Source organism: Xyrauchen texanus, chromosome 8 (genome assembly GCF_025860055.1).
Source record: "Xyrauchen texanus isolate HMW12.3.18 chromosome 8, RBS_HiC_50CHRs, whole genome shotgun sequence".
In the NCBI taxonomy this organism is placed as follows: domain Eukaryota; kingdom Metazoa; phylum Chordata; class Actinopteri; order Cypriniformes; family Catostomidae; genus Xyrauchen; species Xyrauchen texanus.
The window spans coordinates 6,419,317-6,491,405 of record NC_068283.1 but is presented as its reverse complement, the minus strand read 5'-3'; the positions used below and the strand labels follow the sequence as shown (position 1 = coordinate 6,491,405).

Here is a 72,089-nt window from a genome sequence, read left to right as displayed (position 1 = left end):
TTGTCTCACCAGTGTGTCTTCAATCATGTGCTAACCAGCTGGCTCCCATCTTCACACAGATCTTCAATAGATCACTGGTGCTGTGTGAAGTCCCATGATGCTTCAAACGCTGAATCATTATTCCTGTCCCAAAGAAACCAAAATTCACAGGACTTAATGACTACAGACCTGTCGCCCTGATGTCTGTGGTCATGAACTCATTTAAGAGACTGGTGTTGGCCTACCTGAAGTACATCACTGGAACCTTTCTAGATCTCCTTCAATTTGCTTACCAAGAAAACAGGTCTGTGGATGATGCAGTCAACATGGGATTGCATCATATCCTGCAACATCTGGACAGACCAGGGATATATGAAAGGATCCTTTTTGTGGACTTCAGTTTGGCTTTCAACACCATCATCCCAGCTATAGTCCAGAATAAATTACACCAACTCTCTGTTCCCATGTCTATCTGTCAGTGGATTACCAGCTTTCTGACAGAAAGGCTGCAGCCTGAGAGACAGGGCAAACTCACTTCCAGCACCTGTACAATCAGCACTGGTGGCCCCAGGGATGCATGCTCTCGCCACTACTCTTCTCCCTCTACACCAATGACTGCATTGCCATGGACCCCTCTGTCAAGCTCCTGATGTTTGCAGATGACACCACTGTCATCAGCCTCATCCGAGATGACGATGAGTCTACATACAGAAGTGAGGTTGAACAGCTGGCTGTCTGTTACAGTCAAAACAACCTTGAGCTGAACACGCTCAAAACGATGGAGATGATTGTGGACATTAGGAGGAACACCCCAACACTGACACCCTCACCATTTTAAACAGAACTGTGGCAGCAGTTGAGTCATTCAGATTCCTGGGAACTACCATCTCACAGGACCTGAAGTGTTTGACACACATTGACTCCATTGTGAAAAAGACCATTGTACATCCTTCACCAGCTGAGGAAGTTCAACTTGCCAAAGGCGCTGCTGATTCAGTTCTACTCAGCAGTCATTGAGTCTGTCCTCTGCACTTCAATAACTGTCTGGTTTGGTTCAGCTACGAAATCAGACATCAGAAGACTACAAAGGACCGTTCAGACTGCTGAGAGGATTATTGGTTGCCCCCTGCCCCCCCTTTAAGAACTATAGAAAAAGTCTGGAAAAATCACTCTAGACCCCATTCACCCTGCCCATTACCTTTTTGAATGGTTGCCTTCTAGCTGACACTTCAGAGCTCTGAGCACCAGAACCTTCAGGTATAGGAACAGTTTTTTTCCCTCAGGCTATCCATCTCATGAACAGTTAAAACTGCCCATTTGAGCAATAACTATGTGCAATACACTGTTCAGTCTTTTTTATATTTATGTAACACATCCAACCTCTTCATTCATCCAACAGCCATTTCATTCCTCTTGAACAAAATTCAATACAACAATTGCACTATACATATCAGATTTGTATTCGATTTGCACTACATATGTGTATGCATGTATGTATGTATGTGTGTGTCTGTGTGTGTGTATGTACGTATGTGTAGAATAATTTTTTAATTTGTACTTTTTTTATTATTATCTGTCTTGCTGCCGTTTTTGTATTGTTTTTGTAATGTTGTGCACTGGAAGCTCCTATCATCAAGACAAAATCATTGCATGTGTAAGCATCCTTGGCAATAAAGCTTATTCTGATTCTGACATGCTCTGTTAAGGGAGGATCTGCTTTTGTATGCAACCATTCAGAATAATTTCAGAAAAACCAATAACACCTTCAAACAGTAATAAGACAAATTTGTGTACCCAAGAAATTTGTGCATCTCTAAATGATAAACAACAGAGCAGTGGCAACCAATGCAATCACATCATTGTCTGAAAATAAGGAGGAACTTATATACATTAAATATACATTATATTCACTCTATGTACTGTATATACATTGCATTCAAATATTTAAAAAATATGTTGAGAACAAGGCTGCTGTTGAAGAACATTTTGACAATCTTCTCCAGTTTCACAAAAAAGAAGGAATAAACTATGAGAACTAGGGTGTTGTAGAACAACATATAATCTGATTCCAGTTCTGTCAGACAACAGCATCCTTGCAGGGAGCATGCAGTAGGATTTATTTCTTTAACTATGGCTATGTTGAACATAAAAATTGACCAACCATGTTTTACTTTGAAACAAGCTGGGAATGGTTCATTAGTTCTCAGTGCTATTAATCGCAACAAAGTATCCAATACAACAAAGTTGAATAAAAGTGCTACTTTATTTAAATGAGTACTGACGTGATTCTGACCAATAGGAGCGTAGCACTCATGATCTGTCTCCTGTAAAGTCACCCTCCCGGGTGCTGCAATGTTTGCATGACATAATTCCTGCAACTCAGTGAAATTTAAGCTGTGGATTTCTGCCCAAAGTTCCAAGTTGATATTCCGACTTTAATTATCATTCTTTTGCATTTTTCCAAGTTGAAATGCATTTTTTTCAAAGTAACAGCGTGGATGCCAAATGGGTTCCATCTTGTCAACACCTTGACATATTTATTGGATTTGTAACCTTGGAAGCATGCCTAAAGAAAAGAAAGTATGTAGGGGTCCTGGGTAGCTCAGCGAGTATTGACGCTGACTACCACCCCTGCAGCTGCGAGTTCGAATCCAGGGGCATACTGAGTGACTCCAGCCAGGTCTTCTAAGCAACCAAATTGGCCCAGTTGCTAGGGAGTGTAAAGTCACATGGGGTAACCTCCTCATGGTCACTATAATGTGTGGTTCTTGCTCTCGGTGTGGCACGTGGCGAGTTGTGCATGGATGCCATGGAGAATAGCGTGGGGCTCCACATGCGCTACGTCTCCGCTGTAACGTGCTCAACAAGCCATGTGATAAGATGCGTGGATTGACGGTCTCAAACGTGGAGTCAACTGAGACTTGTCCTCCGCCACTAGGATTGAGGTGAGTCACTACGCCACCTTGAGGACTTAGAGCACACTGGGAATTGGGCATTCCAAATTGTGGAGAAAAGGGGAGAAAACCAAACACAAAACAAGTACTTTTATTGGAAGCGGCACCTATTTGTCAAAAGATGAATAATACGGTTAAATCTGCTCATACCCTTTGAAATAATTGGCTTTTAAATGATAGTCATGTTATCTCATCTGTGTGTACATGTGTGTTTGCATGACTGACCCCACATGAGAGGGTTTCTTCCAGAGCGTCACTCCAGCCCCGTCTGAGATGACTCTCATTAAAAAACATCTAGAGTCAGACTGATTTGCTTCAGGGCAGAATCCATAAATCAGCATGCTTTATGATGAAACTGAGGTCATTGTCACTTGAAACACCTTTTGAGATTTTATTAAACCATTCAATGTCAGTTGAAAAAGAAAAAAGTTAATGTCAAAACAAAAGAGGCATTGCAGTTCCCTCATTTACGCTTTAAAAAAAAACGTTGGCTAATAGAGTAAAGTAAGAATATGATACATTTTTTGGGATGTTCGGCATGAAGTTAGAACTTATTTTGAATTAATTGCCAAGCAATGGAATAATAACAGGGATTCAGGCGGAATTGTCTGACAACATGGTCAGTTTAGTATATTGGTGCAAATAGTGGACTGCATGTGGCCACTAAGACATCCTACGTGAAATCTGGCGTTAAGCTACGTTAAGCCCTTGGTTGTGTTCCATTGACCTCCAGTCAGAACCAACATGCTCTGTGTGCTGTGATGTCATCCATTCATTAAATCTTTGACCACTCAATTAGTGGTTAACTGATGTGTGTTTTTTCACTAGCTGATGCTGATATTTAAACATGGTGCCTGATGGCCATTGTATGTTTGTTTCTTTAATATTTTGTATAATTTGATTATGCATTTATCTACCAAAATCAGTGTATTCTCGGCTCAGTTTAACATTTTGACCCTGTTTAAAGCCACAGTATTTAACATAAATAGGCACAGAAAATGAGGAAAAAGTCTGTAAATTTCAATTTAATGATTACTGACATGACACAGTTTACTAAAGTTTACATAAGTTTACAAAAAATTCAGGAAAAACAATTAAAAACAGAAAAAGTGAAATATCCACTGACAATGAGTGCACTTATTTCTTGAATTAGATGATTTTTGGTAGTCATCAGCATATTGGTGTGCATGTAAACACACTTGAAACAAGGGATGGCAACACTTTATTCACACAATCAGGCATTTCTGTTAACCAAGCAGGCAGAGATTTCAGACAATGCAAGTATCGGCTTGGCAAAAATATCTGTTTATCACGATATTCCACCAATGTAACAAATGCACCACACATGAAACAGTAAATAAATGTAAATAATGCTCATTATTTTCATTTACAAAACATAGTAAAAACTGTCATGCCATTATGCACAAATATCAATATAACAAATATCAATACAGCATAATAACTTAATGATAAATATAAATGATGAGGTTCTCATGGAACAGTGCACTGGACTTATCAGGCTATGAGAGATTGGCTTTCATTCTTGTTTTGTCCTCTTTTTCCTCTGTGAGACATGTCTATAGATGAGTCTTAACAGATCTGAAATCTAGAGGAGCCAATCTGTCATTATTAATTATACAATAATGACAGGAACCAGAATGGAAAGACATGGGGCTGTGTAAACATTTTTGGGTGAACTATCCATTTAATAATCTGTACTGTATTTGTAAAATGATTCCCTGGCTCCACACAAAACACATTCAGATATATCTAAAAGCTTTGCTTTGCATAGTGTAAGTTTATAGCCAGTGAGAAGAAGAAACGTGACATCCTTGAGTAATAAAAAACAAACAAACAACCCAAACAGGTACATGCACACATGCATTGTTCTCAAAAGTATTTAGGGTGAAATTATATTCAAGGTGTACTGTATCACTTTTAGAACTATTGCAATGAGATTTGGGACATTTGTCTCTACCTTAGGCTGCGCATATAATGCATTTTTATTGTTGTGCATAAAGAATCCTCTCCGAATCTAGTGGAGGCTGGAAGCTTTTTAATCTCCGGTTTCATTTCCTACCGTGATAATTAAGAAAAGTTTTCACAGCTTTGTGATCATGTTACAGCCCTGGGTAAGCAAGAGATTTATAGTTCTGTGGTGTAATAATGAATTATTATTTTAGGACTGTGCATTTCTTCACTTTAAGTGGACATTTTATAGTAACAAAGAGTTTATTATATACACACATATATATATATATATATATATATATATATATATAGATAATTTGATTTTCTTCCTTGTTCAGCTTTGAAAAAGTTCCACTAGGTTGCTAATCAGGTTAAGGAAGGAAAATCCCCTCCCTTGGCAACACCTAAAGCCTCCAATCCTTCTTTAAAACATTCTTTAACGGGCCTTTGATCTATTAAGCAAACTACAACGACAATCTGAACTTTCGATTCCTCTTGTGTGAAATCTAATCCCACCGTCCACTGACAGACACTATGACAGATGTGACATCCTATAGCAAGAGGTCCTTAGTATGGTCTTCACAGGTGAAGGTACAGCAGTGTCCAGACTTTTCAATGGGTTCCTGAAAGTGTAGAACTACTGTTTTAATTGATCTGCCAATCAATGGTAAATTGGCTTTTTGTTCCAAATCAAGAGATCTCAGAATGATTTAGAGTGCAACATGAAGATCCCAAAATGATGTAAGATGTTTCACAAAAATCCCAGCAAGATATTAGAAGCAAATGTCATGTTATCTGGAGTCATATGGGATAGACTGAGTGTATAGTATGAAATAGTATATGTATGTACTGAGCAGAGTGATTGTAAGTAAGGGAGTGGAATGAACTGGCTCCCACATAGGCATACTGTATATGCGGTGAAACAGTGCAACCAGGTGGCAGAAATTGATGTTATACAACATACATGAAAGAGTATTTGATCTCTTGGTGCAATTCAACTGAATCAGTAGCTGGGTTTCCATCAATCTATTAGTATGCAAATTTTGTGATGCAAATTAAGTTTCCAAAATGTGCATACAAATATACATTAGTATACATTCACTTGAGGTGGATAAATCTTATATTTAGTTAGAAACGTGAATAAACTAGAATAGAAACACATTTATCAAATCTATTCTTATAAAATTAATATATCAATATCCACCTTTTTCCTGAACACGAAGGTTTTCCACTATTTGAATGTTTTACATTATCGGTCTCCAGTGTTTTCACTTGCATTGGCATATATTCTTAGCTGGTAATCTAATGCTAAAGGTATTGCATTTGTAAAAACTGTCAATAAAACATGTTGCCCTATTGTGTTGATAGCACCTCACCAGAGTGTATAGATGACATGAAGAGATGGTCCGAGATTAGTTACGTTGATTTTATTAACTAATTTGAGTAGTCATGACAGCCAACAACTGCACAAGTTTAGCCTGAAATTCATTTTACTAAAAATAAATAAATAAATAAATAAACTAAATGGTTGTTGTTCTCCATCTGGATTGTTTTGGTAGTTTTTACATTGTGTCTCAAAACCAGAAACAGAAAACAGGCAATTAGAATAATCATGGCGCCACTCAGTGGTTGCTCAGGAAATCTGTGGATAAACATATTCCAGACATAAGGCATCTGCTAGCATACAAGAAGTTCATCAGAGCATTTTGTCAGCATGCTCTAAACTCCAAGTAAGATGTTACATTTAATAAAAGAGAAAAAATGGCTTCAACTTCCATTTTTATTTCTATTTTGCACCAGTTTCCCCAAAAGTGATGATTTTGTTCTCTTTAACACATGGGATGGAAACACTGCTTTACTGAAAAAATGCTTTTGCCATATTCCTTTTTTCCATAAATTAAATGTGTAACTTGGATGAAAACATGACCAGTGTCAGTTTCACTGTTACTGCTAAAAATGTATGATTTATGAACAAATCCTTCTTTATATCAGATTTGTTCAATGTGACTAAATATGGGCTATAGGAACCAATAAGTGAGATGATGCAAAGAGCATTCAGAGTGTAGCCTACCAATGATTTGATTTATGGGGCAACCACGTTACTGTAATAGCAAAGTAAAGATTTGTCATAATTGTGACAAATTAAAAATTTTACCATTATTATTATTAAAGGAATAGTTCACCCAAAAATGAAAATTATCTTATTATTCATTATGTGTATTGATTTTTCTTGTTGAATTGAAGGTGACCAAACCCCCTGCTTATATCAGATTGTCATCATTGCTGCAAAGTGAAAAGGTCTCTTCCTGCTGAAATTAGTAAAAATGTATTTTAAATTCTTCTCACAAGCTAAATAAAGACCACTGATATTTGCTTAAAGCCAATTATGATTGGTAGTCCACATTCAAATAGCATGATCTAACGGTGCTTTCTTAGTCACGTACAGGCTTAAATTAGAGAGGAACCATCCAGGCCTGTTGCCAAGGGTGGGCATTAGAGAGCAGGTTCCCTCCCTCCCAAAAGACAAATCTTCGAATCAACCATTGTTCGTTAAGAAGAGCACACAGGCTCTTCAATTGAGAGTAGTAGGATCAGGAGTATATCAAAAGAAACACTAACCAAGGGAAACGTAAAGTATCGCATTGTCGTTTAATATTAAACTGCATATTTAAAACAAAACAGGAATTATTACCCCAAATTATGATTAAATTACAAGGAATAGCATCCCTAAATAGTCCCCAAACCTTGCACAGATGTACCTCATTAATTATTCAAATGCAACAGCCAATGGCTAGTCCACAAGCATAATCAACAGCAAGTCTTACCATATTTTTATTTACTGTCATAACCTTAAGTAACACGTGATTCTTGTGCATGCTGCAGTCTCAAAATCCAATTTTGGCCGGTGCTAAGGAAACTCAGGAGCATGGACATACTGTAAGAAAGTGGTTTAAAGAGTCATTAAAAACTTCGACCAACAACAATCAGAGGGCTAAGGCGACACGAGGCATCATCAACATTGATGAAGTTGACAGAACTGCAGGTGGGCATGCTCTTGCCAGTACTAGCAATAGCACTGCTGCTAGTGGGCCAAAACTGCAGCCCTCGATGATCCTGGAGATGATGGACAGAAACTGATCATTTTACAGCGATACCCTGGTCACCTATATAGTAATAAAAGCTGTCCTTTTGCGTTTTCACGAAGATAGACTCATAACTGGCTTGAAACAGTGTCAAAGCTTTTGCTGCATTATGCTATCCATTTAGAATGATCAATAGTGCTCATGCCCCAGTAGACTTGATATTCACAGTAAAAGGCTACAGGAAGTGGAAACAAACCGCTGAAAAAGGCAAGGGGTTCCACTAACATGCATGTTCTGTTAGGCAAGATGGAAAGAACACCAGGTGTGCATAGATAATGGTAAGGAGATTTCCACACTCCTTAATTCTGATCAGCTTAGCATAAACTGTTATTACTCGCCTGGTCTTATTGATGCTGTGGGATTTCTTGCCGGAAATCAATTATCCTTCAAAGGGAGCCGTGATGCCTTTGATGAAATGGCAGAGGGGAGCAGTGGTCTTTTTCTCTCTCTATTAAATTATACCATCAAGAAGGACCCCCAGTTGGCTGAAACAATAAAACGTATCCCCCATAATGCAAGCTACACAAGTCCACACATGCAAAATTAATTGATCTTCATTATGAGTAACGTCATGACTGATGCCATTGTACAAGAGGTGGGAAATTCATGGTATACTATTAAATTCAATGGGATATGGGATGCTACCGAATGCGAGAACATACTGTATTTATCATGATACATCTTCTTACAGTACCCACAGTGGATACCGGTGATGCCAAACATGCTGGCAGACTAAATTATTGAAGAGTTGACAAAAGCCGGACTGAACACACGGACTGTGGTGACTTGCAGAAGCTACTACAAGAGAAACTGGGCAGAGAAATCCCACATGTTCATGGCTTGAACCACCAACTGTACCTGGTGGTTGTGAACAGAGAAAGCAGTCACTGATTTTATGATGTCTGTTGCACCCAGTACAAATTATTTTGGATGCCAACTGTTTCAGCACAGTACAAAGGCGAGCAATTAAAGAAAATCCTTGAGCAAAGATGGACTGGACATTTATCAACCCTGTCTGTGATCATTAGGTTTTATATGGAGATCACTTCCTTGCTTTCAGAGATTGAAGCAGAGTCGACATATGGTGCAGAGGTGGGGATGGAGGCCATTTGGCTTTTGAGGGAAATTTGTCTGAGTGCTTTCATGTTCATTGCACACATTGTGCAAAAGGTATTGATGTTACTTGATGGCCCTAACAAGCTTTTGCAGGGTGAGCATATAGACCTGTTGGCTGGGTTGGAACCACTGATATATAATATAGAACTGAATTGCTGATGATGTCAAAACAGTGAAGCCACTGCGCCACCATATTGTTATACCCAAACATACCAGAATGCCAGTTGACTTAATAGAAAATCGTCTAAATTCAATGAGTAAACATTAGGCATTCATTGCTCATTGGAATTGTTCCTGTTTCTTGAAAGCCAGAGCGAGTTATGTGTATCTATATGTAACAGTATACCTCTAACAAACTTCAGTGGAAAACAGATCAGCTGAATGTAAAAAGTTCAATGAAATTAAGGCAAGACAAAAACAGACATTTTCAGACATATTTATTGCGAACATCCAAGTGATTATTCAGAATTACTTGTTTTAAGTTTTCATCAAAACGTGCAAAAAGTGTAACGTTCACGTGGAAAGAGGGCAGGACTCAAAAGCAGAGTGATGGGGTTTTATTAAATAACAAAATAACAGAAGGAATTGTGCTGTACTGATAAGCTTTACACCGGGGCAGGTGATGCTCTGACATCACGATCCGCATAGCTTTAACCTTGTCATGAATTTTATCCACAACAAGCAAATTAAACATTAAACATGACTGTCACAAGATGGCAAAATGCAACTTTCGTATCCACAGGTCGGAGACTGTAAAACAGCTCACAGTTGACAGTTTGGGCATACCAAGATAGCCGCTCGAACACCTCTGGTGGCTTCATCACCTGCTGGCAGTTTACCGTTGCATCAGTGATCCAGTTCTATATATATATTAGTCAGAGATGGGACCAAGTCACACATGTGCAAGTCTCAAGTAAGTCTCAAGTCTTAACCTTCAAGTCTCAAGTAAGTCCCAAGTATTTTTTTCTTGGGCAAGTCAAGTCAAGTCAAGTCACAGGCTATGTCAAGTCAAGTCCAAGTCAAGTCACAGGCTATGTCAAGTCAAGTCCAAGTCAAGTCACCTTATTATTGTAATTTTACCTGCAGAATCTGATCATAATAAAGTGAAAAGACAAGATATAAGTAACTGTCAGTAAATTACAATACTCATTTTCAGTAAAATACATCATGGAATCAAACAAAATTGTAACTTCATAAAATTATTTATTTTTCACTTCTGCCAACAGTGTTTGAAATGTTTTAAATTTTCAACATTGAGTCCATAAAACAAATAACAGCTTAACATCCAACAGACTCCTCTCTGAACACCTCCCTCTCTCTCTCTCAAACACAGTTACATACATTAAACTTTGTTACATTTCTCCTCTCTCTCTCACACACACTCTCTCTCACACACACTCTCTCTCACACACACACTCACACTCTCTCTCCCACACTCCCACACCCACACTCACTCACTCTCGCGCTCACACACTCCCACACTCACTCACTCACTCACTCACACAGAGTATATCCATAAGCCTATTTTTGCAATGTCTGTGAGTGGGAAACGTTGAGGTACCAGCTGCGTGAACGCCATGGCAACGTACAAAACAAAGTACCTCATGAGGGAAACACTTAACGTAATGCGCCAGAACTAACGTAAATCAAGCAGGCTAGTATGCAGCATAAGCCACGTAAGTGTTGGCTAAATAAAAAATTAATGGACAGATTTTTTTTCCAGAAAACTTCTTGCACAAAATAAATTCAAGCACTTTCAAGGACCTGTATCTATGTATGTTTATTTTCAAGAACTTTCCAGGGCCTTGAATTTTATTTTTCAGATTCACAAACTTTCAAGGATTTCAAGGACCCGTGGGAACCCTGCTATTATTACATTAGCTAACTACCAACTAACCAGATAAAATTAACAAATTGACAAGCACTTACTGGGCAGAATGGCTCTTCAAATGGCGGACTAAATTGGAGGTTGTCGTCTGGCTGTCCAGCGATCTTAACGCTGCATGTCTTGCAAAAGCTGTTCGTCTTTTGCCATCTTGATAATAATTTTTGAAGCCGAAGCGATGACCCTCGGTAACGCTACTCCTCCGGCTGACATGTTGATGTGTTATCTGATCTAAGTGGGCGTGGTGTGCGTAAGGTACGAGAGGGCATGGCTGATGATAGCCTATAGTGTCGTGATCCAGTCATGACAAAACTATTCTCAGCCTGCGCTCCAGCTGGATCAATTTTATTTTTTTAAATAATTTATATATTTTATATTCAAACTGAAAACATGATGTGATTAACACTCAAGTCATTAAAGTCTTCGTGTCTCAAGTCAAGTCCCGAGTCTTTAACTTCCAAGTCCGAGTCAAGTCTCAAGTATTTTATTTTCTGTCAAGTCAAGTCACAAGTCATAAAAATAGCGACTCGAGTCGACTCGAGTCCAAGTCACCAAGTCACAAGTCCCCATGTCTGATATTAGTGGTTGGAAATAGTTGTGAGTGCTACGGTGTATGAGTAAACTCCGCTGTGAGGCAGAGTTCACAGAGCTATGTAATACAGTCATTGATTCAAATGCTTCTCCTCTGCCCTCAAAACGGCAGCGCACAGTGAATAAGAATTTACACCACTATTTGATTCAAGATACAACAGGACAAAAGGACAATGACAAGTTAGAGCTATTGAGGCTTTATTACAGTGCACTTGACACGCTGCTCAGATAAATCAATCATCGCTTTGATGAGTGCAACACACAGCTAGCTCAGTCGCTCATTGCCTTGAATCCATAGAGTGACGCGTTTTTGGATCCAATGTTACTACAACACATCATAACATTAACAAAGTCGACTATTGTTGAAACAGAATGTATTGTTGCCAAACAGTCTTTCCACACAAACAATCTCACAAATGAGAAATGTACAACACAAAAACTCTCAAAGTACCACAAAATATCGGAGGCAATGCCAAGTGTACTAACTGCGGTGAAGACTCGATTAACACTAGGCGCTTCAGCTGCCATATGTAAAATTCATTTTCAGTTTTGAGGAATGTATGCACAGAACACTGACATTCTATGCAACACACACGTAAAGCCCGCTCATTTAACTTGCCTTTGAGAAGGACCTCACACGCAAGTATCTACATGAGTAGAAAGACAAAGTTCTCAGTTCTTTACTCTGAGACCTTCGCCTTCAACTTTTTTAATAGTGAGCCAAGCAGTTTAACAATTTGCTTCAAAGTTACGGTATCAAATTGTCATTCCGTGGTGTTGTAATTGGTGTTATTTTTATAATTGTGTTGTGGAAACTGAAGAGCTTTTGATGTGCCTTTATGTTTATGAAGTGTATAGGCTTACATAAATGCAAATGGGCTATGTTGTAGTAGTAATTTATTGCAGTTGTTGTAGGCTGGTCTATCTTGTTTGTATCATGGTTTAGTGTTCTGACATATTTTATTACAATATATGGTCTATTTCTATTATAAGTAATGACTTCATTGTCTTGAAAGTGGTGTGAACATTGTTTTGGTTATTGTTTTGGTATATGTTCTAGCAATGATGTGGTTTACTGGTTCCACAACCTCTGCACGGAGTTTTGGCACCTCCAATTTATAAAATAAAAGAAATTGTCCAGTCTGTGTCGCATCGGAACCTGTTCCACTATAATTTGCCTAGAGCAGCACTGTTTTAAATGCACACATTCTCTGCAGATCGTTTCAAGCAGTTCAGCCACTGGAGGGATGTGTAGCACCACCACCCCCACAAGGTTTTCTCAAGGTCAAGCCTTTGCCTCCAACATTAGAGTTTATTATGGCTATAAATAGATGTATTAAATCAATAACCCTCCTCTGCGTTTAAAAATCACTGTGATCAGATGTCACACTATGCATTTGCTCTGCATTCATCCCCAACCCCTGAAAACGGTTGTCTGTTTGACTATAAAAGGGGTGACAAAAAAGGTCTATATTCTGAACAACAACAAGGTAGAGAGTTATAGCCATTTGGTTAATTAACTCCTTCCAGCGTTATCTGATGTGCCGTACTGACAATGATAGAAGGAAATCTGTCTCTTTACTCTGAATGTCCACTTTTCAAGGGTATGGAATAAAATTTTATTTTAATTGAATGGTAATAAAAATTTTCAAAATAAGTTAATTTATATTACTCATCCCTTGCTGTGTAAGTACTTGTCGCTGCTAATATGTATATATATTATATATATATTTTTTTTGTGTGTGTGTGTGTGTGTGTCTGTGTCTATAAATGTGTGACCACAGGGATGTTGTTGAGGGTCAGGGTGGGGTGATTCACGTGTATTTTTATTGGATGCAACTGATGATGTCATCATGCTTGAATAGTCAAAAACTTCCTACTTCCAGGCCCTACGGTCGGAGTGGACATATTGGGGATACCTCTCCGAGCCAGCTCTCCCTCTCACTTTCACCCAGGCGGGAACAGATAAAAAACATGAATTAATATGACAGTCTCAGCTAGCCACATGGTAAATGCTTATTAAGTGCCACTTCCCTTTTGCTGCAGCTGGGAGGCCGTCCCTGTGTTTTCTTCATCCCACTCCAGGCTTTCCACCTAACTGGCAAATGAGAGGAAATGTGACGTCACTCTTGGTGCCCAACTGCGCCGTCTGTGCCCACAAAAGTTCAGCATTCTCCACAACCATGGTGGGTGAGAAAGAGACAGACACAGTGGGTGTGGCGTCAAGCCTCGGAGAGGCATTTATTGGAAATAATAATACAAGTAAAATGTACATAAAGGGGATAATAAAGTGTCCAAGGGGAAATAGCGTTCATAACAAAAGAGGAATCTGGCATCCTCATGGTGAGAATGGGCTCCGTGTATGGTTGGGTAGTGTCTTTGGAAAGGTCCAAGCATGAGCTGGGTATGTCGGCTGCACACACTCCCTTCCAGAGTCCACGACACGAGGGGCGGAGGCATCCTTGGCGGCCTGTCTTCCTAGGCCCTCGGCAGGTGAGAGGGGAAGGCGGCCCAACCTCTAGCCCATCTACCACGACGTGTGCAGTTCTTCCCGGGTTCAGAGGAGCGGGTCCAATGGCATATCAACTTGTCTTGATCAAACCCTCCCAGGCATACGAGGATGCTAGTGTGTGCACATATGGAGATTTGAAGCCGGCACCCAGAGAAGAGGTGCACTCTGCATTTTAAAGACAGCGGTGATGAAGCATTATTCACATCAGGTGTGCTTCATCCACTGCTGTCAGAACGAGTTTTATTAAATATGCACCTCTTCTCGCTCTCCTGCCCAACTCCCGTCTTGAGCCTGGCTGAAGGCGGCCTTATGAGGCGGGACAACGATGACAATACGGAGGGGCAGATCATTCCGCCACAATATACAAAACTAAAATATAAATTGCAAGAATTAAATTCTAGTAGATTTTTTCACCAGTTAGCCAAACAATGTGAGCTTTTGAAATAAATAAAAATGCTAAAGGGTAGCTCTCTCCAAGGAAAATTAGAACTCCTTACAATAGTAGGTTATCTGAGGAAAATGTTGTGCAGAGGTTTTATGAGGTCAGAAGACTGACAGCTTACCTTTTCTGAAAATGCATCACTAGAACATATTTTCCTTTTGTGTTCTGTGGGACACACCACAAAACCCATAATCTCTCCCACAAATAAAGTCTAGATAATTTAATAACTAAATCTGTAGGCCTATGTGTTTATTTAATTGTGTCTGGACCTCAAATGGCCGACACAGTGTAAAAGTGCACTTAAGGACAGCAACACCTTTCTCACTAGTCCAAGTGTACTTACATATGTAACAATCAGACAGGATTATCTACAGAACATCACAACAAGTACATAACAGGATTACAAGATATGCAAGGTTTAACAATCCCAAATCCATGGTCTTATCCCTCTCTTAGTGGCTAATGCTAGGGCCCAGTTAGACAACACTCTAAATTAGCCCACCCATGACATTCCAAGCAAGTGAACACTGACGTGGCGATTTGTATTAAACTGTTTAACATCCATTGCCAATTTTGTGGCCAGTATCCTTTTTTTTCCGAAGTAAAACATATTGACAGTGATTTTTCCCCACTTGTCATTATGTTGCCATAGCAACCACATTTCAAAGCTTGCAGGAAAAGCATCTACCCTTGCAATGTGACAAAAGCACAGCTAGGATAATGAATATCAGCCAATTTTGTCAAAGTACAATGACTGTTCTTGTACAGATGCAGTGATAATTATGTTGAGGTGTGTCCTTGACTTTCTGGAAATGTTTAGAGATGAGTTATTCTCAAGTTAGTGCCAATTAATTTGAAAGGCAATATTCCACACTTTGTAATAGTTTAAGGATTCCTGCATCAAAACATTAGTCCACAGGCTATTCTTGCTACTGCACCTTTAGTACCTTGAGTAACAATGTCCTAATCTGAATAGATGTTGATATGTAAAAGTGTTTTATTGATTACTGTGATAATATATTCTGATCTGAGGAAATGTATTACAAATGTCCTGAAATTTCCTTCTCAAAGTTGCAGGACATAGTCTGTGCATGCCCTCTCTCTGGGCACACCAAGGTCTTAGAAAATAAATATAAAAAATGTGGCCCACAAAAGGTGACGTTTACTCCAAATGTGCCCACACATTGTGTAATCATGCATGAGAGAGAGATTGTGATAGGGACCAAGGCAGTCATGAGGAGAATCACACTGGAGAAAAAGTAATGGCGTTCCAAAAAAATGTATTTGCACATTTTACACTCCTACAAAATAAACATAAGTGTTTAACAGTGAGCATAAAACCATGGTTACATAAAAGAATAATAAAAAAATCTAAAAACTAAGAGCAGTATGTACTTTCCTCCCTAAACATTGGAGGCCGGAGTATGTTGCACTTGAGCAGCACTAGCAATCTTGTCCATGTGCTCCAAACACTCATCATCCATCTTGTCTTTCCTCTAGTGGCAGCTGGGTTAAATTTGGAACATACCATAACATCACAGCAGAGTTTGTATTTGGGAGAAATGCCAACAAAACTACATCTGGTAGGAGACCTAATTAAGTTTTATGCTGAAACCTGTTCGAGTCAAAAGATTAGAGTCTCTAGTTTTATTAAAATTTTTAGCACAAGTTTTCATTAAAAAAAATCCTACATAACAGCCAGTCCCTCGAGACAAACTCATTGGCATGTTTTCTTTGGAAGAGAGATTTTGAAAAGTACCTCTTTTGGTGTTTGTATTTTCTTTCTGATGCCATAAAACTACTATTTTTGTTTTGGCCTGATTCCAGGCCCATATTTGCCCAATATGCCCACATTTGTTCATTTACTTGACCACAGTCAGCTTGATTGGAGCTGTATATTGAAGTGGATAATGCAGGGACATTGGCTGGCTTCTTACTACTTTCACCTTGTTCCACGTTAAATTAAACAGTCCTTTTGGCATTTCGGATATGGTGGTGACATGTGTATGAAGCTGTGGATGTGGTGACGGATGGTGGCATTTTTGTTTATATCCCTGGTTCCTCGTGATCTGCTCCAGGCACTCTTTGAACACTCGAAGACCTGACATTAACTGTAATTGATGGGGAAGCTGATGAGGAGATAGGCAATGGTGATGAGTCAGGATCAAACTAGCTCAAACTAGCTGCAGCCATTGGTGCTTTCTCCCCTCCCCTGGGCTGCTGATTCTTTAATCCGGCGGCAGCCACGGATGATTTAAAATATCCTGTTAATTTCTGTATTTCTCGCTCCTCTTTTAGGTTTTGAGTTTTGTGCTTTGTGCTCCACTCTATAATTTTCTTTCCGACATCTTTACACCTGGCTAACTCAGTTTCAGGTTGTAATGAGATTTGTGAGAATTTGCGTCAATGATGTTAAAGATTGCTAATTGGCTATTTTTAAAACTTCTACTTGACCAGTAGTGATGCATGTTGCTGTAGCGTTCAATGTATTTCCCCCTACTAATTATTTCTAGTAGTTAGTGAACTACTAGAAATAATTAATAGGAGGAAGTACATGAGTATGATATGAATACGTACATTATATAAAAGAGGCCCCTTGTACCTTGTTTCTCTTGTGAAATCTGGCAACACAATCTATCACCCATTCTTAGCAAGGAGTACTGTCATTTAAAAAAATGACATAATGACACTGCTCATTATCCATCATATTACAAAACTACTTGCACAAACACATGAAACATTGATTTGAGTTGAAATTATTTTATTAGCTTACTTGTAGAGATCGCACGGTGAGCCGAGAAGCAAGAGAGACGGCTTGCAGTAACCGGATGAGCAGTTGTCACTGAGAAATGTCAGACCGCTGGATGGCACCATTGACCAATCAGTATCGAGCATTCTACAGAGCCGTGTAATAAGTGATAATAATGTATAGTCAGTTGGTTGTTATCACAAAATTAACCCGACAGGGTGATCAGGATCCTGAAGTGGAAAGGGGCGGTCACACTAGGCTTTTAGCATGGTATTTTAAATAAAAATTAAAAATTCACAAAGCAATAGACCAGGATTTGATTCCACACAGGAGGGCTTCTTGTTTTAATACTGTAAATAATACAGAAATAACATTATTTTAAAAATGTTTTAATATATCATATACACATATAACTGCAACAAATAAAAACACAGAGCTTTGAAATATGTATCCTTTGAATTGAGACAAGATGTCAGCGTGTGACATTTTGATCTACTATTGGTCACAAGTCTTCTTGCCATCCAGATTCACAGGTCAGAGTTCACCAAATGTAAACTTTCCTTTGCAGCAAACTAAGAAATGTATTTTCTTGAGCTTGTATTTCTGGTCTTGTTTGTTCTGATGCTTGTGAATAGGAGTGAATGGAGCATGAAGTGTAGTGTGACTGCCCCTGACAGGTCTTGTATCACAAGGAAGGGGTTTATTTTTCAACAATGTCCAGCTGACTTTACATTATTATGCTTATTACACATTTACCTAATAAAGAAATAAATGGACATAAAATATTGATTTGAATTTAAAATTGGTATTTGAGAAGAGATCACAGAGTCTCTAGAAACACCAGAATTCCACCTCCGTATTGCAACAGAGGTCTTGTGGTCTCTATAGTGCTGAAATGACTGTCTGACTGCTCCTAACCCTATCCCTAACTAATTTATTACAAGAATCCTTGGCAAATAAATAAATGGACATAAAACATTGATGTGAGTTTAAATTATTTTAGACTGCAGAATTATACAAAAAGTATGAACGATGAGGCTCAATACCTGGATGGCTGGTCTAATATCCCTTTATCCACTGATGTGTGATTGTAATTCAGAAATATCAGACCACTAAATGGCATGATTGACCAATCAGGATTACGTATTTCAGAGAACCATGGAATAATACAGAATGCATTATGCCAGGTGTGTTTTTACCATCTGTGGGGATGGGGGCGTGGTTGTGTCTGTCTGCAGGAGAGAGAGAGAGAGAGAGCGGTAATGCTCATCACCTGGGTTGTAATTATCTCTAACACCTGTCTCTTATTATACTGATGGCAAAGGGAGACTTAAAGGCTACCAGCTCAAGAGAATGGGAGCAAGGGAGAGAGAGTATGAGCTTAACGCTTACTGATGATCTGACTGTGTGTTCAAGAAAAATATTATTTTGTTACATGATTGAGTGTATGGACTGCATTAAGTTGCCCAGAACCTGAGTCGAAAGGAAATAAAAACCTTGCCTGCTCTGCTTTGTTGCCTCCTGTCTCCTCCATTGCCCAAAAAAACATGTTACACTGGAGGGCCACCCCGCTATGGAATCTTCAGCACTGGGCGAAGTCATCAAATTCCTCGTCAGCATCCAGCAGACCCAGCACCAAGCTCTCATCGAGTTATGCCTGGAGCAGGAACAGTGGTTCCAACTCTTGATCCATGCCGAAGCCAAGGACCAGCAGGTATTCCAGAGCCTGATCGAGATAAAGGGGGCTGGCACTGCAACCCCCCACAGAGCTCACTTCCCCCGTCACCCTTATCACGCTGGGGCCAAATGACGATCCGGAGGCCTACCTTGACTTGTTTGAGAAGACTGCAGAGGTGTGGAAGTGGCTGCCCGACCAATGGGCAGCCCGCTTGTTGTCGCTACTCTCCGGGAAGGCGCAGCTAGCAGCCCAACATCTTCCCGTTGCCAGCCTCCTCAATTACCAGATCTGAAGAAAATCATCCTTCAGCAAGTCGGTCGTAGTCCAGAGCAAAATCGGCAGTGGTTCTGATCCCTGAGATTCTGGAGACATGGCCGTCTGTTTGCCTTTGCCAAACAGGATGCTTGCCGGAAATGGTTGCTGGCTGAGGGGACCTGTGCCGCCATGGACATCGTCGACCTGGTGGTACTGGAGAAGTTCATCTCCCAGCTTACTTGTGGGATGGCACAGTGGGTCCAGTGCCACCACCCGGCATCATTGGAAGATTGGACTCTTCTCTCTCTCTCTCTCTCTCTCCTGCATCTCAACTCCCCTCTCGCCCTTCCTGTCCTGTTCCACCGGAGGTGGGGAGGAACCCCACTCAAACCTTTTCTCCGGACTAAGGGGTCCTTCCCTGTGTCTCACTCTTCTCCTGTCTCTATACGCTCTCCTTCCCAGGTTGGAGGATCCACCCTCTAAATGTGAGGAAGGGAGGCCTGGGCCAGTCTGCTGGAGCTGCGGGGAAGCCGTGACTTCCAGGATCAGTGCTCAGCAATGGAGGTGGCGACACTGGTCCAGTTTACTACTGGTCCCTGTTGCTCCGCAGGCTGCCCCCAATTGGGCAGGGGCGTATCGTGTACCATAAAAGGGATACATACCAAGATTTGGTGGATTCAGGCTGTTCTTAAACCTCCTGTTCTTAAAAAGCATAAGAGTAGAGGCCGCAGTTAATTCCTGCCTCACCCATCTACTGATTTTGGGAACAAATTGTCCTGGGTTTAATGAACTATTAAGGGAAACATGTGTGGATGGGTCCTGTAAAATCTTATCCCTGTGTGTGACATGCGATGTTATGGCTGGAGAGGTGGCGCCAGGGCCATCTATGTCTGCTCCGCATCATGATGACCCAGGAGAGGGTTCCCATACTCAGGGGTTTCCCTGAGGAGAATTTCCCTCTAGTGCAGTCATGTGACGAGTCTCTCAAGCATGCATTTGACCAAGTGAGAGTAATCGATGGTCAACAACTCCATCATTGAGTGCGACATCAAGGCCTGATGTCGCACTCAACCTATCGAAGATAGGTTCTATCTAGTGATGCAGGACACTCAGACGAAAGAAAATACAACCCAATTTTTAGTACAGAAGATCTGTTGGGAAAGCCTCTTCCAGACGGCTCACCATAATCCAATGGCTGGCAATTTAGGGCATGTGAACACACTCAAACGAATAATGGCCCGTTTTATTTTTGGGCAGGGCTTTCACAGAGACGTTCGCAAGTGGTGTGCGGCATTCCTGGAATGTCAGTTGGTGAACCCACCAGCCACCCCAAAAGTTCCTTTGCGCCCTCTACCGCTAATCAAGGTCCCCTTCGAAAGAATTGGCATGGACCTCATCGGACCATTAGTACGGACTGCATGCAGGCATCATTTTGTATTAGTTCTGGTGGACTATGCAACACGATATCCTGAAGTAACATCGCAACATCTTGGCACATAGTGTTGCAGAGGCTCTCTTCAGAATAATCTCTAGAGTGGGGATTCCAAAAGAAATCCTCACTGATTAAGGCACTACCTTTATGTCACAATCACTATGTGAAGTGTATGGATTGTTAGGTATTAAATCGATAAGCACCAGTTTTTACCACCCACAACAGATGGGTTGGAGGAATGATTTAATAAAACCTTAAAAAACATGATTCGTAAGTTTGTACACGAGGATGCCAGGACTTGGGATAAGTGGCTCGATCCCCTGTTATTTGCAGTATGAGAGGTGCCGCAAGTCTCCACAGGTTTTTCCCATTCAAGCTACTGTATGGACGTGTGGCATTCTCGATGTCATACAGGAAGCGTGGGAGGAGGGACCTTCAAACAGTAAAAATGTAATCCAATATGTTCTTGATCTTACAGCAAAACTCCACACTTTGGGGTGATTAACACAGGAGAATTTGCTCCAAGCTCAGGAAAGTCAAAGTCAGTTGAATGACGGGCACAGGAGATAAGTGCTTGTATTACTGTCCACCTATACTGTTGTAATACTGTTGTATTACAGTGGCAAGGGCCCTTTGAGGTCACACAGAGAATCAGAGGTGGTCTCAATAATGAGGATAAGCAAACGGATAGGGGTGGGGCACATCAAGAATCTCAACTTCTTAAAAGCATGGAGTGAGGCAGTCCCTGTGGTTCTACCCCGATCCCTTGTGTAGACCACCTCTCACCATTGCAACTCACAGACGTGGCCAGGTTGCAAACGGAATTTGCGGACATGTTCTTGCCACTTCCCGGTCGCACAAACCTCATAGAACACCATATCGAGGTGTGGTGATCGGCCCTATTGCCTTCTTGAACACAAAAAAGGTAATTAAGGAAGAATTATAGGCTATGCTTGATATGGGTGTAATAGTAGAGTCGCATAGTGATTGAGCCAGCCTGTTGGTTATGGTGCCTAATAGTGATGGGTTGGTCCGGTTCTGTGCTGATTATCGCAAAGTGAACGCGGTGTCCAAATTTGACGTATACCCAATGCATTGGATTGACAAATTGCTCAATCGGTTGGGCGAGGCTCAACCTTTTTATTCTACACTGGACTTAACAAAGGGTTACTGGCAGATCCCTTTAACTCCAATCTCCTTAGAAAGAATAGCTTTTTCCACACCATTCGGCTTACACAAATTTGCCACTTTCCAGCGTCTCATGGACAAAATCCTCAGACCTCATACAGCTTATGCCGCTCCATATTTAGATTATATTAATATCCGTAGTAATGACTGGCAGCGGCATATGCAACACCTGAGGGCTGTGCTGAGATCGCTGCGACGGGCGGGGCTCACGGTCCACCCAAAGAAGTGCGCAATTGGGCGGGTGGAAGTTTGGTCATGAGCAAGTGGGTCCCCAGGTTGATAAATCCACAGCGATCGTGGCCTGTCGGAGGCCCAAGACCAAAAAGGAGATGAGACAGTTTCTGGGGCTGGATGGCTACTACTGAAGTTTTGTGCCTAGTTACTCTGATGTCATCAGCCCGCTGACTGATCTTACAAGAAAGGGGGCCCCCAATCCGGTCCAGTCTGCACATTGTGGGGGGCAGCTTTTATATGCTTCTGATTTCTTGCTCCCTTTTTTTAGCAGACGGATGCATCGGACTGGGGGCTGGGGGTAGTGCTCTCACAGAAGGTGGAGGGGGAGGAGCGAACGGCCAGATGTTACTCTGGCCTGAGTCGGGTGGTGGGGATATGTGGGGATGGGGGCATGGTAGTGTGTCTGTCTGCGGGAGTGAGAGAGAGCGGTAAGGCTTGTCACCTATGTTGTAATTATCTCTAACACCTGTCTCTTGTTATAGTGATGGTGGAGGGAGACTTAAAGGCCACCAGCTCACCAGAAAAGGGGAGAGAGAGATAGAGAGTATGAGCTTGACCTCCTGTCTCTTCCATTGCCCAAAATAACTTGTTACACCATTATTTTACACTGGCTTCGAACTTGGTTTAATCATAATTCAAGGTTGAAACTATCCATTTTATAAATGGATTTTTATCTTTTGTAATTTATTTATTGTTTAGACACATCATACCTGACCAATGTCACTAAGCCCCTCCAAATTTCTGTAGTTTTACCATCTTATTCTATTTCTATCTAAAGTCATCTTCTACAATTTAAAGCTTTTTTGAAAGGCAAAGATCATGATTACATTTGAAATGTGGATAATTTACGACCTGTCCAGGGTGTCCCCCGCCTTTCGCCCAATGTTAGCTGGGATAGGCTCCAGCCCCCCGCGACCCTGTACACAGGATAAGCGGTTGACGATGGATGGATGGATGGATGTGGATAATTTAAATGTGTGTGGATAAGAGTTAGGGGGAAAAACTTCTGCCCTCTTTGTAATCTGAGTGTCAAGGTATGGGAAGAATTTTCAATTAAACTGAGTGGATTGTTGCCAACAAAAAGAGAAGAGTGCAAGGCTAAGTACTGGCCTGACACTTTTCTGTGTTTGGAAGATTGATGGCAGCACTTTTAACATTTAAAAAGTGTCTCACCCTTAAAAAAGGGGGCACTGAGGGAAATGTCATTAAATGAAAGCAGTCAGTTCAAATCCTCAGTGGAACAACATCACCATCGATCCACCAAAATAAAAAAAACAAGAGCAGGGGTTTGAGTGAGCATGGGAAAGCCCAAGACAAACACAGAAGGCCTTAAATCCCTAGATAAAATTGCATCTGAAATAATAATGCTTTCATTATATCATAAACTGAGACATAGACAAAACTTTAGCCCTGTTCCAAAACCTATCCTTTAAATGTTGTGAGTATTCTGTTAAAATATAGCCATTCTTGTTGTGAAAACCTGTGCTCCTGAAATAAAAGCATAAAATAAATACTGAATAAGTAGTATAGTGTAGTATAGACTTACTGTATAGTAAGTATGTGCAATTTAAGTTGTAATATTACATTGTAAATACAATTTTGTTTTTTTAAATATTACAATATTACCCCATTTCTAATTTGTTTGTGCTGCAGGTGTAATCCAGCAACTTTATTTTCCCTGTTTGTCAGAAATAAAATGAGTTTATTTACAAATATCATATTTGTGAATGGTGTACAGTGAATTTAAATGATTAAATATTGTTAAAATATTTGTAACTTCTGACCTGATGGTATGAAGAGATTGAAGTAAATAACTTACTTCAATCTGCTGGTTACACTGTAGTTACACTGGTTACACTGAAAAAACAAGCTCATTTAACCTAATTTAACTCTTAATAGCACATTTATATAATCAGTTAAGATTCTTGAGATAAGGGACAAAACATACCTTATGTTAAATGTCAAGAAATTAATAAAAATAAAAATACTGAAAAGGTTTTTTTAAAATGAGTGCTCTATGCTTGGAAGCACATGTAACTTAACCTGTCCTTAGCAAGAGGTCACAATGTTAAACTGCTGAACAAAGTGTTTAAAAATGCAACACATTAATAAATAAAACTATCAAATGAAAGGTGGGGATCTATAAGATATTAAACCATACATAAAGTAAACCTTAAGTAATATTTTCCATAAAAAAATATTTCTTTGCATCAACTTGATTTTTTTATATAATCCTGAATAAATCAGACAATGTTATGGTGAGCAATAACTTTCTTGCTCATGGTGGATGCAACAGTAGGACATGTGGTCTGGTAATTCATTTTTGAAAAAAATATATTTAACAATGTCTAGGTTACATATGTAACCTCCGTTCCCTGATGGAGGGAACAAGACACTGTGTCGAAGAAGCGACACTAGGAGTCTCTCCATAGGAGCCGAATATACCTCTAATCTATGAAAAAAGGCCAATGAGAAGTTGGCGGACAGAATTTGCATGTCCCGCCCCGGACATACGGGTATAAAGGTGGGGAAATGCATCTGTTTCATGGTTAAGATGTAAAAATATAAAATTTTGTGTTCACACTTTATATTAGATAACCTTAATAATGTTAACAGTGTAACTACGAATATAACTGAATGCAAGTACTTTAAATGTAATTGCAATGTAACAACACGCATGTACATAATAAGTATATTGTAACAAATGATTTAGTACATAGTAGTTAAGGCCACCTAATATAATGTGGGACCCATAACTCCTTTACTGAAAACCGTTATTAGATAATTAAAGACTTTAAACTCATGTTGGATGGATCAAATTTAAATAGAATGTTTTTTTAGTGTGTCTGATGGAGTTGACACAAATTACAGTCAAATGTAAGTTATACATTTTCTTGAAAAAAGAGAGGCGTTTTTATAAAAACCTGTTCTTTATCTGAGACCTTTTCTAGAACTATATCCATTTAAAATTTATTTATTATAAACTATAAATCAATAAATAAAAAAAGTGCTCTACACATGTTCTCCCTTATTTCAAGAATTAGTGAATATTTCAGAGCTTTGCAGGACTCCAGCACCATTTAATGGTAATTGAGCTTCTGTAACAGGACTACACCAGATGTGTTTACAAGCATCTGAGGGCCTGAACTCCATCCTCAAGACAGATCAGAGATATACAGACTACAGCACAGGGCACAAGTGCATGATCCAGCACAATTCACCTCTCAGCACAACATTCATTACTCATCCACAAATCAATATCAGTTGCTCGTCGGGCATCAGCTGGAGATCAGGATCATCCCGTGTGTGTGTGAGGATCAATTATCCTCAATTTACTTATCTTTTCTTCATTGCTATTATACAATATGTCTTCTCATACTGCCAATGGAAGTGTGCCCTGTTATAACAGTATTAGTGCTGCTAAGCAGTGATATCCTGACAATCCAACGACAATGAATACTGTATAATGCATTATAAAGTAATTTATTTTCATGGGGCTGCTCAGGTGGTAGAGCGGGTTGTCCACTAATCGCAGGGTTGGTGGTTTGACTCCAAATGCCGAAGCGTTCTTGGGCAAGACACTGAACCCCAAGTTGCGCCCAATGGCAGGCTAATGCCTTGCATGGTAGCTCTGACATCATTGGTGTTTGAATGTGAGTGTGAATTGGTGAATGAGATGTAGTGTAAAGCACTTTGAATACCATTAATTTATCTAACTATATCTCATTTCATTAATTATGTCGTACAACACACATTGGATATGTGCCATGCAGGATTCCTGATTAATTATTTGGCCTTTTAAAATCAAAATATGTACATTTTGTCCTAAATATGGTTTCAAATATATTTTGGATTTTAAAGATGCATGATATCTCCAGGTTTTTCATGACCATGGGAACCCTGATGGTATTAAATGAGCAGTATAGTCATATACCGTGTTCAAAAAACATGTTACTACCATGATACATTTTATTTTCAGTGCAGGCAACATACCAGCAGAGTTTAATGTGCAAGACAAGGACAAATTTGTTCTGAAATAAAGCATTTTAAGTATCCTCAGGAATGGTGAAAAAACAAACACAGGAAGCAGTAATGTATCCAACTTTAGCTGGAAGCAGTTTATGAGTTTTAGAATTTATGGAAATGACACGTAGTACATATGTAAATAATTTCTAATTGCTATACTGAGATGAGAGAAAGAGAATGCAGAACAACAAATATGAGCACATATGAACTCCAGAGACGATATTAGATGACTTCATTACCATAACTTTTATTTTAACTTTGCAGATAATTCAGAGTGTAAACCAGAATAAGCAGAACAGTTGAACAATTGGATATTTATGCATTTGCCATGAGATGAAGATCACCTGAGAGATTATTATCCCAAAAGCAAATTGACATGTATATTCAGAGGATAACTGGATTAGGTCAAGTTTATTTTGATGAGACTTAAAAACCTCTTGAAACAGAGGCAAAATCCATACATATTATCTTTAGACTTCGTGATACCACAGCTGTCTTGCACATCTGCAGTTTCCATTGATCATTAACTCCTAATGTGTCGCCATCTTGTGGAAAACACGAATAAGAACGGCTCAATAACATTAATGGCTTAGGTCACTCAAAACCATCCCTCACCTGTTCAAAACCAGTATGTTAATGACATGATACCACTAAAGCTAGACACAGCTCTAGTGTCCGTCTGATGCATGAGTACAATGACACGTCCTTAGAAAAGCCCTTATAATATTCAGAAAGATTGACAAATTCAATTACAAAATATTTAAATATCTTTTTATCTCATATGAAGAATAGATTTTTCTCAACTGATTAGACATTTCTCAAATTAAACTACGATCAATACTGTCACATTAACACGCCCTTCAAAACAGTTGCATTTTGCCATACAGCACAACGAAATATCCCCTAAATTTTTTCAGTTAACTTTTATAAACATATACATTGACATCAACATCTATTGTTTTCATATTATGTTCATCTACTTGACATTTGAAGTCCAGCCAAAACATTTAGTTAAATTAATTAAGTTTAGCACACAGCTTAACAGCCGAGGGAGCTAAGGCAACAATCACCAGCGCTCTCCAAAACTATCCTCTCTCTCGCTCTCTCTCTCTCTCTCTCATATGCAGCATTTGGGAAGTCTAAATCAGTTTAGTGACTTGGTTTGTTTGGATGGTTTATATAATTGAACCGGTTAAAATAAACGATTAACCGATTCACTTGAATGCTCACTTGAAATGAATAATAAGCAGGGATTGTTTTTTATTTATTTTGCTCACCCCAGTAGAATTGGTCCACTGATGAAAAGAAGACAGCGAGGAGCCTTCCCCAAAGATTGTCATTGTTGAGAATTGTGGTGCAGCAGAGTTAGAGCACTGGCCCAAAAAAAATCAAGAGCCAAACCGTAAGCTTTTTTCAATGTCCAATTAATTGTCTGGTCAATAAGTTGAAGTGTACCTACTAAACTATTGTGCAAAAGGGGACTTAGAACAAGAAAATTTATTATCAGAAGAACTACTTTGTTTTGCAATTTTTTCACTAAAGTGTCAATGACGTAACCAAGTAAGTGAGCAAGGCTTCAAGAACAAGACTTCATATGTGAATTCTGTAGATTACGTACTGTATTAGGTAAACAACTATTTTAATGTATTGGAAAAAGTTAGTAACTGATTATGAGGAAGAACCCACAGCACATTGATTATTTCTTGAACCCCATCTCAATGACTCATTGCATAATCGTTTTTTAAAGGATACATATAATGTAATTTACAGAATTCATAACAAAACCTTTGCTTCATCAGCCCTCATGTTCACAATGGACATAGATATCTCATATACAAACTTCAATGCAGAGTTATGATTGCAAGCAGTTAGAAAGTTTGGAAACCCATCCGTATCACCTTAGGGCAGATAAACAAACACTGGAACTACTGAAATCAGCCTCACTAGAAATTATTTTGAATTTGATGCACAAACTTATCTACAGATGCAGGGCATGTGTATGGGTAAAACAAACTATTGCAAACATGTAGATGAGTGGGAAGCAACATTGATTTTTGGATGATATCTTTCGGGTCTGGCACCATTGGAGAACCCTTTTTAACATATTCGTCAAATTGGCCAACTCAAATCACCTATATATATATATATACATGTATATATATATATATATATATATATATATATACATACATATATGCATGTAATAACAGCAGTAAAAAAAACAAAACATACATTTAAAGGACTCTTTAATTTGCTCTCAATAAAGACATTTTCATGAAATTCCGAAAGCTATGTCGCATGGTGCCAGAATCTTAAGGAGTCTTCCCATTGATAACTACCGTTTCAGGGGAAGCTAAAGGAATGAACATCATTCAACAAAACCATGCCATGTTAAAAGATTTTCAAAAAGTTTAAGCCTATAGGAGGAACCAACATTTTTAAAGATGTACTGGAACCTGAATCCTTTGGCTACAATGGTCAATTTGCCACAAGTTGTGGCAAAATTGCCATGTACATTGCCATGAACATGGACACCCGGAAGCTGTTTATTGAGGGAAAGCTCTCTTATAACTTTGTCAAGTCATAAGAGAGAAGTGGCCTTCACATTACCATTATATGCAGAGTGATATGTGCTCTTTCTCAACAGCATTTCATTTTCCTGTGATGTGTGTGTAAATAACATTAAATTAAATTAATGAAGTTTAGCACACAGCTTAACAGCCGAGGGAGCTAAGTCAACAATCACCAGTGCTCTCTTAAACTATCCTCTCTCTCTCTCTCTCTCATATGCAGCATTTGGGAAGTCTAAATCAGTTTAGTGAATTGGTTTGTTTGGAACATGGACACCAGGAAGCTGTTTATTGAAGGAAAGCCCTCTTATGACTTGGTCAAGTCATAAGGGAGAAGTGGCCTTCACATTACCATTATATGCACAGTGATATGTGCTCTTTCTTTACCCCTTTCAGAACTATAAATAAATTATCTCCTCAAGACCAAAATGAAATGCACTGAAATAGATGATATCTGCTGGGCAGATAATGGAGCGACAGGAGTGTTTAAATGGCTCAATTTCGTCCTCTGAATGGGGGCTCGCCCTCCACATGACAATGAAAATAGCACAGGAAAGTCACAGGTTTGGAACAACGAGAGTGAGTCTGAATGATTACAGAATATTAATTTACTTAAAAACTACTTAAATACATAAGAACTGAATTCAGTAGAGTAGATACAGAATAGTAATCGAGATACATTAGATACAGAATCACAATGAAACTGACCATTACCAAAGCCTGTGTTATCATTATCACAAGAACTTACTGCAACATGTTTTCTTCAGTTGGATCTACAATATTGTTTGCTGAAAATCAGCTTGTTTTGGTGTGCATTGAAGGCATCACAGAACGTAACTATTCTTTTTCACTGTGTATTGAGAAGAACATTTGTTTGAGAGCTTGCTACAGTGGCAACAATTGGCCACAACTGATGGATGAACTCGAGTGACAGAGCTCAGCTGTAAAGTTCTGGTGTCGTTAGAATTGCAGTTGAAAAATCTCAATAAATGATTGACAATTGACAATTTCTGAATTAAAACCAGGTGCCCATGATGCAGCTCTTTATTAGCACTGCTTAAGGACCATCAGCCAATAAATTGGCATGACTTCATAGGACTTCAGACCTTGTGACCCATCCACAGTGTCGAAGTGAACTACGAAAAGAAACAGGGTCACTGTCTTTCTTAAAACAGGCCAGCCCATAACAACATCAACATTTCAGCTTGAAACTTTATGACATCATGTAATTCAAAACAAGCTCATTTAAAACGAAACGATTTATGAACAAAGTTATAAAACAAGAAACAAAGAGGGTGTTATGGGTCAGTTTGGCCCAGTTCATGCAGGGGTGTCAAACTCAGTTCCTGGAGGGCTGCCTCCCTGCAGAGTTTAGTTCCAGCCCTGCTCCAAAATGCCTCCTTGTAATCTTCAAGCACTCCTGGAGACCTTGATTATCTACTTAAGGTGTGTTTAATTAGGGTTGGAACTAAACTCTGCTGGACTGTGGCCCTCCAGGAACCACGTTTGACACCCCGAAAGACTAAGGAAAAAGCAAATTCTTATTAATCACTAATTACCAATATAATTGACAACAATAAATGGTATTTGTCTTTGTTCCACATCTTTGTTTTTGAAGGGGAATTTGATCCTTACTAATGGCGCTGTTGGGGAATTTAACGTAATAAAAAGTTGAGAAACACTGAATTAGACAACCAAGAAAGGTAAATAATATTTATAGATATTTTTGTTGTAACAATGTACAGGAAACTTTTAGCAAATTTGTGCTTTCATTCCTTTTTGGCACAGGTGAACATTCTGAAAATAATCATAACTTACACAAACAATTTGCATTTTTAATGTAATGTTTTGTGCAATGTTTGATGGATCTTCCGGGATCAATACAGTATCTTCAGTTCATTTCAATTAACAGCATTTGTGTCAATATTGTTCCATAGGTTTTTATTTAAAAAAAAATATTTTATTTATTCTTTCTTGTGCTTACTGTAATTATATTAAAATTGAAGTAAATTGGGCCAGAAGTTTTAAAAGCAGAAATGAAAAGCTTGAATTTTTGTAAAAACACTTAAAAAAAAGGTGAAAATTCCTTGTACCAGCAGACACATTGCTTTTTCTCACAATTTGGCATGCCCAATTCTCAATGTGCTTTTAAGTCCTCGTGGTCGCATAGTGATTCGCCTCCGGGTGGCGGAGGATGAATCCCAGCTGCCTCCGCATCTGAGACTGTCAACCCAATCATCTTAAAACATGGCTTGTTGAGTGTGTTGCCACGGAGACATAGCACGTGTGGAGGCTTCAAGCCATCCACCACGGCATTCAACACAACTCACCACATGCCCCACCGAGAACGAACCACATTATAGCAACCACGAGGAGGTTACCCCATGTGAATCTACCCTCACTAGCAACCAGCCAAATTTGGTTGCTTCGGAGACCTGGCTGGAGTCATTCAGCATGCCCTGGGATTCAAACTAGCGAACTCCAGGGGTGGTCGCCAGCGTCTTTACCAATGAGCTACCCAGGCCCCCTCAAGCAGACAAATTTCTGATAATGTACTTCTTTTGTACACAAGCAGAGTGGAGATTTCTCCATGCAAACGGTCGCTTTCTTGAATGTAGGTATAATGCGATATTCACCTTGTTTAGCAGTGCTACGTGGTCATGATATTGAAGTTGAAAGACTGGGTATAACTTTGCACAGGTCAGAGAACAAATCTATCACACTATATATATTATATATGCCAACGCATATAATGTTTAAGTCTTGTTACTGTAACTATTAGTAATGCTTTTGTGAAAAAAAAGAAAATATATAAAAAAAAGAAATAAAAGAAAAAAAAAACTGAGTTTAGAGTCATTTTTGTTTTTGTGGAAATCAATATTAATTCCACAAATGCTTTCAATAGACCTTACCTGGTATTGGACAATGACCAATTAACGTAACATTCTATTCCATGATTCAGTCCATCATGTTCATATATTAGCACTGAAGAGGACATTTTGCAAAACTTGCAAACAAAAGTTTCTTGCTTTCCTGCTAAATTAAGATGCTATCTTGAAATAGTTGAACTTGTCTGTGATTGGCTGGATGAGGTGGTGGCAGCACTGAGCAGAGAGAAGCCACTGTGACTCGACTCTAGACTGCTCATGGAGCCCCTGAAAGAAAAACAAACACACATTTAGAGAAACACACATTTACAGGACGACACAAAATTGGTATACCACCAGCTACTTTAAAGACAGCAATTTAATGATATAAAGTTTTATTATTATTATTATTATACAAGTGACCTAATATTAGTAGTCATTATACTGATTTTATGCAACTATCTAAGAGAACACTCAACTGATTATACAACAGTATTTAAATTAAATTGGATTAAAGGTATAGTTTACCAAAAAAAATAAAAAAGAAGGAAATTCCCAACCTGTGTTAAAAAGTGACACCCTGTACACGAGCAATGTTGCGTCGCAACACCTTGAGGCTGTCTACACTGGATGTGTCAAAGCGAATGTTCTGTAGCATTCTGTAGTTTGCCACTGCAGAATGTTCTGCAGTGGCAAACATGAGGCTTAAATACATGGACAAGCGTAACAAGACATACAAGTTAACCAATGACGAGACAGAACTGATAACAAGGTAACTAGACAATAAACCAATGAAAACAAGACACATGATCATGGAGGGAAACATGAAATCACATGATCAGGGGACCACATGACATGAAACACATGAACAAACACATTAAACATTACACTCATTCGAGATGAGAAATATATATGCAATGCCGATCACAGGTGATCACCGTGAAGTGCGTGCCAGTTAAAAATGTGTCAGAGTGTGGTCCGACTAGCTCTGATGTCAAGCTGACATATACACTTCCCCAACTGCGCTGACTGAAGGCATGATGGGAAACAAGTTGCTGACGACACAGCTTAATACTCATTGGCTTAAAAAACAATTGGTATTAGCGAGGTCAGCAGGGGGTGCTCACCCTACGGTCTGTGTGGGTCCTAATGCCCCAGTATAGTGACGGGGACACTATACTGTAAAAAGTCACCGTCCTTCGGATGAGATGTTAAACCGAGGTCCTGACTCTCTGTGGTCATTAAAAATCCCAGGACACTTCTCGTAAAGAGTAGGGGTGTAACCCTGGTGTCCTGGCCAAATTCCCCCTATTGGCATCTATCTATCATGGCCTGGTATTAATCTCCATCCCTGAATTGGCTACATCACTCTATTATCTCCTCTCCACCAATAGCTGGTGTGTGGTGGGCGTTCTGGCACACTATGGCTGCCGTCGCATCATCTCTATGCTATGTAAAGCGCTTTGAGTGCCTAGAAAAGCGCTATATAAATGTAAGGAATTATTATTATAATGATTATAATTATGTTTATTTCTCTTCAAAAAAAAATTTTTTTTCATCTCTAATATCATATTTTACATTTATAAATTATATGTGAATGTTCCCAACAATCTGACAGTGTGATCTCTCTATGGGATATGTGATTGTTAACATATTTCTGAAATATCTAAAATACGTGTCTTTTATAAACTAAAAATGGATGAACACGTCTGAAGGGGATAATTAATTAACAGGTAGATTGGGTGTCTTTTTCATCATATTTATTTTCATTTTAAAGCAACATAATTTAAATTATATCCACATTATCAGCAACAGCGCATAAACGTGAATCCCACGATCTCTGCCTTTGATCTCGAAGGTGTCTGATCCACTACGAGAAGTGAGAAATGTCTGACTTGACAGAATGTATTTCACTCCTCCCATGACTGCAGCTGTCTACTCTCATCTACGTTCAAGGTGAGATTTTTGGCATCTCAAACAAGCCTGTTGTATCACAATGCACAGCCGTCGGCAGAGATAAAACGATACTAATGTCTATTTGACTCCTATTCTGAGTCCCTGAGAACAGCTTCCTAAGATGATATTCTTCTCACCACAATTGTACAGAGTGGTTATCTGAGTTGCTGTAGACTTTGTCAGTTCAAACCAGTCTGGTCATTCTCTGTTGACCTCTCTCATCAACAAGACATTTCCATCCACAGAACCGCCGCTCACTGGATGTTTTTTGTTTTTGGTATTATTCAGAGAAAATTCTAGAGACTGTTTTGTGTGAAAATCCCAGAAAATCAGCAGTTACAGAAATACTCAACCACCCAGTCTGGCATCAACAATCATTCATACGATTATCTAACCAGCCAATCATGTGGCAGCAGTGCATAAACTCATGCAGATAAAGGTCAGGAACTTCAGTTAATGTTCTCATCAACCATCAGAATGGGTAAAAAATATGATCTCAGAGATTTGGACCGTGGCATGATTGTTGGTGCCAGATGGACTGGTTTGAGTATTTCTGTAACTGCTGATCTCCTGGGATTTTTTTTTATATGTAAGGTTTAGCAAAATGATGTGCCCTTGTTTGCTTACAATGTTTTTTTCCTTGTGGGTCTGCATTTTTAATGCTAAGCACTTAAGTGTAGCCTACACTTCACCATATGTATAAAATGGGCAGTAAATATACTGACCTGAAGTCAGTGGACTGCAGCACTTCAGTGAAATACATGAGCTTGCATTTGTGTGAGGACACCTGCAGTGATGCCAGAACATCATCCACACGTGGCCGGCTGGATGATGAACATGATGGAGTGCTGTAAAAACGCCACTGCAGGATGTAGAATCCAGGCCAGCGTGTCACATGAGAACCCTGATGGAATGACGTGGATCACAAGAAGAAAATGAAAGTTTATTTCATTCATTTGAACACTTATCTTAGGCCAAGGGCAGAGGTTTGGTTATACGTTGGTAGGGACATTTTAAAACAAACTACACCTATGCATGTTATTACAACTATACTTTGATATTGTCACATCAGACCAGTGGATCTTATTAGGATTTTATTGTAGTAGGTAGGCTACTTAGTATTTGGGCCATTGACAAATAATGTTGTCCTAGATTATGAAAATGAGGAAGCTTTAAAAGAAAGGGTTAGTTTCAAGTTCATATAAATCACATTTTTGATAAACATTTAAAGCATTTTCTATTTCTACATGTTAAGACTTGCTCCTTGAATAAATGTGAATGAAACGTCAAACTTATAAATTCAAAAAACAGTTTTCAAAGATTTTTTTCAAGGTAAACAATATATAAATATATATATATATATATATATATATATATATATATATATGTGGCAGAGGCGGAGGGCGGGCCGGGTCGTGATCCTACACACCCGGTCCCATATTAGGCTAATTAAGCCTCCGAGAGGGATAAAGGTCGACTGCAGAGGATCGTGCGGGAGAGAGAGATCGTTTACGGACATGTCCGTCATGTGTGTGTTTGTGTCTTCTGTTTTAGTTTATTATTAAACCATTATTTATGTTGAAAAGCCGGTTCTCGCCTCCTCCTTTCCATTGATCTCTTTACAATATACTTTTTTTATTTCTTTATATATTCTTTTAACAAATAATATACATTTTCGTGTCACGTGCTACTGCATTTGACCTGAACAAAATATGAATTTTCATAAAAATATCAACAAATCTGATCTTGTTTTTAACAAAAAATGAGGATGAGGATCTTCTCTGGTTTCCTTGTCACAGGACAACACACTTCTACATGTATACTGGTTACACCTTTGATTTGGTGGACAAAATTGATTCACTGCTTATTTTTATTTATTTTTTTTGTATTTTACTAAATAATAATACAATATTATTCTAAACTACTTTTGCCAAAAAAAATTTTTTTTCAAGAATTTCGGATTTTAATGGGACTTTTTGTTTATATGTTCTTTGGATGGTCGAACAGCTGGAAAATTAAGCCCCAGGAAAATAAAAATGCAAAAAATTTATAATAAAATAAATAAATAAATAAATACTAAAATTACTTTGAACTCAGAAACTTAAAAATGTTCATCAATGCAGAAGTGTATTCAAGTAATTGTTTTGTATGCATTTTTTTTTCCCCTTTTCAATAAATTAAAATATCCACAAAATGACAGTCACATTTATATGTGTTTCTCCAAAACAATGCTGCCAAAAAAATCTACAATGTAAACTGTAAAAAACACAAAGTGCTTGAAACAGAGAACATAGACAGTCTTGATTCTAGTTGTTTGGTGTTTTGATTGTTTTGCCCACATACTATATGACCAACTACCAGTGAACAACTTATATTGTACCTTAGAATCATAAATGTAAAGTTTGTTAAACCACAGAAAGAAAATATAAATTTTACGAATGAAAACATAACACAAAAATCTACATTACTTCTATAGCTTTCAGTCACAACTGCAATCACTAGATATATTGGTAGAAATTACTCATTAGCTTCTGAACTTTTGTAGTGACATATCCCTACAGTACATACACAAATCTAAACCAATGTTAAAAGGACAGTTGTCCTGGATAAGTCTGGGGGCACAAAAGTGATACTTAATGGATTGTCACTAGGGATTTAAACCTAAAATGTTTTGCTTACCAACCCAAATCTTGAACACCACACCACAGTGTCACATATGCTGGGTTTTACCTGTACACTCTCTCCTTCTCTGCAGGTAAGCGCTGTCTCCACCATGCTATAGTCTTGTCCAAGCATCCATGATCTGTCAATGAGCTGGACATTATTGCTGCCAGGGCAGGCGAGGTTGTGTGCGCTTAGTGCGTCTCTTTTTGCTGGATGAGGGGCTCTTCTGGAGTGATAGATATTGAAGATCATGTCGCCTTTACATATATCAAAGTCCCATGTAATGACTGACGATGCATCAGTAATCTCTATCAGCACCTGAAAATAGGGGGTTTTGCCTTGAGATCATATTTCATTTTTAAGTATAATAGTTAAATATATGCAAATGGCCATTTGTGTAGTATTTTGAAATATACAGTATGTGGCATATACGTATATAAAAATACATTTGTGAAAACTATATGAAATTATATTGAATTTAATAGTCCATGATGTGACTGTTTATGTTCAAGCTATCCAAAAACAATGCTGTGGATATTCGGTGGTGCTATATTGTTTTGATGGCTATTTTAAGGAATTATCTTGATAGTATTGATCTTTTTGACATATAAAAATGTAACTCTATATTATATATGTTATAATGAAATAAAAGGATTCTGAATTTTGTTCCACCCTTGCAACACAAAACACTGTTAACTACATACTGTACATGCAAAATACTGTGTTCTACAGAGCAGAAGGACAGTATATGATTACAAGCATAATTCAACTTTCACACTGCATGTCTTCTTCCAGCCAACAGATGGTACCAATTATCAACATTTGCAAATTAACTTTGCACAAAGTAAACAATACAAGCTATGTATTGCTCAGTGTTATCTGTGGTTGAGCTGCACCTCATGTGGAGCTCCCTTAAACACACTCGCACTTTTGTAGATGGTTTCGGTCCACAGTTTAACCTCTTCGCTTTCCAGTTCTTCAGCTGTACGGTACAGAGACTTGGGAACAAGACCACCCTCAGGAACATCACACTGAATAGACAAGAGAAACAAGATCCTGCAGGTTAAGCCAAGAGTGATTCTAGAGTTTGTCATTACTGTCTGAATTACACAGAGGATCCAAAAGTATAAGACCACCCTGACAATTTCTGGATTCCTTTTGATTAGTTATTTATGTTTTTCCTCAATTTTAGTTTGCATTGGACAAAATCCTCTGCTAAATGAAAACAACACATATTAGTTTACGACATAGAGTTAACATTGCCAATTCTGGGTTCATATTTCTGCAACTGCAGTTTTTAAGCACTCACCAGACAGTCTCCTCCTAAGAAATCAGGTATGAAGTCTTTGTTGATGTAGTCCACCAGACCTCCTGGGCCCTGGTAGTCATTGCCAGCATAAATGAGGAACTTCTTTCGTGTGTTTTCATCAATAAATGGACTCACCTGAGAGGAGAGAGGGAGGCAGCAGAAGTCAGTGGGTTAGGAGGTCATTTTTCATTAGCACTGTGCTAACACAGACACCGGCAAACATGACATTTACGGCAGCCGATAATTAAAGGCCAGAAGAGTGAAATAACACCAGGGTAAAATGACATTCAACTCTGAGCAACCAACTAGTCGATAAGTGAGGATGAATCTAGATTAGTGAGTTTATCTCAATTGTTTTATGCTTTAATATTTTTCGTAGCAGCACTTTTAAATGGATTCATTTAGAGACTCTAATAGTCTGTTAACTGTCAAATTCAACAATAACTTAAAGATTATTAATGTCAGACAACATATATATATATATATATATATATATATATATATATATATACAGCACACACACACACACACACACACACACACACACACAGTTGTGTTTCCATGTTTTATGGGGACTTTCCATAGACATAATGATTTTTATACTGTACAAACTTTATATTCTATCCCCTAAACCTAACCCTACCCCTAAACCTAACCCTCACAGAAAACTTTCTGCATTTTAACATTTTCAAAAACATAATTTAGTATGATTTATAAGCTGTTTTCCTCATGGGGACCGACAAAATGTCCCCACAAGGTCAAAAATTTCGGGTTTTACTATCCTTATGGGGACATTTGGTCCCCACAAAGTGATAAATACACGCTCACACTCACACACACACACACACACACACACACACACACACACACACACACACACACACACACACACACACACACACACATTTGTGTGTTTCCATGTTTTATGGGGACCTTCCACAGACATAATGGTTTTTATACTGTACAAACTATATATTCTATCCCCTAACCCTAACCTTACCACTAAACCTAACCCTCACAAAAAACTTTCTGCATTTTCAAAAAACATAATTTAGTATGATTTATAAGCTGTTTTCCTCATGGGGACTGACAAAATGTCCCCACAAGGTCAAACATTTTGGGTTTTACTATCCTTATGGGAACATTTGGTCCCCACAAAGTGATAAACACACACACACACACACACACACACACACACACACACACACACACATACACACATATATATATATATATATATATATATATATATATATATATATATATATATATATATATATATATATATATATATATTGTTTGGTCTATGTACACATGCAGAGAATTGTGCTTCTCCTTTTTTAAGAGCGTTGTATTTTTAAGACCATGTGTCCAGTTAAAAATAGTACAACATATACAAATGGCCAATTCCAGCATTAAAAACATGACATTTTTTGGAATTAACTATGTGAATAATAATGCACTTTCCAAAGATAATGGAAGACAAATGATGGAGAAGGGTTGGAACTCCTAAGAACATGTAATATTTAACTTTTTGTACATTCATATGAACAAGGAAATAATTACATTACGGACATGACATCTCTCTATTATGGAGGTTACAGATGTGAAAGCGGCACTTGGAAAATCATCCATAACCTGCCGATTTTGACCTCAGATGGTGCAGGATGGATTGGATTAAGATTGAAATCATAAAATGGCCTTGTGTGATAAGTAAAATGCAAAACGCTGCATTTTAAAATAGTCTGTGTTCACCACTTCAACACGTCTAAATGAAAATAAGTATTGTTAACATAAAGTGAAAACAAAGCCCTTTGACCCCTTCTTTTGCAACTATGAAATATGGCTGGTTGAAAATATTGTTTTACAAATGTTGCACAACTCATGAGAGGATTTTCATGAAAGAAATTATAAAATAAATAGCACTGTAATACAGTGAAATATAGACATACATTAACAAAATGGCTGACATTTCAAACAAATCTTTCAGTCAACCCACCAACTAGCTGATTTTGTAAACATGTAGCACATCCTTTGTGCATAATACGAATATTAGTATGTTTGTGTGTCTGTTTACCAAAGTCCACAGCACAGGAAACACTCTAGGGGCTCTTAGTATGAGCAGACGGCCCAGTGTCTCGGGATAGTTGGCTTCTACAAGTTCAATGATCCTCAGTAGAGCTTTGATTCCTGGCCTCCACAGGTGCCTCATATTCAGCCCCTCCAGATCAACCAGACATGTCCAACAACTACAGCAGAGGAGCAGTAAATGGTTATCAAGGTAGGGTCATCGTTTAAAACAGTGGCTCTCAACTGGTTGGACATCAGTTCAAAACGAATACCAAACCCGTAACACATATATTAATGTAGTCTGAGTCATATTTTCTTTTACTTTGCATACTTTTTCATGTTTTGTGTTTTTTTTTAATGAGGGAATATCAAGCAACCTCTCCATGTTGGGAGCTGCCTTATTTTGCTGCCCTCTACCAAGTGACAAATGTGTCAAAATACTGTAAAGTTTCATTGGGCACACAGCCTTTGACACCAACAACATCAAATATGGGAAGTGTTTATCCCATTTTTGCCATCCTAAATACACTATTATGTGATCAGTTGTATTATATTATTTGCATTTGGCATTGTTTTTTCCTACTGTCTGCCCCAATCAGAACAGACATGTGACCCATTTAAGGTTGCGATCCCTCAGTTGAGAGCCATTGATGTAAAATTCAAAAGTACATGGCTATCAACACATAGATGGATACATGATCTGTCTGATCATGCATGGAAAGGTTAAGTACCTGATTGGTTTTTCAAATATTTTGGTGTTTTCTTCACAGAGTCTGAGACCTTCTTCATTGATGGACAGCACCTAAAAGTTGGGTCAAATGTTGTAGGTGTCAGTGAATTTATAGATTTGTCGTTACTGAGATGTTTATTAGACTAACTCTTACATGTCTCAGTAGGGTCTCTTCTCCCAGTGCTCGCACTAAACCTTTGGTGTCCATTTGTCCAAGTCGAAGAATATAGAGAGGACGACCATCTAAAACAGACGAGCACATAACCGTATTTAGAGCGCCTACACTTTAGAGAAAGCTGACAGTGTTTGACGGATAGAAATCCATCTATTCTGAAGATATCGAAAGAGCCAGTCAATTTGTAATCAAGCGGGAATCCAGCACATTGGATTTCTAAAAACACATCTGGAACTGCCTATCTGAAATTCTCATCAGTCAATTGATTCCTACACCATAGTGCATTTCGATTTACTCCACATTTGCTGCATCATCAGTGTCACTTTCGCAAACCCTTGTGTGTTTTTCTCCTACAAATCTTTGTCCCAGTGACGCACCATCCCATTAAAATCAATGGATTCTGAGGATTCTATGACTCATAGTAAACTTTAGTGTGTAGCCACCCTTATAGAAAACACCTGGCTAAGATCAATTTTGTTTGACCAGTAGCCAACATTTCAATTGATCATTTATATTAAAGGTGCTTGTGTATCTAAGGCGTGACTGACTCAATTCCTGGACTGAGAGGGTAAAGGTTAGTTCTCTGTTAGTTCTGTCACATTTCGATTGACAATGTTTAAAGTCAAATAAAGTAGACAGAGTGGACCTTTGTCATGGTGGTGCCAGCCTCCAGTGTAGTAGTCCTGCAGCAGTTGTGGATAGAGCCAAGTGTCCAACAGAAAGTCCATCTGATGCTGTTTCCTCCATGTGAGCGTGTGGCACAGAGCCTCTTTGGCCTTATCCAGATTAAAGTCCCGTGAGCGCAGGAAACGCAGCACATGCTGGTCTTTAGGGATCTGCCAGGAGTTGGTACATTCAAGACTTATAATTATATATTGTTTACATACCCTTTGAAGAATCTTTGAAGAAGAGCTTTATCATAGAAATATAATAAAACAATAGGAAGAACATCAAACAGGTTCTGTAAGGAGTATACAAACAGTGTATGTGATAATCACCTTGCCTTTGTGTGTTTCCTGCAGCCACTGTCGTAGGCGAATAAGGCAGCTCTCTTGGAAAGGCGTCAGCTTTCCCAGATAGCGTGAAATGTAGTCGGCATCTAACTTGTCTGTAACCAACAAACAGGCATCTAACAATCTGAAAATTGTGTTTGGGACCTCAGTGTCCTAAAGGTACATGGTTAAGTTCTGGGACATGTTGATGCACAGCATCTTTCCATTTTTCATCAACATTTATTATATTGATGCTAGTTGGAGCCACTGGGATTCATCTCACCATCTGGAGAGCCATGCAGGACGTCTGTGGAGCCGGGGTGTGCTCTGCTGCTGCATGATGGGATATCTCTGGCTGAGCTGACATGCAGTTGGTAAGATGTGGTAGGGGCAGGAGGAGGCGTCCAGCAGGGAACGTGGGTTATACCTTCCTCCTCCAGCTGTTTGAGGTAGTATTCAATAATCTCCTTCCCCTGTGGAGAGAGAGAGAGAGAGAGAGAGAGAGAGAGAGAGAGAGAGAGAGAAGAGACACAGAGAGTTATATGAGTTTACACAAATCTAACAAGCAAACACTGGGTTTTATGTACACATTTAAGAGTGTACACAAAGTTTCTCCAATGAAAACATTCTCTTACACGCAAGTCAACTACAGCTGGGGCTTTAGAGCAAAAACATTTCCTGACAATGAGGAAAAAGGAAGCAAAAAATAGTTCCTTTGAAATACAGTATGAAACGTAGCACAAAGTAATATATTTAATTAATATCACATGAACAAGAGTGCGATATGGCCCTACATCAGCACTGCTGTGATTTGGCCTCAGGTAATCACAGCAGTGCCTGTTTAGGGCCATATAGCACGATTGCATGTGTGATATTGCTTATATACAACAGTTCAATGAACAAGTAAATTAAAAAAAAGTACGGTCATAAAAAAAGCATTTGTGCACGGAACTACTTTACTACACAACCGATCTGCCATTGCTGGTTCAAACCAAATGATGCGTCCAAGCCTTCATTAGTAATTAAAAAATTTAACTTCAGAAATAGTATCACGGCTTGTGCTGTTTATAACAAGTTATTGGATAAACAAGGATGGATGGGTGTGTGTGTGTGTGTGTGTGTGCGTGTTTTTGTGATTTACGAGGACAATTTTGTAAGTTACAAACTGGTAATTACAAGGGTATTATGCTATAAATGTGATTTATGAGGACATTTCTAGTGTCCCCATAATTCAAATCGCTTAAAAATCATACTAAACAATGTTTTATTGAAAATGTAAAAATGCAGAAGGTTTTCTGTGAGGGTTAGGTTTAGGGGTTGTGTTAGGTTTAGAGGATAGAATCTATAGTTTGTACAGTATAAAAGTCATTATGTCTATGGAAAGTCCTCATAATGATAGGTAGACCAACATTTGTGTGTGTGTGTGTGTGTGTGTGTGTGAGTAGAGAGAGAGAGAGAGAGAGAGAGAGAGACAGAGCATGTGTGATCACCTGTTGACACTCCCAAGCAGAGATGCTGTCAGCTTACTGAATATCAGCTTTCTCAGTGGAAAAATAGTGTCCGTAGTATTTCGCGGTAGTCGGTGCTATAGAAACCGCAATGTCCTCCGCCATTTTAAACAGCTTGCATTGTGTAATTAATCAGTCTGTTTTATCTCTCAGCTGTGATGAGCCGTAATGCTGAAGTTGTTGGTTTAAAGCCATTTAAAGCTATTTCCTAACATTAGTAATGTAGTTGTAATACAAGCGATCACGAAGAGCTGTTGTAATTAAACACTAGCTGACACGGATTCACTTCACGTCACCAACTGCTCATATTACACACAAAAATGATATTTTGCCACCACCTGCTGGCTAACATATGTAATGTTAATACATTGTAAGAGACACATTATAAAGTAACTCTTAACACATATGCAATACTCTTACACTTTAGTTCAGAACTGCACGAACACAAGCAGAGTGATACATACACAGCGAAGCGTTCGAGTGATAATAGTGTCAGACCATTAGTGCTCATGGAGCGTCTCTCGTCCAATCAGATTCAAGGACCGGAACTAACTAATAATTTATATTACATTCTGGAGGATGAAAATGTTCATTCAGTAAAATAAATAAAAAGTTGAAAAGAACATTAAGTCTGTTTTGAGCACAATTAAATGTCCACTAAGTAAGATTTTAGCTGGCTCTTACTCATCCCGTCAGTCCCAGAAGTACTTGTGGTTTTTGACTCTGTTCAGACGCCTGTCCTCCTGAATAGTGGAAGTTTGTTTAGCAAAGGCAGCCTCTTTGCACTGAACATGTTTCTTTATCTTGTGTTTTGTTAGTTTAAGTCTGTGTTTTAATCCGTCTCCTAATACACACATCCCTATAATTAACATTATTTCATCCAATTCAAACAGATTTTCGCACACTGGATTGTAGCGGGCCAATGCAGCTCGCGAGTTCTCTGCCAGCTTAACACCAACGAGTAAAACTTTTGAGTGAAAATAATTATTCTCAGGGTTACACCACATGTACAAAATGTGCCTTTTTATAAACATGTCAAAATTAATATCAGATGTTTTTTTTAAACATCTCCCTTTCTACATTTGTTGACTGCTGGGTGTTCCAATTTTGAATAGAAGTGGCCCGTCTATTCTAAATAGTCTCTGTACCAATGTTTATCTCAGCCAACTAAATACTGAAAAAATGGGAGAAAAAATAGGGGATGGAAGTCTGCTGGACCACACCAATCAGAATGTAATAATAATAATAATAATAATAATAATAATAAGATTGAAATTATTAATGTTTTCCCATTTACTTTAATAATGGATTATAGACTTTTTCTTCAAATGAACTCTTTCTAAATTATGTCTTCAGAAATTATATTTTGAATGAATGACATCACCACTTTTCTATTTTTCATTTTTTTTGTGTGTCTTGCAATTTGCACTGTGGGCTGTACCATTAGCTCAGGGGTGTGGGTTGGAAAATGGACTGCTGACTGCATGGACATTTTGTGGTCATTTAAATGGCTAGCTCAGGGGCCGGCAACTAAGTCACACATTCCACCATTGGCTCACGCAGGAGTAATTATTGTCAGAGTGGAAAAAAAATTTGTATGACCCACAGAGATACAATGTACATCTCTACACTTCTAGTGGGTCGCACAAGTATGTTCATCTTTGTATCACTGAAGTCACAATTAAAAAATTGAAGAAAGGGAGATAAATGGTCAATTATTAATTCATAAAGAATAAGTTTCAAACGTATTTATATTTTTATTTTTGAATTTGGCTTGGTATGGTCTAGAAATGTACTGTAAAGTATTACACGGACCATTATTTTCATGAAAATAGGCAAAAGTAACATTTACCCTAGAAATGCTGACCTGTGGGTGATGCTTTGAGTCTTGCTGGTTTCATGTTCTAAAACTACTAAAAAGGAATGCAATCACACCTTTTTAATACTGGCAGCGTATTGCTTCATGGCGATCTTCTCTGCTGCGCTCTCAAACCCAAAAAAAGATTTGATGTCCATGTCAGCAGACTGTTCAAAACATGTCCAGTTTTCATTCTCTGGGTGAACCTGAGGAGCAATTGTTTAAAAATCAGGACCACTCTTAAACCAGCTAACAAATAACCACATGTCCACCAATAAGAAAAATGGCAGGATGTGTGTGTGGGTTCATACCGTGTAGCAACAGTGTTCTTGGACGAAGACTCTACTGGAGAAGGACTCATTATAGGCCTCTATGTGTAGAGTTCTCTGTCTGCGGTCCAGAGAGTTCTTTTGAATGAAATAAAGGAAGTCCACTCCTGCGATCTGTGCATTGAGACATGTGCCATATATATGTTAAAGGTAGACACTTAAAGGAATGCACAGTAATTAAAGGAATGGTTCACCCTATAATGACAATTCTGTGAACACTTGACAACTCATGCTTCAAAAAAGACGAAAACATACTACTAAAGCACCAAAAGTAGACAGTGTGACTTTTGCACAATATTCCAAGAGTTCTGAAGCCTTAATGAAGCTTTGTTTTAGAAACATAATTTAGGTCACTATTATTTGAAAATCAGCCCTCATGCTAAAGACCTGAAATCTCATTCACATTCAGCACAAATTCAACGCTGCGTTGACGTGTCCTGCCCAGTTTGATGTCATTAATGCCAAAACAGCATTAGTCATCGCATGTATCGTAACTGAACGTAATGTGCCAGTTAATAAATTTTGTGAGCTGCAGTAAATGGGAAAATTATTTGTAAATAAAAGCTTAAATGCTAATGTGTTCCTTCCACAAAGCTACTGTATGGCTTCAGATAACATTGGAATATACAGTATGTATGTGTAATGACTAGTGCATAGGTAATTTGGACTACTTTGGACTGTTTTCTTGTCCTTTATTGGATCTTTACAGATGTGGTCTGTTATTCAGATGTCATTGTATACAAGAGTGCTGTATGTTAATTATTCAAAAAACAGCATACAGGTTTGGGTCAACATGTGGCTATCGATTTAACATTTAATTTAGTGATTGATTATATAAAAATATTAGTGCAACTAATCATGTCACCTGAGCCATACATAAATTCGGTAACGAAAGAGCATATTTTTCTACCATCTAGCTTTTAGGAGCCATGTCAGCAAGGGGCAGTCAACCCGCCTACACAAACTGCATATGCTGCGCGGCTACAGAATGAGACCCAATCACACAAGGCAGATTTTGACAGCTGGACGAAGCACAACAGAATGCAGGGATCTCGAAATGCGATTTTAAAAGTTTTAACAACTTTTCATTACATTCAACTTACATATGGTGCTGAAAACCAGTGAGATGCTCCAAAAGTGTCCATCTGACACATATGTTCATAGACCGACAGTTAAAGATAGCGAAGACAGAACGTAACAATGTGTCCTGTGAGAACAGGACAGACTGACAAACTCAATTGCAAAATAGATTGCTGTTGTTGAATGTAGGCTTATGTTCAATGATATTAGAATACAACAAATGATATGTTGACTTCTAAAGCCCATTTTTGTATTGTCTAATTAATGCTTAACTCATCTGCCACAATAACGCAATGTATTTCAATCGGAAGATCTGAATTATAACATATATATTTGAATTATTATGTATTGTTTACATTTCATTATGTTTATATGGAGGCTTTCTTAGCAAATACAGTATTAATATACCGTATTCTATTAATTGCGATTAATGAATTGGCATGTCATGTAATTCATTCGATTCAAACCATTTAGTTGATTTACATCCGTAGTAAAAATGACAGAATTTTCATTTTTGGGTAAACTTTTCTATATGAGCATGAAAAAGGGTTTGAATAACATCAGTATTGATCAGATAACTATGACAAGACCTTTTAGTACAACAATTGTGGACAGTTTCTTTTGACCTTAAAATGTCAAACAGTTTTGTTTACTGGAAATAAAGAATAAAGGTGAAAATGTCATAGATTGTAACATTTTGGTGACAAAATACCCTCTTTAGAAGTCGAGGGGCATCCACATCCACGGTACATCTGCGCTCAACCACATAAGTCGCCCCATCCTCACTCTGACACTCACTGAGGGTTTCACTGTTCACAAACATGGGAATCAGCGGACAGTTTGGGAATCTTCTCTCATAGGCCTGTGGGGGGTTTAAAAAAGTAAGTGTGGTAGAGTAAAATTGGGTAACATAGACATAATGCAAGAATGCAAAAGGAAAAAATTATGCATTTGGCAAACTCTTTCATTGGGCGTCTCTGCACTCCCATTGGTAATACTAATGGAGAACTACCATATCGCCAATCCAAGTATATATTAATCCTTCTTAAAGTGTTTAAGCAAACATAACATTGGTCCATCCAATATATCATCTCCATTACAAATCCTACCATGATAAATATTATTTATGTTAAGTGATATTTGTGACATATTGCACACAGGGTTTCATGTCTTAAGTATGGCTGGTTCCAAGGGCGTAGGTTTGGTTTGAAAGTTAGTAGGGACATAGAGCAAAAATAATATTCAAAATGTTGATATTAAGAAAATGCGAGACAGTCGGTCTGATAATATAGGCAAAATAACATTATTACCTCATATAACAAGTCACATTTCTTATTTCTCTGGCACACCATATTAAAAATAAGCCTTTTTATTAAAGATTTTTTAAAGAAGAAACAAATAAAGAATTGACCACTAGGACTGCACAGTTAGGAGGAAAAATTTGATTTGCGATAAACTGGGATATTATCTTAAACCTAAGATTAATGGGTCAAAATAAAATGTTATCTTTATCAAAAAGATTTACCACGAGAAAATAATGTCCTAGGGACATAAAGTGACCATCGATAAAATATATTATCAAGCATTTAACAAATGGAAATCTAAACAAATGGTAAATTAACAATTTGTGCAAATGACATCACAAAATCAAACAAATTATGAGGAGAATGGAACATTGATATTTTGTCCCACTTTCTACTTTCCAACTCCGCATCACTCCATCATAATCTTTTCTCATATGGCTAATTTATATGTACTTACATTTTATTTGAAAAAGTAGGCCTCCTGACCAAAGTTGTGACTTTTTTTATTATTATCACAAATACCTTATTTTATTGACAACACTTTATATTATAATCCTGATGCTATTCTCTAATGTGCAAAATAAAGCATTTATTGGCAGTTATGCCAGCATCTTAAATTCCTGCACCTCTGACACAATTGTTCAAATTTTAAGGTGTCGTCCTGAAGAGGGTGCATACCGGCTGAAAAAGCAGAATCCTCCATTGGGCTGCATGCAAAACTTAGGACATTTTTGGCTTAGACAGCAAACATTTGAACAGGAAAAGTGAGCTTGTTTAAATCTACTAATTTCAAGAATTGGACGTAAAATACCAATGGAAATCAATCTGCGTAATATCCAGAAAATGTTAGTTTTTTTTGCCACTTGACAAGATAACACTGTTTATGCGCTGCTTCAGAAAAGGTAGGACAGTAATTTACACATGAACAAATATCCTAAGGACAATAATAATAGTTGTTAAAGTGAAAATAAAAACACAGTATGAAGTTAAAGTATTTTCAGTGGAAAAATTGCCCAAATGTTGGTCAGGACATTTCCGATTTTCTGAAAGTTGATAGGGCATGTCCCTATCATCCCTACCTAAAATTACACCTATGGCTTTTTCTATTGAAAATAATGCTCATACAAGGGTAATTTGTGCAAAGCTTCAAGCAAACAGCAAATGTTCCAGTAACATGATCACTTGTTCCGTGATGTGTTATTGTTGTACTTTTATAGTTGACTTAGCTCATATGACTGGTTGAACAAGTCACATGAGCTGTTGAGTCAACTACACAAATTAACCAAAGGTACGATTATCAATATTTACTCCTAGTCCAATTATAGTTTGTGTGGTTTCCATGTCAGCTAATGCCTCACATAAAAACCAATAAAAATCATCTTTCACTTGCTAAGGCTTCCATCACACTACAGAAAGATTGCTTCTGTAGTTTATGTACAAAACTTGAATAATTTAAGAGGACGAGTGTGTCATTTTCTCAATGTTAAAAATCCTTTCAGCAATTCCAGTTAAATATTCAGAAACAACTTTACAGTAAGCATGCTGACTTCCTGAAGAGTGTTAACACTGTGGCACTTTCATGATAGCCAACATTTTAACTTCAGATTTGTGGCTGGACTACCCGTTAGTTCAACCAAAGGCAGACAGGGAGAGTTTTGGGAATCCTTCTAAATTTTTGCTAATTTTGTTTGGTGCCACTAGTGCCGCAGATGTTACATGCTGAACTTTAAGCACATAATAGGCGTCTTCCCAGCATGTTTGTTTTGCTATGCAGTGAGAGACATGTAGACAGCTACAAGATCCTGCTCAATGTCAAACACAATTTGAAAGTGTACACAACTGCAAAAAGTTAAAGCTTTTATCTAAATGTGCACAGTATACATACTATATACTGAAGGAATAGTAAGAATAGTATAGTATGCCATTCTGAAAACAGCCAACCTCTGCTTCTCACTACAAAAATGGAACTATCACAGCCTTGGCTTTGTGTCAAATCAAAAGTGATTGGTCAAACAATGAGCTGTTTTCTCTGGAACATTACGTGTAATATTTTCTGCTTTTAAGAATATACAAAATAAATATGACATTTTATACATTTCATTATCTTTTACAAAATGTACTTTCATTTTATGGACCATGGTGGGAGTAGACATGAGCACACAGAAAGTTTTCATTTTTGTCAAATGTTGAGGTCAATATTTAATTTTATTTAAGTTGTATGCAAACAATGTGGTGGGCATAGTAGTGTGACATTAGTGAACTTGATTTAGGTCCATCCAGCCATTTTGTACGTTTATCTTATAGTATGTTAAAACAGTTTTCACCCCAGATTTCTGCCCCAGATGAAGTTTGATTGACAAGGGAGGCTTTATTAACTTTAACTCAAGTCATGAGTAAAATTAGTTTGCTCTGTTCCACACAAAATATTGTATATCATCGAAACGCTTTTACTATATCACATGCTTCCAAAGACGAAGCATGTGTTATCAATTTTAACACTTGTATTACATAACCACCTACTTAAGTTTATTCAAGCGTGACTAAGTTGTGCAACTGATAGAGTGTTAAACATGGAAGACTCGGGTCAAGACCACGTGTTGACGCATGAGCTGGAAGTGTCACGAAATGACATGGGCTGCGTTTCCCAAAAGCATCGCAAGCTTAAATTCATCATAGACAGAAATGGGCAGTATTTCAATACCCCAACCCTAAGTATTAATTTTGGTGCATAAGTCTCCCCACACCATTTATGCTTAATGAATGACACCTCTAATCACGTGATTTGTTGAGGGAAGGTGTGCAATTGATTTTTTTAGCATTTTGACTTACGAGTGAAAAAAAAACATAAAGTTATATTGAGGAGGGATCCAACCCATATCTAGAGACCAAAATGTCATAGAGACTTGTGGGGTGGCTCTTTGACTTGGCCGGTAATCACCTAAAACCCCCTAAAACACTGTAGCAACCACAGCAATGTTTTAGCAACACACTAAAACCCACAAAGCCTACTTTTGCTTCTACATAGCAACACCTTGGCAACCACCTGGACTGTATTTGCACAGACAAGGAACATTCATATTTTCTTCTAAAAAAATTGTAAATCTAGTTGTCCACCCTACAGTGGCCCCAATAACTAGTCAGACACTGAAGTCACACTTTAAATCTTTAAATAGCATCAAAACATCAAAGAAAATGGCATCTGAAGACAAATAATGCTATACCTTTTCTCAGAACTAACTTTAATTTTCTGAGCCATTTTTGCTCATTTTAACCAACTGGTGTCAAAGCAACATTTAGTGATGACAATGCTCATGTTCCAAAGTAAAGTATTTTCAGGATTGTATTTATACTAATCGCTTGCATATGTAGAGAATGCATCATTTTAATGTCCGAGTAGTACCCATTCATGATCAAATGCTGTACATACTCAGACAGTATGCGATTTCGAGACAGCCATGGTGTCCTAGCTGAGTAACAACAGGTGTAGCTCAGCAGAATAGTTCTGGACATTTTCAACTCTTTTATTTTTTTTACAACCAGAAAGTTTCCAGACACTTTTTGGCTTCATTTAAAATTGTATATCTATTAGTTTATCATTTAAAACCCCATCTTTTTTTTTTAAGTTATAGTGTGCATATGCAATTTCTTTTGTATTTAATAATATCTAATGCAATGACATTCATACATCTTTAAGTGAGGCCTCATTGCCCAAAACCTTTATCAGCCACTGTCTCAAAGGCATTTAGGGGGTTATTCTTAGGTTGTGGTTAGAGACAGTGCTGCAAATTTTCACTATAAACGGTAATGATTACATAAAATATGAGATAACATAAACATGTTATGACACAGTTATAAAAGGTCTTAGTCTATATATCCAAGTGCTGACTTAAACTGATGTGCTCTTATCAGCTTTTTCACAGCAAGCCAGCTGGTGATTTGGACATGAGCAGTGATATTAAGTAGTATCCTCTCATAATTTACAGCCTTGTTGTTCTATAATTATAAAGGCTGCAAAATGCTTTATTTATTTTTTTGTCACAAGTCTGATCTGGGTTAATATTATAAGGGGTCCTTTCCCCATCACTGATCACGGACAGAGTCACTGCTGTTTGTTTGTTTGTTTGTGGTGTGTACGTCAGTGTAATGACCCCAAACACATTGCAAATGTTCTGCGCTTTTCCAACCAGTGATTAGAACTCACACGGAGGCAAATAAAATGAATCTAATGGCAAATTGGTAAATACATGAATCATGTAAGAAGAAGAAAAAACATGTTTTAAACATTTAAAATTAATCCCATGCATGAAACTATTAATTTCAACATCTTTAGTAGTTTTATATATTATATTGTTATTGCTGATTCAAATATGGCATTTGCAAGACTTTAAAGACTTAAGTTAGTGCTAGTGATTCTCTAAATTCTCTATTTTCATACTCTTTTGTTTGGTACAGTATAACAATTAATAGCAGAATTTCTGAAATGCCTATATGGAAAAAATGAAAGGGGAAAAATATTTCTGGAACCAATGCTGCTGAAAAAGTGGGCAGTCACCATTGCATTCTATTGAGCTCCTAGAAGACCAAGCATTAGTAATTGTGCAAACAATGCAGAGCTCTGTGCAGGCAAGCCAGAGAACATACAATCTTTCAGACAAGACAATAAAGCTTCTGTATTAATACACCATTTATGATTATGTAAAAGGCCTCAGTCCTTGTCTTTTTCTGCTTTCGGGCATTGCTTTAAAAAGTTGAGTATCAGTAAGCTCATAAGCCGCTTGTTCAGTTGAAACCATAAAACTGCTGTTTATGCTGTAAAGCATGACAGACCTGAGTGCAGTGAGGTTAAAGATTTACTTCTATTTGAGCTGACTTTAGACAGCTGATCTAAGAGACTAGTGAACTCTAGAACGGCGCAGTTGGGACAGAGTACAGACTACACAGACTCCCATGCAGAGTCGAAAACCCTAGTATTAAACAATATCATTTGACAAGCTTTCTCTCTCATGTGCGTGCAGTGTTATTTCTTTAAAAACAACTCACCAACATTATGAGCTCAAAGGGGTATTTGTAAACCCTCACAGGGGACTGATACTTCTGCACCATCGCTGCTCGGATTCAAAACCTCTCCCTAGAACAAATACAAACCAAATGGTTATATTGAAAGACACACTGCACATAAGTAACAACACAGACATCCTGCAGCATATGGGGTAAGATAATAACACATGCATTACATCAGAGGTTATAGACTGAGCTTACATTACACTTTTCATCAAAGGTTTTTCATCATTATTAAAATACATTTTTCCATTTAACTTGTCGTTGCTATGTGATTTTATGTAACTTCACATTTAAGAGAGCTTAAGTTTAAGAAACTTAGATTTTCAATTTTAGAAGGTTGAAATTGTTTCTAGTGTATATAAGACTATATCTTCTGGCTTTCTTGAGGTTAACTGAATAGTAGTCTGACCATGTTAAATATTTGCTTCTATGAAACATGGGCTTGTTAAAAAAAGAGTAGTATAACAGTCCCCAGATTCAAACTAGCAATGACTCAAAAAAGAGCTGTGGATACATTATCTTCAGTATAGTTCATACTCGTTATTGTTTTATCAATGGCATGCAACATTTAAATGGAAAACAAAACACAAATTAATTTGTGTTAGCAAAGACGGACTGCAAAGCAATCATAAAAGCCAATAGGTAAACATTCAGGACAGCGAGGAAATTACATTTTACACTTTACCTTTGAAGTTAAATGCACAGAGAATACAGTTGCATAGGAGTCTTAAGATAAGAAGATAGATCTGATGTGAAATAATTTGAATCCAGTCTGATTTGCTTTAGATATTCGGTTCCATGCCGGTTGAGTGAAAGCTGATCTTGTGTCAGATTGGGTTACATAACCCACATCACTCATATAACTCACAAACCCCACCTCAACACTCTTGTAGGCAGTCCAGTGGGTGGGTCAAAGTAAGAGGTGGAAAAATGAATTTATCTGTTACACATAAGATTTTAGACTCCTATGTTGATTTTTCTGATTTTAACAATGATACTGGTTTGAGAAAGCCTTGCCTGAAAGTTTAGAACTGTTTAAAAGCTTTACGCATGCAACTACATACCTTAACAAGCTGTGTTTAAGTTTAAATTAACTCACTAGTTCACAGCTGAAAACATATAATAGCTTCATATATCTCATCTCAACACCTTTATTGAATGTCTGTGCTCCTCTTAATCTTGCCCCAGGTGGGGTAATCTTGCCCCAGTATTGGGGTAAGATGGCCCCTTTTCATAATTAAAAATGTTGTGCTATGACAACAAAATTAGCAAATGTTTCAATGTATTTTTCTTGATAATATGTTTGAAGATGCGTCATCATCCTGTACGTGCTAAAAGTTTATCTATGTATGTTACAATTCAAAAGTAAATGAACATTGTTGCCCTGCGATGGACTGGCGACCTGTCCAGGGTGTCCCCCGCCTTTCGCCCAATGTTAGCTGGGATAGGCTCCAGCCCCCCGCGACCCTGTACACAGGATAAGCGGTTGACGATGGATGGATGGATGGATGAACATTGTTCTTAAGGGGGGGTGTCTTACCCCATCTTAACAAGCTGTGCTTAGTATTAATCACAGTAAAATAAAGTATATCTAGACTGTACTTAAGTGTACTTTATGTGTAATTACATACCTCAACAAGCTGTACATAAGTTTAAATTAACTCACTAGTACACAGCTAAATACAGGTTGTAGCTTCATAATTACATTAAAATTACACAATATTGCATCAATCACTATAAAATAAAGTGTATCTAGACTGTACTTAAGGGCATGCACATCAAGTGTACTTCATTTATAACTACATATCTTAACAGGCTGTACTTCAGTTTAGATTAACTTGTACACAGTACTAAAGCTGAATATATTCTTCATAATTACATACAAATTAAACAACACTACATAGTATCTGTAACGCAGATTCAGGTTGAGAGGGATCCATATGCGGTTTATTCAATACAACAAGTTCAGTGCACAGACAGGCAAGGATCAAATAATCAGGGCAATCAACAATATCAGAGGTAGAGCAGAGACAAGGTAAACAGGCAGGAGATCGGGGCAGGCAGTAAACATCAATAGAAGTAGTCCAGGCAAAGTCAGTAATAGGCAGGCAGAAACAATCGTAAGAGGTAATACAAAGCAAGGTCAAACACAGGTAGGATAATACAGGTAATGAATAAACGCTCAGAAATGTAGCCAGGGCAAACAAGGCTTCGCAAAGATTGAACAAACATACAGGGCTTAAATAGTCTGAGTGATGTGGAACAGGTGGGTGGTAATCAGACCAGGTATGTGGGCTCTGGGAATTGTAGTCCATTGTTAATACTCAGGTGAGGGAGACCTCCAGTGGCCGATTGAGCAATCTTCACCGGCATTCATGACAGTATAAATCACTGTAAAATAAAGTGTATCTGGACTGTACTTAAGTGTAATTCATGTGTAACAATATAGCTTAACAAGCTGCGCTTAAGTTGAAATGAACTCACTAGTATACAGCCCAATAGATGTTTATACAATATTTAAGTACACTTATTCATCCACATGCCTGTTATCGTTATGGTTACCGTCGTAACCGCCATTCCCAGAGGGAGGGAACGAGACATTGTGTCGAATGAAGTGACACAAGGGGTCTTCCTTGGATGCCAAATCGTACCTCTTAACCTGAGAAAAGGCCAATGTCAAGTTGGCAGACAGAATTTGCATGCCCGCCCCTGACATACGGGTATAAAGGGAAGTGGGGCAGCGAATGCCAGTCAGGATTTTGCACAAAATGAAGCACGGTCATATACAGTGCTAGGTCTAGTGCTGTGGCAGGAGGGACACAACGTCTCATTCCCTCCCCCGGGGAACGGAGGTTACGACAGTAACCATGACATTCCCCTTCTGTCACTCACTCGACGTTGTGTCGAATGAAGTGACACAAGGGGTCCATAGAAAGCGGCACACACTGTCTGTGTTACTTGACTGTCGAAACAGGTGCACAGCAGGCTATTGCGTGCTAGAGGCACCTGTGCCAGCTGCACTTAGTCCTCCCCAATGCCCCCAACTCTTTTTTTTTTGCATAAAAACCTTAGGTTTCCCGCACCCCTGAGGGGGGAAAAAGGTGTTACATGCAAGCAAGGCCCAGCAGCCCCGGCCTTCTCTGTCACTATGTCTCTCACATAGGACGTAAAGCGGCTGGGGCCTATCTTAAGTCGAGGAAGGCGGTCTTTCCCTGGGGGGGGGAGCAGGAGATAGCATGTCGGGAGCAGGAGGATATCCCGAGGCTAGGGTGCTGAGAGAGGACTCGAAGGCCTTACCCTGCTCTGTGCACCCGGCAGGGGCGGACTTCAGAACTCATCAGCGCTGGCGTGCCGGGGCTGTAGGTGAGGCTGGAGGCAAGGTAGCTGTCCGGTCCGCAAATTTCCTACTCTTTCAGGAGGGAAAGATCCTGCGGAGGCAACGCCCTGCCCAGTTTTAGGGGGAGGTACTGCATGGCAAATACACCATAAGGGTTGTGAAGCCGGATGGGGAACATGGCGCGGTGGTAGGTCCAGTCAAATGAGGGGGGACTCTACAAGCATGGCGGCCGGGGCGCTGACAAGGGAGACCGTACCGTGGAAAATACATCACGGGGAGTTAGCCTGAGGAGGGAACTATGCCCGTGGAACCCAGTACAGAGCATTTGAGACTCGTAGTGGGTCTGGCCAAATTTCTCCGCTGAATTCACGGGCCAGCAGGCTAGGGAGGAGAAACATCCAGGCAGCGACGCTCAGTGGCTGACCTGGGACAGAAGGTGCACTGGATCAACTTGGTGAAGGGCGCAAGATGCAAGCAGAACACCCGGTCGGTTGTGCCACATTACGAGTTCTACCGGCTCTGACCTGACAAAACACGGGACGAGACTGACTCAACCCTCAGATTGTAAAACCTGGCAAAGGTATTGGGTGTTGCCCAGCCCGCTGCTCTGCAGATGTCTGCTAGGGAGGTTCCATGGCTCAGTGCCCACGAGGAAGCCACACTTCTAGTAGAGTGTGCTTGAACCTGCAAGGGGGATGAGATGGCCTGGGTGTGGCAATAGCATCAACGACCCAGTGGGCTAACCTCTGTTTGGAAACGGCGTTCCCTTTCAAAGCAGACAAAGAGCTGTTCAGAACATATAAAGCTCTGTGTGCGGTCCAAATAGGTACGCAAAGCATGCACCAGACACAGCAACGAAAGGGCTGGGTTTGCCTCGTCTTGAGGCAGCGCTTGCAGGTTCACGATCTGGTCCCTGAAAGGGGTCGTAGGAACCTTGGGCACGTAGCCCGGTCGGGGTCTCAGGATAACATGAGAAAGCGCCGGACCGAACTCCAGGCAGGTGTCGCTGACAGAAAACGCTTGCAGGTCTCCAACCCTCTTGATGGAGGCTAATGCTATCAGGAGTGCCATCTTCAGGGAGAGGGCCTTGTGCTCGACTGAATCAAGTGGCTCAAAGAGGGACCTCTGAAGACCTGAGATGATCACTGAGAGATCCCAAGAGGGGAACAGGCTAGGCCGGGGAGGATTCAGTCTCCGGGCACCTTTCAGGAACCTGATAATCAAGTCATGCTTACCAAGGGACTTGCCATCTACTGCAACTGTGGGCTGCGATAGCAGCTACATACACTTTCAAGGTGGAGGGGGACAGCCTCCCCTCCAGCCTCTCCTGCAGAAATAGAAGCACAGACCAAACTACGCATCTCTGTGGGTCTTCGGCTCAGGAAGAACACCAATTTTTGAACAAGCGCCACTTTAAGGCATAGAGTTGCCTGGTGGAGGGAGCTCTGGCTTGGTTGATTGTGTCTACGACATCAGGTGGTAGATCCACTAGATCTTCCACATCCCGTCCAGGGGCCAGACATGGAGGTTCCAGAGGTCTGGGTGCGGATGCCAGAGGGTGCCCCATCCCTGAGAAAGAAGGTCCTTCCACAGGGGAATTTTCCAGGGAGGAGCTGTCGTGGCCAGTAGGGGGCCACCAGGATGACCTGTTCCTCGTTCCCCCTGATCTTGCTCAGCACCGATGCAAGAAGGCTCACTGGGGGAAATGCGTACTTGCGCAGCCCCCTGGGGCCAGCTGTGTGCCAGCATGTCTTTCCCGAGAGGGGCTCCTGTCAGGGAGTACCAGAGCGGGCAGTGGGAGTTGTCTTGGGAGGCAAAGAGATCTATCTGTACCTTGCCAAATTGGTCCCATATGAGCTGGACCACCTGAGGGTGGAGCCTCCAATCTCTGCTGGGCGAAACCTGTCACGACAGTGAGTCCACCATTGTGTTGCGGTTGCCAGGGATGTGAGTGGCGAGCAGCGACTTGAGTCGTGGTTGGCTCCAAAGGAGGAGATGGCGTGCGAGATTTGACATATGACGAGAGCATACGCCACCCTGGCAATTTAACTACACTACCGTCGCAGTGCTGTCTGAATGGATCAAGACATGCTTGCCTCGGATTAGTTGGAGAAACTTCAGTAGGGCAAGAATTACAGCCATCAACTCTAGGCAATTTATGTGCCAACGCTGCCGGGGTCCTTTCCAGGGGCCAGTGGCAGCGCGGCCGTTGCACACGGCGCCCCAACCCTGTCGAGAGGCATCTGAGGTTACCACGACACGTCTGGACACCTGCTGCAGGGAGACTCCGGTCCGCAGAAAGCAGAGGTCTGTCCAAGGGTGGAAAGTCTGATGGCAGGAAGGGGTGATTGTCACACGGTGTGTGCCGTGGCGCCATGCCCATCTTGAGACTCGCGTCTGTAGCCAGTGCTGTAGCGGTCTCATATGCATCAACCTGAGTGGCACGACCGCAGCTGAGGATGCCATATGCCCCAGGAGCCTCTGGAATTGTTTTAGAGGAATCGCTGTGCAGGGCTCGAAGCGAGCGAGGCACCTGAGCACTGACTGAGCGTGCTCGTTGGTGAGCCGTGCTGTCATTGAGACTGAGTCTAACTCCATGTTGAGAAAAGAGATGCTCTGAACCGGGTCGAGCTTGCTCTTTTCCCAGTTGACCCGAAGCCCTAGACGGCTGAGGTGCCTGAGCACCTGGTCTCTGTGGGTGCATAGTAACTCTCGAGTGTGGGCCAGGATGAGCCAGTCATCAAGGTAGTTGAGTATGCGGATACCCACTTCCCTTAGGGGGGCAAGAGCGGCCTCTGCGACCTTCGTAAAGACGCAAGGGGACAGGGACAAGCCAAAGGGGAAGACCTTGTACTGATACACCTGGCCGTCAAACGCGAACCGTAAGAAGGGTCGGTGTCGCGGCAGAATGGAGACGTTGAAGTATGTCCTTCAGTCCTTCAGGTCTACCGACGCGAACCAATCTGTCTTCAGGTCTACCGCCGCGAGTCTGTACAAAGCCCGGTTGAGAACTCGCAGGTCCAAGATTGGTCACAACCCGCCACTTTTCTTGGGTTCGAGCTGTATTCCGCTAAAACGAGGCGGGAGCCAGGCGAACTGAATCGCGTAGCCGAGTCGGATTGTCCTGGCCAACCAGCGCGACGGATTGGGAAGTGAGAGCCACGCATCCAAACTCCGTGCGAGGGGCACTATCAGATGATCGTTTTGTATGTACCGGGCGGGGCTTCACGCCAGGGGGGAGCAGGTAATAATGCGTCAGGAGGCAAAAGAGCGTCCCAAGGCTTGGTCGCTGAGAAAAGACTCAAAGCACTTACCTTGCTCCGCGCACCTGGCAGGGGGCAGGTTAGAGACTGAGGAAGAGGTCCTAAGGAGTGACAGAAGGGAACACATGGACATGCACATATGTATTTAAGAATATAAAACTTTTATTATAACATCACCTTTTGGTTCAACCTACTAGAGCTGTTCATTTTTATCTTTGAATTATTTTATTTTTACTGGAAAACATGTAAATTATGTTTCTTCTCCCCAACTAATTACTAAAAACAGCCACAGAATAAACTTATTTTTTGTATTCTTTATAATAACATTTTCACTTTTTTTGCAAATACTATGGCTCTAACTCTTGTTATTTTCTTTGAAGAACTGGAAAAAATGTTTTGTTTATTTATTTTTTACCTATTACTAAACAGTAACAATGGAATACCCAATTCCCACTAGTTCATAAGTCTTCCTGGTGGCACGGTAACTCACCTCAATCCGGATGGCAGAGGACAAGTCTCAGTTGCCTCCACTTCTGAGACCATCAATCCGCGCATCTTATCACATGGCACGTTGTGCATGACACTGCGGAGACTCACAGCACGTGGAGGCTCATGCTACTCTCAGCATTGAGAGCGAGAACCCCTAATTGAAACCACGAGGAGGTTACCCCATGTGACTCTACCCTCCCTAGCAACTGGGCCAATTTGGTTGTTAGGAAACCTGGCTGTTGTCACTCAGCACGCCCTGGATTCGAACTCGCGACTCCAGGAGTGGTAGTCAGTGTCAATACTTGCTGCACTACCCAGGCCCCCACAGTTTACCATTCTTGAACCATTGGGTGGGTAGCCACACAAATGAAGCTACACATTAAACAAGGTGGTTATCTTTAACCTTCTTTTTATCTAAACTTGTGCTCAATGTGAAGGAGCTTTCCCTTCATTTCCAAGTCTTCTATTTTGCTTATGACTTCTGGAGTCATTGATATCACACATCCATTTAAACATTTTAAAATTGTCTTACTTTTGGGTCGAATAATGGTGACTTCTGTGATTTGGAAATGCAATAGAGATTTTTGCAAGGATGAGTAGACAGAGCAGGGTATTCCAGTACACACCTATGATGTTGAAGGTGTAGGTCATGCTCCCCTGACTCTTGTAGGCCTTTAGTAACTTATATGGTATACCACATCTGCAACTGTACAGTGATTAATACTCTGTAATATTGTGTAATTCAAATGTAATTGTGAAGCCATTACATGTATTCAGCTGTTTACTAGTGAGTTAATTGAAACTAGTGATCTTCCTATTACACAATAGGCATGTAACAAGACTTGCCTAATAAACATAATTAATAATACTTGTCTATTGCACTATATTGTATAATTACAATCTATAACTAAATGGTGTTGCATAACTTAATTACATATACAAGTTACAAGTTGTTTCATGGTATACAATTTTTTAGTACTCTGTGCTTACCTGGGTAATTAATTACACTGTAACAGGGACACTGTAATATAAAGTGTTACCATGGATGGATGGACGGACAGATGGATGGACATATAGACAGAGAACATAATGATAGACATTAATTTATTTATTTTAATTTGATTAATATATGTCATCTTTTGCTAACCTCACATGTCTAATTTATAGTATTATCAATTTACAGTTTGAATGCAAACAAATGTGTAATAGGTAAAGGGAGCCAGCAGATGGCAATGTGAACTTTTTAAACTGTCTGCTGTGCTCTCCTTTACATTTCTATGTACAAATGTCAGTCAGTAGATGTTGCTGTTCTTTGAGTTGAGGAGTGCAGTTTGTTAAAGGAATGTGATGTGGGATGAGATGTATATAAACATCATATACAGAATACACATCATATTACCACATAAGTGGTAACAAAAAAGTATGATGATACTAATATTGTTTTATGTGTCATGTTAGTAGGGTACAACTGGGCTAAAGTCACACCTAATTGAAAATTAGCCTTTTTTGTGGTCACAAAAATCAAGATAAAAAAAAAAACAACAATATTATACATTTATTTTATTGAATATTAATGGAGCAACATAATTTGAGGGAAAATATATAATAACAGAAGGTTGTTTTGATTGAAATCATTATTATTATTATTTTAAATGGTGGTGAGGGGGCCTTTTACCCCACAATTACCAAACTTGGGTTAAAAGGCCCCCCAGAGGGTTTACGGTGAAATCGTGTACATATAGGGGCTATAGTTACAGCAAAAAATTGGCAACTGTTACATATGATTTTGATACAGCAAGATGCTTTTTTACCTAACAAATTAAGAAAATGCTTATTTAAAATAACCTACATTAGTTTATGCCAACAAGTGATTTTAAATGTCAGATCAGATAGATAAAGCTCATTAAAGGAGAAGTGCACCTAAAAAAAAAAGAAACATTCTGTCTTTAATCATCCTCATCTTTTTCCAACCCCCTCTTACTTTCTTTTTCCACGTGGAACAAAAAAGGACAAATGTTGAAGAATATACTGACCACACGTCAGATAAAACCAGATGTGTTATTTCTAACAGTGCTATATTTAAGACCCTAATATATTTAAGGTAACAACTGGAGATTTTTTTTCTTCTTTCTTTTAACATCATGATATTCTGTGATGTTACATGTAAATACCAAACATGAGTTTGGCAATCATTAAATGCTATACATCAAAGTACCATCTCATACCAGAAAACATTCTCAGTTTTAATACCTCATAACCTCGATAAAACGATAAAAAAGTTACAATGACTGCTGACTGCGACTCTATCTATCTCTACATTTGCTCTGTCACAGCTGAGAAAGCAAATTAATATTCATAAAGGGGATAAGTCACATAAACAGCTGGTGATGGAAATGGGAAGCAATTTCTAGAGCCACACTGTCGATAATAAAACAAGGAAAGATGCTGTGAAGCAAAGAGAAATGCAACTAAAACATTATTGTTCTGTGTACAAACACAGATGTTTTCAGAACAAACTGAATCTCATACTTGAATTATTGTCTTAAAACAATGACTGAGTTGTCAGTCTGAGCTCTCAGTGAATTAGAATAAAGTAGGTTGACTTTTCATGAGGTAAGCACAGTCTGTGCTTTGAGAAATTCACCGTCTCCAGTGGGCACGGGTAAGCTCTGGTTTCCAGGTAAAATGCCAGCTGAAAATGATTTGTTTTGCGAATGCTATCTGTCTGTCTGTCTGTCTGTCTGTCTGAAATAACAGTACAGGAGAGATGTTAAATATTTTGTAAGTTTATCACTAAATAAAATGTAATCAAATTATAAAATGTACTTAATATTACTACTACTACTTCTACTACTAATAATAATAATGTGGAAATGTAAAATAACCCTAATATTAAATAAAGCCACTTTTAGTGGGTTTTGTGTAAATAATAATGTTTATTTTTGCCTTGTTTTATTCAACTGGCATGAAGGACCATTTTTTTTTAATAAGTTCCTTGTTCCAAATCTGGATAAAAGATGTCATCTCATCCCATGTGTAAATGCATTATATTAGTTTTGTTTGTTAACTTAATAGCCACAATTGGAAATACATGAATGAGGAAATAAATAAATAATGCAGCGTAGAGATCAACAATGCAACTCTTGAAACATTTCATTATTAAATTTAATTACTTGATTGAATTGAAGTATTCAATTGAATTGAGTCATTTGCACAGAAAAAAAACGTGAGCCTTCAAATAATTTAAACAAAGTCCCTGAACGCATCATCGCGGGACTTTGTTCGGCACATTCCTCTAAGGATTCTTTGAGAATTTATGTTTGCATTGTACCACTATGATTAAGACTTTGCAAAGAAACTTATATTAAAAGATGGAGCATTACCAACTATATTGGACATGAGTAATGCTGGTTAGTAACAAATATAATTCTAATGTTCCATCTGTCTGTTTGTTTAATATGCAAGGCACTGTATAATCAGGCATTTTCATCACAAAATATACCACAATTATTTTACAATTATAATCTGATTGGATGTAAAGCGTTCCCAAGAGTGCTGATACAGGAGACCAACAGCACTAGGACACTTTACTTTTTGAATCACTCCGCTTGTGTTTGTGACATTCCAAACAAATGTGTAAGGACAGTGCTGAAAGCTGTATGTGTTTTCATTCATCCCTGTTACATTAAAGAGCTGTGCTCTTCTCTTTGAATAGCAATTTTACTTTGATTGAGGGTGAGTTAATGTTTTCCCTCCCTGTTCAATGATCTCTGCAGCTACCAATGGCCAAACATATCATTAAGAGCAGAGCTTATCCCTACAGCCCTTTAATATGAGTATGGTGTCGCAATCATTTTTCTTCTGACATCTTTATGACCATTAAGCACAGAAGGGATCATTAGCTGAATACAGTAGCTGGATAAATGGATCTGAACATAGAGAAAGATATGACTCAGACTGGATATACATCCATTTATATATATTTCTGTCCGTAGGATCAGACTGAAATTAACCCTGGTAAGTTGGTCGAAAGGGAAATATTGATATGTTTAAATTCTTAAAAGTGCTTGAAAAGCAGCATTGTGTTGATTTTTATAAAAAAAAAATTGGTTTGGGCTTGCTCCATATACTTCTGCCATTAGTTCAACCTGAACACACAATCTCCTTTCAAACTTTTGTTATGTAGATAAGTTCAGATGTAGGTGTGCTATCCATTTACTTTATACTGACTACAGTAATGCAGCTTTCATGCAGCATTTCATTCACACAGAACCAAAGCCTTAAACCTAAACTTTCCTCAAACTTTGAAATGATTATTTTGCTTCCTTATACGCACAGTTATTTCCTTCAGGAAGCTCAAATGTAGTTTCCAATATAGCATCCAACATTTGTATGAATTAATTTAGTTCCTCTTTTTTGAATACAATTATTTTTGGTTTTCTTTTTGATGTGTTGAGGTCTCTCAGGGATGGAAAGATTGGATTAGGTTGCCACAGGTCTATAGGCAATGAAAAGTATGAAATTAAAGGGAACCGAGGCCAGCTTGACTGCAAGCCCACATTTAAACTCTAAGGATGAAACCATTCCAATCCAATTATTATGCACCAGCTCTGAAACTCCCCATCCACCACTGCATTACTCCTGCATACAGAGATACCCAGAGAGGAAATGAGAATACTGCTGTGAATGAGTGTGTGTGGACTCTATTGACAGGAGAAAGAGCTTGTGGTTTCAATGACTTATGTTGGGGATCATGGTGCAGTATCAATAACCCATTAAAACTGCACACACAGATATTGACTTATCTACCTTGCATATTTCAGAAGAATACAGTCAGCATAGACCATTAAAAGCCAATCTTATATCATAGATATTTTGTGTATTAACTGTAGAAATAAATCAAATCAGGTCCATTTTGGACACCAGTCTAGTTCTTGTTAATTGTCATTTACATCAAATGGAATGGAAAACTGACTAGATTAAAAAAAAATAAGAAAATGTGAGAAGTGCAACACCTTAGCAACCATCGACAGCACCCTATAGCATTGTGGTGGTACGTTTTATCGGAGATGAGATGGACCTCTTGTTTAAAAAATGAAAAATGAAACAACTGTCTGCTACCTCAATAACTGCTATGTGCATGGAACACTATCTCATAGTGTGTTATGTTTACATTTGGCATTTTTTTAGAAACTGTCATCTTTTTGCACTTCTGTGTACTGGTCGGGGCTGCACTGTCTCTCACTGTGCCTATTGTCCTGTTAATTTTTAGTAATTTATTGTACTGTCCCGTACTTTTTGCACATGTTTGCACGTGCACTTTATATAGGTATGTTATTTAGTCTGTGTAGTCTCATGTGGTTCTGTGTTTGTCCTATGTTGTTTTATGTAGCACCATGGTCCTGGAGGAACGTTGTCTTGTTTCACTGTGTACTTTACTAACTGTATATGGTTGAACGACAATAAAAACCACTTGACTTGACTTGACTTGAATTGAATGGGTGAAATTGGAATACCCTTTATGGCAGGTGAAGAAAAGTAAGTCCCGCCTTAAAGGTAAAAAGCCACATTCTAGATACAGATATAGCTTGTCAGTCAACTCGAGAATGTGCATGCGCATTAGCTGGACCAACCTGACAAACTGCGTTATTTAAACGTGATGGTAATCCAGTCTTTTAAAATACTTTGAAAAAAAAGAAATTATTACAACAAAGTTGCTTTTTCGACCCCTCGCAGCCCATGAACTATCAACATTATGCAAAACACTTAACCTCAGGCTACTTAATGAATAGCATTTATTTGACATTAAAGCTGAAGTATGTATCTTTTTTGGTGTTAAAATACTTTCTCCTATCCCAGCTTATTATGCAGAGACAATTATAAGTAAGCTATGCGTAGGTTCATTTTCTTGAAAACTGTAAACATGTGTCTCTGTGGCAGTATGAAAATTCAGTTTTTGTTTTAAATTACCTGTCTCAAGAAAGATAAAAACATTGATTTGACCAATAGTGTTGACCAAGAGTTGGGGGTGGTACTGTTTGCTTGTTTGATCAAAGACATTTTCAGAATATATTTCGGGTAAGTTCTATTCTTACATGGAGAAAGACCACATCATTATCTGGAACTCACACTGATCCACATGTCTGACGCAAGAAAGAGAGTACAGAATTGTCAACAACAATATCCATCTGATGTATAGCAAACCTCCCACACATTCCCCAGAATGTCAAGCTGCAATAAAAGGGGCTTGTGCCTTCAAGGTTTGTTTGGATTGTTGTTCCACTTGCACAGTGGGGAGAGTCCTTGTGTTTGTGCTTTATAGATATATATAACAGTTAAAGGAATAATTCACCCAAAAACGAAGATTTTCTTATTACGTACTCGCCCTCATGATATCTCAGGTGTGCATGACTTTCTTTCTTCACCAGAACACATTTGAAGAAAAATAGAAAAGTATCTTAGCTCAGAAGTTCCTTAAATTACAGGTCATTGGTGATCAGACATTTGAAGCTCCAAAAAGAACAGACATTCAGCATAAACATCATCCATACGACTCCAGCAGTTAAATTAATGTCTTTGGTGCGAAAAAGATCAAAAAAGTACTTTTTAACTATAAAGCATCGCTTTATACCAGGCCACACCCGGAAGAGCAGCAGGGTTTACAGCTGAGGAGGAACGCTGTACAGAAGCTTTGTGATTTAGTTTTAGACCTGTATTTATATCTGTTTCTTTACTCACAATGGTGTGTTTATGTGCTTATCCTGGATATCTCAACTGAGAGAAAAATGTGAGATTATGTCCACAACATACAAATGTGAATTCGTCAAACAAGAGACTGCGTTAACTCTGCCCTCTCGTGAATGTGTATACTGCTGATGACTGGAAGATGGTTTATACTTAAAAAAGTACTCATATATTTATATTTTTTGCACTATATCTCTTTAGAAGACATTAATTTAACGTGTTGTATGGATAAACATTTTAATATTTTTCTTCAGATGTGTTTTGCTGAAGAAAGAAAGTCATACACATCTGGGATGGTATGAGGTTGAGCAAATTATGAGGTTAATTTTATAAACATTTTTGGGTAAACTATCCCCTTGAAAAGTCCCAGAGACTGCCTTATCAAGAGCACATCTTCCCATCTGGGTGTGGAAAGGCACTGTATGCAAGCGGTACTGTACGCAAGCGGTACAACTGGCCAGCTGCCCCTCATACTTACCTGTTTGTACCTGACAACAAATGGAATGAGTCCGGCGACCCAGAGATTATAAAATCTTGCAGAGGTATTGGGTGTTGCCCAGCCCACTGCTCTACAGATGTCTGCTAGAGAGGCGCTGTTGTTTAAGTCCTAGTGGAGTGTGCTTGTAGACCCAAAAGGGGCGGCACATCCTGGGCCTGGTATACCAAAGCGATGGCATCCAGGACCCAGTGGTCAATCCTCTATTTGGAGACGGCCTTCCCTTTCCGATATCCTCCAATGCAGAGAAAGAGCTGCTCAAATTGTCTAAAGCTCTGAATGCAGTCCAAGTAGATGCACAAAGCATGCACCGGACACAGCAAGTATATGAAGTCAGAACTTCAACTGTAGATGTAAATTTACTGGGATCAACAACAAGTAAGGTTATCTATAACATCTATAAGAGTTGGAACTCCTTTCATCAGGTTCTTATTGATTCAAATGAGTCATCTCTTGAAATTTCTGAAGGCGAACAAAATCAGTTATATTTTATTACACTCAAACACAAATATTTTAGCCTATTTTTATTTTATTTATTTATTTATTTTTTAGGATTTAAGCATTTCTATTTCATGTTTAAAAAAAAGTGTGTTTTGTATTTGTCCTTATGAAAATTTTAATTTATTTTAATACATTTTTTTATAGTTTTAACAGTGGTATTTGTAACAAGACCATAGTAAGCAAATGGAATCTTCTTGTTTTTGTGAATCTTCTTCACTACTGTGTTTAGGTGTAACAAGATTTCTATAAAACAAACTATGGCTTTTTTGTAGTTACAAACAGTAGATCTACTCTAAACATGTAAAAACAATAAATACAAAATATAAACATTTAAAAGTTGTAACAAAAATTCTTATTTACCCTCACTCCCCTAATGTAGCCTATGACCAATTTAATAGAGCTGAAGTAATGATATGATAATGTATATTATGAATCTATTTCTGCCTAATGTACAGTAGTGTTACTATAATAAATTCAAGAGAGGGAATGCAGAATTCTGTGCCAAATTCAAAGGGTTTCGCACCATGCTTCTCACTGGTTCTCGCAGCACTGCAATGATCAGAGGTGCATTTTTAAGAGTTTGAGACTGGTCTGTGATTAAAAATGCACCTGCTTTGTGCTCGCACTGCTCTGTCCATTGAGCTGTATCCACCTACAGAGCCATACAGGTGCATTAGTGGAGGTTCTGACTCCGCGTGTCTATTTGATGCTGCTAAACCACATTAGGGTTGCCAGATTTGAATTAGCAAAATAAGGGTCACTCAAATGAGGGTATTTGGTGGGAGGAAGAGGGATGGGGGGTTATATCACATCACCTTACCACATCCTCCACAGTTTAGCAATAAATGTGTTGAGTTATTAATAATACAAATGTTATATCCTTACACATATGCTAAAATGAGAACTTTCCTGACCCATTACTTCTATAAAAAAAGCATCTTTTAACAAAAACTAAAATCCACAGTTTTAGCACAATGTAAGGACTTGTCAGATGGTGCCTTATAAAACCCTTCACAGTATTAGCACCTTTTAGCACAATTTGTGGACTTTTCAGACAGTCCCTTACCCATCACAGGCAAAATTTCCAACTTGTATCAACGTTAAATTAGCGATCTGGAACGATTTTACTCTAACATCATCTGACCAGCTTAAATACAGGACAAATCGCATCCCATATTAATTCGATACAGGACGCATCATTTCATCTTTAAAAATGGAATAATCTCATATTTTATGGGACGGGTGACAAACCAAGACCAGATACTTCAGATACGTCGCTAGACTTCAGAATCAGATGTATCGTGGTACAAATGCATACCAACGCGTATAATGGAGTCTAGATAAACATATTAATTAAAACAGGAACTTAATGATAGATTTGATGAACATGACTGATAAACGCCCCCATTTGTAACCTAACGCCCCCCTCTCTACGAATTTGCTCTCAGAGCCCCATGGAATTTTTCTAATTAAATTGCTGAACAAGATGCAGAATTGTGATTCAAATTTAAGAAGTAGCTCTAAAATAGAATTCTTTTTCAGTATGAATTACCCATCATCGTTATCATAAACACAACAGAGAAGCATTAGATGATTTTAATAATTCATCTTTGAATACCTGTATACATTTGCACTTCAATTTTAATTAATGTTAATTAAGCAATTTACTTTATTTTTATGGATCATGGTGGAAGAATACTTTGTTTCCAATGGTCCAGTTTACACAAAATTTTGTTATTGATATTTATTTTATTAAAGTTATCTGAAAACAATGTGGTGGACATTTGCGGTGCTGTATTGTATAAGTAAATATGTTTTCATGACTGTCAAGTTATAAGGGACGGTCAACCTTGGGGTTCCTTTCTGTCATCTCGCCGCTTCAACAGCATATAATGTAAGGAAATACTGGATGTTCGCTGGGTGGGGAGTCCCCTTTGATCATTGCGCTGGTGGAACGGGGAATAGGGTCTCCTTGATTGTTTCTCTGCTATAGTAAGCTCTACATATGGTTCAAACTTCAAATGTCACTTAAAATACCAAGGAACTTTTGTCCATTGTTTTATTAACTTATTAATATAAAAAAATATTCTGTAAGTGTAAAATACCACACATTACTCACGTGCTGTTCATAAGTACAGCAATCCGATCTTTTTTATTTTTTACGTTCAAATGTCTATAGAAATCTATGGATGCACAGGCCATAAGTCCCTTTGAAGTTGTGTTTCACTGGGAGTCTATAGCAGGTTCTATTCAAATCAAGATACAAAACATTGGGGGGCCTGGGTAGGTCAGTGAGTAAAGACACTGACTACCAACCCTGGAGTTGTGAGTTCTAAACTAGGGCATGCTGAGTGATTCCAGCCAGGTCTCCTAAGCAACCAAATTGGCCTCACATGGGGTAACCTCCTTGTGGTCGCTATAATGTGGGTCTCGCTCTTGGTCGGGCGTGTGTTGAGTTGCGCGTGGATGCCGCAGAGAATAGCATGAAGCCTTCACACATGCTTCTTCTCCACGGTAACACGCTCAACAAGCTCAGACATGGAGCCAAAAAAGATTTGTCCTCTGCCACCCAGATTTAGGCAAGTCACTACACTACCATGAGGACATAGAGAGCATTGGAAATTGGGCATTCCAAATTGGCGAGAAAAGGGTAGAAAAAAAGGTACAATATATTGAAATTCATTGGACAAGAGGCTCTACTCATATCATTTTGTGTCCCAAAACAGTGCCAACCCACATCTCAGAATATCATTCTGATATTATGTTCTTCTCAGAGTGGTACAGAGTGGTTATCTGAGTTACAGTAGACTTTGTCAGTTCGAACCAGTCTGGTCATTCTCTGTAGATCTCTCTCATCGGCAAGACATTTCCATTTGCAGAACTGCCGCTCACTGGATGTTTGTTTTGGCACCATTTGGAGTAAATTCTAGAGACTGTTGTGTGTGTGAAAACCCCAGGAGATCAGTTACTGAAATACTCAAACCAGCCCATCTGGCACCAACAATCATGCCACTATCCAAATCTTGGTGTGAACATTAACTGAAGCTCCTGACCCATTTCTACATGATTTTATGCACTGCACTATTACCACAGAATTGGCTGATTAGATAATTGCAGGGGTGATTGTTGGTGCCAAACGGGCTGGTTTGAGTATTTCTGTAACTGCTAATTTGGGACGGACGGATCGATCCTAAACTTACCGATACTTCCGATACTGATGTATCGAAAATATTGATTCTCACACAAAAATATCAATTCTAAATAATGTATACATTTTTTTAATACATTTAATAAAATAATACATTTTTAAAGGGGTACTATTATTTGGTTATCACGATTAATAATCATTAGCTTTAAAGTGAAATAAAATGGATTAGGCTACTTTAGCAAATACTTGTGCAGGATGGGAACTGTTTCTTCTTCCACTCATCAGGCAAGACAGACAGTCGGACTGAGCTTATCCACCAATCAGAACGTTCATTTCAGACGCGATTGGATATTTGCTTACCAATCATATTTTCCATTTCAGTAAGGGGACATTTCCAGCGTCTGATACACAAGTATCCCTGAAGAAACTATCATTTGCACTGCATATTTATTTCCCTGCTAAACGTAATTATATGTATATACATTTAAATGTAATTTAAGCAATTAAACTTCATGAAAATTCTGCATGTCATTGCACCCCTGATGTTCTTTTTTCTTTTTTTGCCCTTTACTGCTGTCCGTGGTGCCTTTTTCTCGTGATATCAAATAATTTATATTTCTAAGTAGGAAAACAATTTCACTCTACACAGAAAAGCACATAATATTACACAAATCAAAAAAAAATTTTTTATTTTTTTATGTAGGCTATATATGGTAATACAAGATAAAGTGTTAACATGAACATTACTACACTCATATTAATGCTTAACAGTTTATTGCGTATTATGAATTGGTTTATAAGTTAGAATAATAATCAAGTATTTAACAATTTTCATAGTAGCATAATAAAAGGAATAATATTGACACCTATTAATTTAAATACATATTTAATATGAAGTTACTATACCACTGAACCCATTGATTTACTACAGTAATATTGTAGTAGTAGTTAATTGTGTGGTAACTATGGTTTAACTAAATACCATGGTTAAACTATACTGTATTACTGTAGGCAAATGGTTAATTTTATGAAGTTATTAAGTTAACTAAAGTTTGGGAGCGGACCACGCCAGCTTCAAATCCTCACGCATTCACATCCTTTCATCCCACCATCCATTCCTCTACCCTTACTTCAGCCGTTAATAGCAGCATGGCTCCCGTCATTCCTAGTTCCTCTCCATCAACCAACCCAAATCAAGTTTCCTTTGCAGTATACACAGGAAATCTGCCTCTCAACGGATCTTTCAACCTCATCCTATTTCTTCTTTCTTTCCAACTGATCCACCCCTTCTCCCCTCCCTCACCTATCCTAACTCCACCCCTTCCCAATACCCTCACATCCTGCCAATAAACAGTAGCCCATATACCCTGGCTACAGCAACACCACCTCCTTGCCCAACTTCATCAATTCATCGGCCCTCCCACGTTTCTTCATCCTTACGCCTACAAATCCTATCAGGTAACTACACCGACCTAGCCCAACT

At 38.8% G+C, this 72,089-nt stretch overlaps 1 protein-coding gene across 1 annotated transcript; it reads right to left on the bottom strand.

Annotated features, from left to right (window-relative positions):
- Positions 1-28,422: 28,422 nt before the first annotated feature.
- Positions 28,423-53,449, bottom strand: LOC127648067 (SEC14-like protein 1). The gene is made up of 16 exons (XM_052132659.1): positions 53,314-53,449; positions 52,608-52,695; positions 46,976-47,125; positions 45,166-45,297; positions 44,932-45,060; positions 41,772-41,961; positions 41,495-41,604; positions 41,143-41,332; positions 40,476-40,564; positions 40,323-40,393; positions 39,599-39,770; positions 37,522-37,656; positions 37,109-37,243; positions 36,279-36,530; positions 34,274-34,452; positions 28,423-31,880 (listed from the first exon to the last, which is right to left on the bottom strand). Exons 2-16 carry the CDS (start codon positions 52,668-52,670, stop codon positions 31,775-31,777), a joined length of 2,103 nt encoding a protein of 700 aa, XP_051988619.1. The 5' UTR covers positions 52,671-52,695; positions 53,314-53,449; the 3' UTR covers positions 28,423-31,774.
- Positions 53,450-72,089: the final 18,640 nt, after the last annotated feature.

Bases quoted from the DNA above. Each gene is read 5' to 3' on its own strand.
- LOC127648067 (XM_052132659.1), bottom strand. From the start codon at position 52,670: ATGGTGCAGAAGTATCAGTCCCCTGTGAGGGTTTACAAATACCCCTTT. The intron at 41,962-44,931 runs GTGTGATTGCAT...CTCTCTCCACAG, and splicing joins ACGCTGCCAGTATTAAAAAG to GGGAAGGAGATTATTGAATA. The intron at 40,394-40,475 runs GTAAGAGTTAGT...CCCAACTTTTAG, and splicing joins AAGAGACCCTACTGAGACAT to GTGCTGTCCATCAATGAAGA.